The 72,089-nt window shown below is 40.7% G+C and overlaps 1 protein-coding gene across 1 annotated transcript; it reads left to right on the forward strand.

Annotated features, from left to right (window-relative positions):
- Nucleotides 1-18,972: 18,972 nt before the first annotated feature.
- On the forward strand, nt 18,973-39,210 carry LOC139389733 (neuropeptide FF receptor 1-like). Its single transcript, XM_071136649.1, has 3 exons — nt 18,973-19,351; nt 37,736-37,835; nt 38,190-39,210. Exons 1-3 carry the CDS (start codon nt 18,973-18,975, stop codon nt 39,208-39,210), a joined length of 1,500 nt encoding a protein of 499 aa, XP_070992750.1.
- Nucleotides 39,211-72,089: the final 32,879 nt, after the last annotated feature.

Genomic DNA, 72,089 nt, shown 5'->3' on the forward strand with positions numbered 1-72,089 from the left:
CGACCACGTTTTTCAGAAACTCTGTTAAATATCTGTCCCGAATTACAATTCAAAGATGTCTTCAGAAAGACTGGGGTGTCTTGAACAAATCTATTTTGGTTACAGTAAGTGAAGTGGATTTACACCCGGTAATGGAATTAAATCCATGGGTGCCTGATCTGTACTATACAGAAATGCATAATTATGGATATGAATGTCATTCTCCCGACGTCTCACAAGTTTGGAAAGTGCAGCAGAGTACAGTAAAGTAGAGCATAGCAGTACACTAGAGTACAGTACAATATACTCTACTGTACTATACTACATTTCTTTGCTATACTCTCTTTTACTGTATTGTATTGGACTTTACCATTGTACTGGACTGTACTCTATTGTGCTCTGCTCACTGTACTGTGCTATCCAAGCTTATGAAACATGCATCTATGATAGGTTCAGATTTGGTCCAGTCTGGTCCGTCTGTGGACATTAACATCAAGGCCAAGGTGGACTGACCAAATTTCAACCACTTTTCAACACGCATGGAAGTCCGGTGTCGGTTGGTGTTCAGTGGCTGAGGATGCTGGTTAAAGAAAATGGAAAGTGAGGGGACACATGTGTAGGTGTCAGTAAGAGCTGGGAGAGGTGACAGTAAGTAGAGGGAGATAAAGGAAAAGAGAGAGACTGGGAGGGTGTGATTGTCCAGATTTGTTACATTCTTGGTTTGACCACCAGACGACAGAAAGAAAGAACAGCTTTCCGCTGAACATAACAGTATGCCGGTGGAAGGGAGGATTTTAGCAGGTGACAACTGTGGCTTGTAACTTATGATTTCCCATTTTTGCTAATTCAGCCTCAGTAAATCCCTTAGATTTTTACTACCAAATAATTCATTTAAAAAAATGTATATCAGTAAAATCACTAACTAATTGGTAGGTTTTCCATTACTTGTTACTTCTGTGAACTTTCATTATCCTCCCTCCACATTAGGGAGACAAATGTGAAAATATCTTAGATATGTGGGTTTTTGGTAATGGAATTACACAAGGGGTCTTAGGAAATGTCTACCAGGCAATATTTCACAGAAGGCAATAGTACTTACAGAAGGGAAATAATTTCTCCCCCCCTTTAAGAGTGTTGATGTTAGTTGGCAGGAGTCTTTACGTCAACATTGTGTTCTGATGTATTTCTGGTAGCTTTTAATAATTTTTTCCTAAGACATATTTTCAGTCTGTTTGACCAGAAATCAAAGCCTTTACTTATGCCTAATTTCAAAGATGGAAAATGGTTGAAAAATGTATCTATGCCTTCATTTCACCAAAAATATAGATTCTTAGCTTTCATTTGACATCCAATTTGTTATGCTCCTATCACATGTTGGTGCTCATGGATCCTTTTACATGGAAATGCCCAGTAGGGTCTGATAAGAAGTTGATAAGAAAACATTGCTTCCCTCTGTTGTAGACATCCCTCTGATACAAACTGCTGTGAAAGTCAACCTCTCCACCTGTAGGCAATTTATCAGTCCCCATCCCAGCAACAATACAATTTGTGTTTCATTCAGAATACCAGCTGCTTCCTTCAGTTGGGCATTATACTGCACACTCTTAGTGTGATTCAGGTTAAAGGGATGTAACAAGCATACTGTGTAGGTACAGATTGACAGTGTGTATGACTAAGTGATGCCCCTCCCTACCTTCAGTCTATTGTCTTCTTGAATGAACACTCTCATTTGTCTTTTCTTACTAGCACTGACTTTTCTGATAGCTACTTATTGAGGAACATGTTTGCTTACTAAGTCTTTCCCACCTAGCTATCTTAAACCTTAAAATGAGGGACAATTATAATTTGTTCTTATTACCTTCAAATGAATCACTAATCACATTAAATACATACTAATATTCAGAAATGACTGTCAAATAAAAAATAACCCAGGTTTTACAATGATGGTGAAAACTTGGAGAAATGTTGGCCTTAATCTTCCTAAAACATCCACATATCGTATGGTATTGGAGATTTGAGTACTAATTGTATCAGGGCATTGCATGCATTGGCCTATAGGCTTAGGTGTCCACTATGATATTAATTTTTAAAAAAGTGATTGCCTATATAAAAGGAAGAGAAGCTAAAGCTTAGCCCCAGAGAGAGAGATGGACTGCGGCATGCCATGACACCAAGATGCATTTTTTTTACAAGTCAGATGGCTACTGCGTCTGCTATACAGATGTACAGAAGGAGGCTAATTCATACATTTTCAATCAGAGTATTGTGTATAGGGATAAGCATTAAATTGTTAGATTATAGGACTAACTCTGGTAGGCCTGAAACATTCTCCCTCACTTCAAGTTCAAGAGTTAGTTGGAGCGTCGGCCACACTGCCTTAATATCATAGGCTTCCAGTAGCTAAAGATTAATAATAGCCACACCAAACCTTCACAAAAGTTTTTCAACTTTATTAGGGTAATATCAAAAGTAAGTCGAGCCATTGTTTATAGGGGAAATACAAGCAATATTGTGGCAAACACACCATTACAGTTGGAACTTAATTTTGCCAAAGAACATGGCTCAACAGAATGAAACCAAACACTTTTGACAGAAATAGGCTGTTATTTATTTTACAACAGACCTCAAACTAAATATGGAGCACACAATTAAAAAGACAGATCTAATTTAATTTAGCCAATGAATATGTCTCAACAGAATTAAGCAAAACAGGTTTTGCATATTGAAAGAACTGGTTTAGATGAACAAATAGGCCTACAATAACAATGGTATACAATAATAATAGGGAGTTGCATAGTAGCCTGCATTCTCAGGTTATTCCACTACATCCATTAAAACTTACATTAAATTCCACTTGTAGGCTTTTCACTTGCCATGCATACTTTTTTTCCTCTAACTTTTTGTTTTACTTCAATGATTAAAGCCTCCATCTTCGCAATCAAAAGTAGCCTAGGTCAAGGCTCCTCTTTTGCTCTCTCCTCAGCATCAAGTGCACACAAGGTGTGAGAAAATGCTGCTGAAGTGCGAATTCGGGGTGTGGGCTATGATAGACAGCCTCTCTTGGACAAGTTGGCCTGATACAATTTTGATTTATGGGCTTAAAACAAAAAATATTGGCCAAATGCCGACAATTACAAGCTAAGGGAAACCCTGGAGCATTTTCCAATCAGTTATCTTTCCATCAAATTGACTGTGTGAAAATATGTAGTACACATAAAAATACAGTTTGCGGTTAAATTCCCATGTACCCAATAACAAATACAACATAAATGGGTTTCCATTGCATTTTCAACTCTAGGCATACTGATGGTTTTGTCACAAGATTATTTGTCAAATTTATTTGTTGCCACTTGGCAGCCAAGCATCGATCATCATGTCACCAGAATAAGACCCTCAATATTTATCGACAGGAGCATCAACCTCCTCACTGTGCACTTTTACCATCATGTGAAGTTCATCATAACTTATTTCATTTGTAGACTGCATTCTTTGATGTGTTGACATTTTATCAGACATGTAGACTACTTTACTCGCATAAAAAGGTTGGATGGAAACCTGGTTAATGTCAAGCCATTTTGTACTGGGTCTGTGTTAGTACTGGCTGGATGTGGATCAACTGAGTCTGTGCTTGTACTGGCTGATGATCCAGCATCTCCTCTGCTGACAAACTTAAGCATAGCACCTGTATATTATAGATAACAATACTATTATTAATTTATCAGCTGCATTAGGCCATTCAAACGGTCTTCCCCAGATTTCCTTTTATACATTTTCAAATATAAAATACTACAGTATTTATACTATGGCTTGGCTGAATACTTGGTTATTTACTGAGAGATCAGCATCCATATGCCCAGCTAATCAACATTTCAAATTCAATATATAAATCAATAGTCAATGTCAATCCATTGCTTTCCATCTTGCATTAGTCCAGAGTTCTAACTAAACCTTGACTGAGAGACTAGATAATCATTGTCTTGTTTTGAAATTGTGTGCCTATGAGGAGTGTCATCACGCCCGTATATTGTCTGGACTGGTCCCCACAGAGGTTGCTATTGGAAAGCGCGAGTTTAATTTTGTGCACACACATATTTATCAAATGTAATAAATAGTTGTGTTTCCCTCTCTTTTGTCAGGCACCAAGTCACTGAACACACCCCTGGAAGTGGCTGGTAAACAAGCAAGACACAGACCGACCAAGAGATGCACTGCCCAGCTAGGTTACCAAGACAGACAGACTAGAGAGAGATGCACTGCAAGCTAGCACATCAACTTTACTGTTATTTGCTGACATCAAACTTGGAGAGAACACAAGTTTACCTGATTGCTGTTCCCGCAATTCACTTTCATGGTGTTTTTTTTCTCTCTTTTCGTGGCCAGAAGGATGGTTCCGCTTCATCCTCTCATCGAAGTTGTAAACATTGATACCCGCTTTGACATGAGGGTAAGGCAGGGCCCTTTCGTAATTTGCGGGGCCCTACACAACTTCCGTAGTGAGCATATAGGCAGCAGCAGAGCCCGGCGGCCCTATCAGCTATTCCGATTTGTTCTTGTCGGTTCATATAAAAAGTGTATGCAGCTTAGAATGTTTTTGTGTGATATGATTGCTATTTAGCCTATTGCAGATCTGGACAAATTAGTATGACATCCTGGCATTTAAACTATATTTTTAAAAATTACATTTCACATACTATTAAAGGTTATATTTTCGCATACACTAAATGTCTACTATTTATAATGCAAGTATACTGTAGGTATTTGATTACGGACACAACCTCTATATATGTCAGGCCAGGGTCAGCAATGCTTGCGTTCTTCTGGTTTGACGTTGCATGCGTCTACCAATGGTTGCGTGCCATATCATCGACTGTGCAGTCGGGCACCAGATTGCGACAGCATATGTGGTTAGCGGATAGGTAAAACACCTATCCAGGTGTTGTAAGATCTGGCATACGGCATCAACGTCAGAGCAGGGGAACACAAACAATATGTTCACTGTTTTCCGTGGCCTTCTAGTATGCTGTTTCAGGAAGGTACAGTATGTATCTGTGCAAAAGGCAATGACAGAAAAAATGTCAGGTTAAGGTCACTTATTATAAATGTCTCTCATTGTACAATTCTTTGAGAGCATAGAATGGCTATGTTAACAAAGACAGCCAAATTCTGATATTTTGCCCAATTATTGTCAAAATAGCAGTTAGCGGGGGGAAAAAATTGCATAATTGGGCTGCCTGTGTAAACGCAGCCATAGAGAGCATGTAATGATCATTGTACACGACTCCGTCAAGGATGCAATATGAACTGAAGGATCGATGAGTCTAAGGGGAAGTGGTTGTGGTCTTGGAAATCATTTTGAAAAGTAAACTTTCCCAGATGTCAAATGCAACCATAAAGCTGCCTCAGTAAATGGGTTTAAAACTTTACTGTGACATTTTTCTTGCCTTATCTAATGTTTTATTCAAAATGGGCATGGCATTACTGCTCCATTATACCCACCATGTCCTTTCCTATGAGTGCCCACTAGCTTGGATTATATTTTTCTGAGAACTCAATTCTACAGCATCATGTCTAAAATAAGTACCAAGTAAAATAAAAAAAGTTTTCAATAGATGGCATGAAAACATTTAAATGTACCGATATTGCGTGAAGAAATAGTCATGGTGACAATTAGAATGATTCCAACTGAATGTCTCATTTAATTGGAGGAAGATTGACGTGTCTACTGTACAGTACACATTTACTTAACAATATTATCACAAACCACTTAGCACACAATTTTCTATGATTGAATCACTATCTTCACATTTCCCAAGAGATATTACAGAAATGAACTGAGTATTTGTCAACTGAGAGACAGACGGTAATTCAGAAAGCCAATGAACATAACAATCAAGATGATGTCAAACTGACGCTGAACTAGAAGAGATTAATTTTGGATAACTCTAATAAATTGATTAAAGAAACGTAGGATACAACTGAACTCAAGATCGGCCACTTTTAGACCCTGGACTAACTTAACTGTGTTAAGGCTGGTCCCATGATGGTGGTTATTGACTTGGCTGCTGTCCTGCTGTCTTAGAATAACCTCACAATCAACAATAGGAAAGCCTTTAAACCATGGATGGTATACCATGTTCAACATAGACAGTAACCAGGTTTCCATCCAACCTTTTATGCGAGTAAAGTATGTTGGATGAACAATGTCACGACAGGCCTGATGGAAACAGCAAATTTGTTGGTATATTTTCCAAATGTCGACGAAATAAAATCCGCAAAGACAAGGTGGGATCTTTTTGTGTCTGTACAATTAAGTAATCGAGAAATGGTGATAGAAATGCCTTTAGCCTCATAGATGTAATAACCATCTTATTGGAGTAAACTTGGAGTTGTGATGTGTTGTTCTCCCACTACGACTCGGGAAAGAAGGCACTTTATTAGGCTAGAGATAAAATGAATTATGAAGGCGGTGAAAATGCACACGGTGATGGATGCTCCTTTCCAATAAATATCAAGAGTCTTATTCTGGAGACATGATGATCGATGCTTTGACTTTTGACAAATAAAAATTATCTCGCTCATCATTTAGGCTGATTTACCCACACTGTATCTGCAAGCTGTTGGCTAGAAAGACCAGAGTGGACACATTCACAATAAAACACTTATTTTTTTACAAAACCATCAGTAGAGTTGAAAATGTGATGTAAACCCATGGGCGACCTAACTAAATTTGCATTGAACATACATACATACATACATACATACATACATACATACATACATACATACATACATACGCACGTGACTAAATACTTTTTTGCCCCACTGTACAGTGCCTTGCGAAAGTATTCGGCCCCCTTGAACTTTGCAACCTTTTGCCACATTTCAGGCTTCAAACATAAAGATATAAAACTGTATTTTTTTGTGAAGAATCAACAACAAGTGGGACACAATCATGAAGTGGAACGACATTTATTGGATATTTCAAACTTTTTTAACAAATCAAAAACTGAAAAATTGGGCGTGCAAAATTATTCAGCCCCCTTAAGTTAATACTTTGTAGCGCCACCTTTTGCTGCGATTACAGCTGTAAGTCGCTTGGGGTATGTCTCTATCAGTTTTGCATATCGAGAGACTGACATTTTTTCCCATTCCTCCTTGCAAAACAGCTCGAGCTCAGTGAGGTTGGATGGAGAGCATTTGTGAACAGCAGTTTTCAGTTCTTTCCACAGATTCTCGATTGGATTCAGGTCTGGACTTTGACTTGGCCATTCTAACACCTGGATATGTTTATTTTTGAACCATTCCATTGTAGATTTTGCTTTATGTTTTGGATCATTGTCTTGTTGGAAAACAAATCTCCGTCCCAGTCTCAGGTGTTTTGCAGACTCCATCAGGTTTTCTTCCAGAATGGTCCTGTATTTGGCTCCATCCATCTTCCCATCAATTTTAACCATCTTCCCTGTCCCTGCTGAAGAAAAGCAGGCCCAAACCATGATGCTGCCACCACCATGTTTGACAGTGGGGATGGTGTGTTCAGCTGTGTTGCTTTTACGCCAAACATAACGTCTTGCATTGTTGCCAAAAAGTTCAATTTTGGTTTCATCTGACCAGAGCACCTTCTTCCACATGTTTGGTGTGTCTCCCAGGTGACATGTGGCAAACTTTAAACAACACTTTTTATGGATATCTTTAAGAAATGGCTTTCTTCTTGCCACTCTTCCATAAAGGCCAGATTTGTGCAATATACGACTGATTGTTGTCCTATGGACAGAGTCTCCCACCTCAGCTGTAGATCTCTGCAGTTCATCCAGAGTGATCATGGGCCTCTTGGCTGCATCTCTGATCAGTCTTCTCCTTGTATGAGCTGAAAGTTTAGAGGGACGGCCAGGTCTTGGTAGATTTGCAGTGGTCTGATACTCCTTCCATTTCAATATTATCGCTTGCACAGTGCTCCTTGGGATGTTTAAAGCTTGGGAAATCTTTTTGTATCCAAATCCGGCTTTAAACTTCTTCACAACAGTATCTCGAACCTGCCTGGTGTGTTCCTTGTTCTTCATGATGCTCTCTGCGCTTTTAACAGACCTCTGAGACTATCACAGTGCAGGTGCATTTATACGGAGACTTGATTACACACAGGTGGATTGTATTTATCATCATTAGTAATTTAGGTCAACATTGGATCATTCAGAGATCCTCACTGAACTTCTGGAGAGAGTTTGCTGCACTGAAAGTAAAGGGGCTGAATAATTTTGCACGCCCAATTTTTCAGTTTTTGATTTGTTAAAAAAGTTTGAAATATCCAATAAATGTCGTTCCACTTCATGATTGTGTCCCACTTGGTGTTGATTCTTCACAAAAAAATACAGTTTTATATCTTTATGTTTGAAGCCTGAAATGTGGCAAAAGTTCGCAAAGTTCAAGGGGGCCGAATACTTTCGCAAGGCACTGTACAGTGGGGCAAAAAAGTATTTAGTCACGTGCGTACGTACGTACGTACGTACATACATACATACATACATACATATACACGTACGTACAGTGGGGAGAACAAGTATTTGATACACTGCCAATTTTGCAGGTTTTCCTACTTACAAAGCATGTAGAGGTCTGTACTTTTTATTATAGGTACACTTCAACTGTGAGAGACGGCATCTAAAACAAAAATCCAGAAAATCCCGTTGTATGATTTTCAAGTAATTCATTAGCATTTTATTGCATGACATAAGTATTTGATCACCTACCAACCAATAAGAATTCCGGCTCTCACAGACCTGTTAGTTTTTCTTTATCCATTTCCTGTTGGCTAGGTGAGACGCTGGCGTCTCGGTGACCTCTCCACAATGGCCAAGACCAGAGAGCTGTGTAAGGACATCAGGGATAAAATTGTAGACCTGCACAAGGCTGGGATGGGCTACAGGACAGTAGGCAAGCAGCTTGGTGTGAAGGCAACAACTGTTGCAATTATTAGAAAATGGAAGAAGTTCAAGATGACGGTCAATCACCCTCGGGCTGGTGCTCCATGCAAGATCTCACCTCGTGGGGCATCAATGATCATGAGGAAGGTGAGGGATCAGCCCAGAACTACACGGCAGGACCTGGTCAATGACCTGAAGAGAGCTGGGACCACAGTCTCAAAGCAAACCATTAGTAACACACTATGCCGTCATGGATTAAAATCCTGCAGCGCATGCAAGGTCCCCCTGCTCAAGCTGCGCATGTCCAGGCCCGTCTGAAGTTTGCCAATGACCATCTGGATGATCCAGAGGAGGAATGGGAGAAGGTCATGTGGCCTGATGAGACAATAATAGAGCTTTTTGGTCTAAACTCCACTCGCTGTGTTTGGAGGAAGAAGGATGAGTACAACCCCAAGAACTTCATCCCAACCGTGAAGCATGGAGGTGGAAACATCATTCTTTGGGGATGCTTTTCTACAAAGGGACAAGACAACTATTGAGGGGAGGATGGATGGGGCCATGTATCGCAAGATCTTGGCCAACAACCTCCTTCCCTCAGTAAGAGCATTGAAGATGGGTCGTGGCTGGGTCTTCCAGCATGACAATGACCCGAAACACACAGCCAGGGCAATTAAGGAGTGGCTCCGTAAGAAGCATCTCAAGGTCCTTGAGTGGCGTAGCCAGTCTCCAGACCTGAACCCAATAGAAAATCTTTGGAGGGAGCTGAAAATCTGTATTGCCCAGCGACAGCCCTGAAACCTGAAGGATCTGGAGAAGGTCTGTATGGAGGAGTGGGCCAAAATCCCTGCTGCAGTGTGTGCATACCTGGTCAGGAACTACAGGAAACTTATGGTCCCTGTAATTGCAAAAAGTTCTGCTTTTCTGATGTATCAAATTCTTATGTCATGCAATAAAATGCAAATTAATTACTTAAAAATCATACAACGTGATTTTCTGGATATTTGTTTAAGATTCCGTCTCTCACAGTTGAAGTGTACCTATGATAAAAATGACAGACCTCTACATGCTTTGTAAGTAGGAAACACTGCCAATTTTGCAGGTTATCAAATACTTTTTCTCCTCACTGTATATTATATAACTATGTCATCACCCACAGCCTTTTATCCACTACAGGTCAATTTGATGGAAACACATCTCTGGTGGGAAAATGTGAGCCTTGTTTTGATGAATATTCACATAAAAATCTGTTTCCAATTGGATGGAAACCAAGCTAATGACCACGTTTCCATCTATAGTTATGTGGGTAAACTCATTATGTATAAAATAAAAATCACGACACCTGTGATGGAAACAGGAATTTTCAGTACAGTTTATAAATGCCAACAGATACTTTGTTTGACATGGTCAGATCCTTTTCCGTCTGTAAAATATTTTTGGAGAGAAATGGAGGTGTAAATGCCTTTATGCGCAAATATTGATATAATAACCATCGTATTGAAGTACACTTGGGAGCCATGTGATGATACAGTATGGTGTGTGGTCCTCCCATTACGACTTGGGAAACCATGTAGTTTATTAGGCTACAGATTAAATAACTTATGAACTTCACAGGGTGGTGAAATTGCACAGTGATCTTGATGCACCTTTCCAATAAATATTGAGTGTCTGACTTTGGTGACATGATGATCGATGCTTGGCTGCCATTTGACAAATACAAATATTATTGTTCTTACCCATAGTTATCACATAATTTAGGCTATACCGCACTGTATCTGCGAGCTATTGACTAGAGCGCACGTGCCAACACTAGTGGGCACATTTGCTATAACTACGCAACATTTTTTTGTGACAAAACCACCAGTAGGCCTAGAGCTCAAAATGCGATGGAAACCTGTCATGGAAATTCTACACAGGGACACGCGAAATCAATCTTCAATTAATCATTGTTTATTAACAGTTAACTGTAGAGGCACCATAGCACATATCTGTTAGGAGCTCTCTCGGGGCAGTCCCGTTTAGATCTCTTATACTGCTTACAGGCGTGATTTAGCTTATTCATCATTCATAATTAATTAATCATTAACGCTTGGTTCATGCATGTGACTGACCAATACGTCATGAGGCTTCTTCTCTCCAAGCTGAGACCTTGAAACTAAGAGAATTTCGTTCTCAAAAAAAGGTTCTGGGCTTACTGCCGAATTGAAAACACTGAACGAATCCCCACTAGTCAGTCACTCGCATGAACACAGAAATGTGTTATTAGAAAAGCACAAACAGTACAAAGACATTGGTTATTATAAAAGCACAAACATAAAATGTTCCATCACAAACCCATTTAACTTATATTTTATTATTTTTAAACACGAAGTTATTTTTAAATGTATTTAGGCACAGACTTTTATCTGCAACAAGTCAATTTGGTGGAAACGAAAATGTGCATATGCTGATTTTATGCTGATTTTAGACATTCGTATGAAATGTGTCACCAATTGGATGAAAACCTAGCTATAGACACCCTAAAGACTGCACTAGTCCAGTGTCACTTTGATTATGCCCCCACCCCCTCATACTCATCTGGAGATTAGTTTAGCTGCTTAAAATGCTCAATCTGTGGGGCGAAAAAAGTATCATTAATTAACATGGTCTGGTCCACAGAATTTTCATAGACTCAGCCCCCAGGTACCTATCTAACTATTTTACATTTGTTAGAGATGTCCACCAGCATAATACCAGAGCCAGAGACTCTAATATTCACTCTTTTAAATGTAAGACTTTATCTGGTAAGAAATTGTGTTTATCTACAGGCGCTGTTGAGTGGAACAAAACTACCATAGCAACTCAAAGCCATACCAACCATAGACACATTACAGAAATAAAGTGGTTATCTATGTAATTTCATATGTATTTATGTAAAAAATAGGGACTACAATGGAAATAAGCCCCCGACTTTATTGTGCAATCCCGGTCACTTTTAAAAATCACATACAATTATTATCTGTAAGGTCCCCCAATCGAGCAGGGCATTTCAAACACAGATTCAACGACTTAGACCAGGGAGGTTTTCCAATGCCTCACAAAGAAGATCACCTATTGGTAGATGGGTAAAAAAATATCATTTTGATCATGGGGAAGTTATTAATTACACATTGGATGGTGAATTAAAACACCCTGTCACTACAAAGATACAAGCGTCCTTCCTAATTCAGTTGCCTGAGAGGAAGGAAACCGCTCTGTAAAACCATTAGAGTTTAATTCATGGCTGTGATAGGAGAAAACTGAGGATGGATCAATAACATTATAGTTACTTCACAATACTAACCCAATTGACAGAGTGAAAAGAAGGAATCCTGTTCAGAATAAAAATATTACAAAACGTGCATCCTGTTTACACTAAAATAATGTGGAAAAGAAATTAACTTTTTGTCCTGAATACAAAGTGTATGTTTTGGGCAAATCCAATACAACACATTACTTTGTACAATTTTCCATATGTTCAAGAATAGTTGTGACTGCATCATGTTATGTGTACGGTTGTAATTGTTCAGAACTGAGAAGTTTTTCAGGATAAAAATAAATGGAATGGAGCTAATCACAGGCAAAACCTAAAGGGAAAACCTGGTTCAGTCTGCTTTCCAGCAAACACTGGGAGATTAATTTACCTTTCAGCAGGGCAGTAACCTACAACCCAAGATGAAATATACACTGGAGTTACTTACCAAGAATACATTGAATGTTCCTGAGTGGCTGAGTTGTCTTGCAATGATCAACAACCTATTTGACAGAGCTTGAGGAATTTTTGAAAGAATAATTGGCTAATTTTTCACAATCCAGGTGTCGAAAGCTCTTAGAGACTTACCCAGAAAGACTCACAGCTGTAATTGCTGCCAAAGATGCTTTTACAACGTGTTGACTCAGTGGTGTGAATACTTATTTAAGTGAGATATTTCTGTATATAACTTTCAATAAATTAGCAACATTTAATAAAAAACATGTTTTCACTTTCACTTTTACATTATGAGGTATTTATTGTGTGTAGAGGGGTGAGAATTTTTATTTAATCCATTTTTTATTCAGGCTGTAACACAACAAAATGTGTAATAAGTCCAGGTGTATGAATACTTTCTGAAAGTCATTGTTTTTAACTGACAAAATCCAAACTGTGCAGCGTCCATTTGATGAATGGAAAGAGAAATCGTTATAAAACACCAAAAGGTTTCATGACAAGCCAAGCCTTCAATACTGGTTAGGCCTATAAGGTAGGGATGGATGTATTTTCTGTTTGTCGAGATTGACATAGTCATAGTATATTTATTTAGGTGTTGAAAAGGCAAACCATGATATCGAAACACCCAAAGTCGGTATGCTTTGTTAATTGGTTGTGTGGTACATTGGCACACAAACCTATTGGTGGAAAATGTGTTGCATATATTTTATAGAACTATAAATATGGCATCAAAATGTTAAATCTGATTTCCCCCTAGCTGATTGTCTGCAGCCAGCGCTGATAGTATGGTAGGCCTATAGGCAGGGAGAGTGAGCTCGTCTGTGGTGGTCAGCAACCCTAAACCTTCTGGCCTGTAGCCCTGCGTGGCATTTACTAAGTGGCAAAGTCATTATCTATGTTTATAAACACTATAATGTGGAGTGTCACGCCTCTCCATTATAGTTGCTAGAGTAATTGTTATTCGTGGTCATAAACATAATTTTGAGTGAGTTCTATGAGGGGGAGGGTGTGGGCATTTTGTTACTTAAAAAAGTATATTTACAGTACATTTCGAAGCGTCATTTAGACCTGCTTGCTTATTGGTCAAAAGGGCTTCAGTGATGTTTGCAGTAATTTTTACATTATCAAGAAGGTAACATAATGTATTGTTCTGCCTCATGTTTTGAAGAGCTTCCATTTCAATGGCTGTTTCATCATTTCACCAGCTTCAAGATAAGTCATGAAACAAATATGAGTCATTACCAATATTTCATTCCTGCAAGGACAGGTTGAGTGGTTGAGGTGTCCAGCTGAGCCAATTACTACCAATTTTCAATATGGATTTGTTCTAAATTATAGTACTTTTTTATATTATTTTCTGAATATACTGTTAAAATAGTCATCACTCTAGTTTGTAGATGTGGACTTGAGTTTTATGTGCACATAATTGCATCCTTGTGCTTCATCTCAGTGCGTATGAGGTAAGCGTACATTACTAAAATGAAACATTTGTGATATGAGATCATTGTTATTCATTCTGAAAGCAATGTCCTCAAGCCCAGATCAAAGGTAGATCATATTGTCTTTGTCCCAATAGCCAAACTTGTGCACTACCAAGTATGAAGTGATGTATTGGCCAAAGTATACTGAACGGAAATATAAACACAACAAGCAACAATTTCGAACATTGTACTGAATTACAGTTCATAGAAGGAAATGATTCAATTGAAATAAATGTATTAAGTCCTAATTTATGGATTTCACATGACTGGTCAGGGACGCATTCTTGGGTGGGCCCTTGTGACGTTGGAGGTGGCTTATGGTAGAGAAATTAACAAATTCCCTTGCAACAACTCTGGTGGACATTCCTGCAGTCAGCATGCCAATTGCACAATCCCTCAACTTGATAAATCTGTGACACAAGGTTGTGTGACAAAACTGCACTTTTTTTCAGATTTTTTTGTTGTGGATCATTAATATTGCGGAAAGAATGTTGCTTCCATCAATGTAATTGTCTGCATCAATTCCAATCCCCCATATATTTTTGGGGTAAATATATATACACGCATGCATACATATATACATACCTATCTAGACATACATACTTTTTTTTAGAATAGAATATACCTTTATTGTTCCCCGCAAACCCTACCACCCTTCCCCCAATTGGAGTAAACCAATAAACACTTAGGCTTATACCTTAATTTTATATCTTATACACATTTTATTTTATAATAGTTATATTTTATTTGTTTTTAGTCCTTCCTCTCTTTCTGATGTCCATCCAGTTTGATTTCTATTTGTAACTGTGATATTTCACAAAAGTTCTGAACCTATATACATTTTATCTTGTTATTAATCCCACCCTTCAGCTCCATTCAACCCCTCCCATCTATCTCTCAACATAATCCATTTTGGATTTCTATTAGCCATATATTTTTCAACTGTGCAGTGATGCTTCACAAAAGTATTGAAACGTTCTATTCTCATAGCTTCTACAGATTGTAAAATAAACATTTTTGCTAAAATAATTATTGTGACTTCTTTCTAATTTCTAAAGACTGTTGACATCCAGTGGTAGCAATAGGAACTGCAATCATATTTCTATTAAAACGGGCTTGCCATAGAAAACTAATGGAGAACAGATTGACCTCCATTTTTCCCCCTGGATGGATTGTGCTCGGGGTTTCGCCTGCCAAATAAGTTCTGTTATACTCACAGACATCATTCAAACAGTTTTAGAAACTTCAGAGTGTTTTCCATCAAATACTACCAATTATATGCATATCGTAGATTCTAGGCATGAGTAGCAGGCAGTTTACTTTGGGCACCTCAGTCATCCAAACTTCTGAATACTGCCCCCTACCCCGAAGAAGTTAAATTACATTTTTAAATGTTTATTTATCACACTTTTCTTTAACCATTTATGTTCTTTAATACAGGGCTGACATACAAGTTTCTTCCCTTTTCCCCTTCTACTTGCCTCTTCCATTTTTGTGGCAATGCTGCAATTTTGGGTAGAGCAGACATGTCCATGTCTGTGTTAGCTGTATGTGTGACAACTCCACCAGTCCTATTTATGATATCATTCACTATAATTATACCTTTAAAAAATCTATATATTTGATCAATTAGTGTATTTGAGTTGAACCACTATTTGTTGTATTATTTGTTCTGTCTTTTCAGGTGGATTAAAGTGAAATTGCAACCAACTTGTTGTTTAAAAAATAACGATATTTTGGAGATGATTTCCTTTTCAAACAACCGAAAGTGAGCAGGTGTAATATGAATAAAGGGAAAAGGCCATTCTTGAACACAGGATGAGACATTCTTACCAATTTACTAGAGAACCAGTTTGGATTTAAGTATAACGTTTGTATGAATGATGCCTTTAGTGAGAGGTCTAATGCTTTAATATTTAATCATTTCTGCCCTCCGAATTCATATTCATTATACAAATAGGCCCTTTTAATTTTGTCTGGCTTTCCGTTCCAAATAATAATTTAATATTATTTGTTCATATAATTTAAAAAGCAGGTCACTAGGTGTAGGCAAAATCATAAGCAAATAGGTAAACTGTGATATGACTAAAGCGTTAGTCAGGGTGATTTTTCCACATATAGACAGGTATTTTCCTTTCCATGGTAGCAAGATCTTATCTATTTTTGCTAACTTTCTATAAAAAGTTATTGGAGTGAGATCATTTCTTTCTTTTGGGATTTGTATACCGAGTATGTCCACATCTCCGTCAGACCATTTAATTGGTAAACTACATGGTAATGTAGAATTAGCATTTTTTTAATGATCCAATACGCAATACAGTACAGAGGATAGCAGAAGTATCTAGATCCTCTATGAGGCCGTGGAGAGATTATCATTATGGTTTTAAAAGAAAACAAATCATCAGCGTACAATGACACCTTAGTTTTTAAGCCATGGATTTCTAATCCCTTAATATTATTGTTTGATCTAATTTAAACTGCTAACATTTTGATGGCCATAATAAATAGATATGCCGATAGTGGACGACCTTGTTTTACTCCTCTAGATAGTTTAAAACTTTCTGAGATGTAGAAATTATTTACTATTTTACACCTAGGGTTACTATATATAATTTTAACCCATTTTTTAAGAGATTCCCCAAAATTGAAATATTCTAGACATTTAAATATAAACTCCAGTCGTACTTTATCAAAAGCCTTTTCAAAATCAGCTATGAAAACCAGGCCTGGTGTCCCCGAAATGTCATAGTTTTATATTGTTTCCAGTACTTGTCTTATATTATCTCCAATGTATCGTCCATGTAAAAAACCTGTCTGATTAGGATGAATAATATCTGACAATACTTGTTAATTCTATGTGCCAAGCATTTTGCTTGGATTTTTGCATCGCAACACTGAAGTGTAAGAGGTCTCCAATTTTTCTAATGGACTGGATCTTTATATATACCATTTGGGTCCTGTTTCAGTAATAATGAAATCAGACCTTCTTGTTGAGTGTCTGATAATCTACCATTTTATATCGGAGTGATTAAAACATGCTAATAATGGTCCTCTGTGTAGATCAAAAATAAATTGGTATACTTCTGCTGGTATGCCATATAGCCCTGACTTTTTTCCCATCCTTAAAGGCCCCAATTGCATCAAGAAGTTCCTACTCTGTAATTTGGCCTTCACATGATGTTTGGCCTTGTACAGATGTTAATTGTACATTATTATTATTAGGGAAAAAATCCATACAATTAGTTTGTTAGTGGAGATGGAGGAGACTGAAATGAAAACATATTCTTAAAGTACTTTACTTCCTCTTTCAAAATATAATTTGGTGAACCATGCATGACTCCATCATTTGTAACAAGTTTTAATACATTTTTTTGGTAGCATTTCTTATGTTGAAGATTGAAAAATAATTTGGTGCATTTTTCCCCATATTCCATACAGTTCGCTTTATTTTTATAATATATTACACTGGATCTTTCTTGAATAAGTTCCTCCATTTATTTTTGTTTTTCCTCTAACTTATTCTGTGCCTCTATAGTACCGTTTTTATTGATATCTAACTGTACTGTTAATCCTTCAATTTCCTTTGATAATATGGACTCTTTTGATCTAAATTGCATTTGTTTTATAGATGAGTACTGAATTGCATGGCCTCTAATGGCACACTTAAAAGTTTCCCGTACAATAAGGGGATCTGCTGTACCTATGTCATGTCTGGAAAAAGGCAGTTAGAAATTATTTTGTCCTAGTTCTAAACAATTTATCATTTAATAGGCTTTGATTAAATTTCCAATATCCTCGCCCACGTGGAAATATTGTACGGGTAATACATATGCCAATTATGTGATGATCCGACCGCATTCTGTCCCCTATCAACACTTTTCTAACTTTTAGTGCCTGAGAGAATGACATAAGAAAGTAGTCGAGACGACTAGCTTGATTAAGCCTCCGCCATGTATATCTCACTTGGTCAGGGTATTTAAGTCTCCATTTTAGAGTGGACTTTTATTGTCCCCAGCACAAAGTGCACCTGTGTAATGATCATGCTGTTTAATCAGTTTCTTGAAATGCCACACCTGTCAGGTGGATGAATCATCTTGGCAAAGGAGATATACTTACTAAAAAATTTGTGAACGCAACTTTTTGTGCATACAGTATTGAACATTTCTGGGATATTTTATTTCAGCTCATGAAACATGGGACCAACACTTTACATGTTGCATTTATATTTTTGTTTAGTATAAGTAGGCTATGAAAAATTCTTACACAAATTACAGAAAAGTTCAAAGCACTGGAGATACACTGTGTGAAGATTAATTTTATTGCATTCAATGCATCTTCATTTATACCTTTTAAATGTGCGATTCTGTTACTTGTGTGTTAATTGGGCCCAAAACAGTTTCATTGTTCAAACCATTCCATATATTTAAACATTTACCATCAACTTCATCTTCAACAGTCAGTCGTTTGTTGTCAATTTGAGTGTGTTCAGGTGTGTTGACCTTTGAGTGTGTTAATTGGTCTGTGTCTTGAAAGGTTGTCTATTTGAACAGTGGGAGGGAGATGTAGACATGATATATGCTCTGCAGCAACAGTTTTTGTTGTGTTTAATAAGCTTTTAGCATGGTGTGTTTTAACTTCCTTAAAACCATCTGTTTTATAGCCTAATAAATATTTGATTTTGACAATTTTTATCAGTCCAGTTATTTAATCTTGTTGACGTGCACAGGGTATGGCCAGCACTGTCACACACTGTATGGATACACAGTGAATGAATACATTAGAATTTCACAATAGTTCCTGATTGTATGTTTTTGTTTGTGTCACAAGGTGTAGTGTGTTATCAGACCAATCCATCCTGGAGAAGGAAGAAGTGATGGAGGTGTGGAACAGTGGTGAAGAGGAGGGACTGACTGAACTGGAGGGCTCCTCAGACACCATGACAGCCCTGACCACCTCCAATCACCTCCTCCTCCATCACAGAGCTATTAACGACTCCAACTACACCACCACCAACAACATCACCTACTTCCCTTACTACCAGCACTCCCTCCCTGTGGCTGCTAGCTTCATCCTGGCCTACCTGTTCATCTTCCTGCTGTGCATGGTGGGTAATGTACTGGTGTGTCTGATCGTGCTGGGGAACCGTCGCATGAGAACCGTCACCAACCTCTTCATCCTCAACCTGGCAGTCAGCGATCTGCTGGTGGGCATCTTCTGCATCCCCACTACTCTTGTGGACAACCTCATCACAGGTAGGTAAAACAACTTGGTTTAACTAAGCTGGTGAACTCAACTCTGTCTGAGTTTGGCGAATGCAACTGAGCAGGATAATGCAACTCAGCATCATCAACTCTATTACATCCAGTGGTGGAAAAAGTACCCAATTGTTATACTTGAGTAAAAGTAAAGATACCTTAATCGAAAATGACTCAAGTAAAAGTGAAAGTCACCCAGTAAAATACTACTTGTATAAAAGTATTTGGTTTAAATATACTTAAGTATTAAAAGTAAATGTAATTGTTAAAATATACTTAAGTATCAAAAGTAAAAGTATAAATCATTTCAAATTCCTTATATTAAGCTTGTTATTTTAATGGATAGCCAGAGGCACACTCCAACACTCAGACATCATTTACAAACAAAGCATGTGTGTTTAGTGAGTCCGCCAGATCAGAGGCAGTAGGATGACCAGGGATGATCTCTTGATAAATGTGTGAATTTGACAATTTTCCTGTCCTGTTCAGCATTCAAAAGTCCTTTTGGGTGTCAGGGAAAATGTATGGAGTAAAAAGTACATTATTTTCTTTAGGAATGTAGTGAAGTAAAAGTTAAAGTGGTCAAAAATATAAATTGTAAAGAAAAGTACTGATACCCCGAAAACTACTTAAGTTGTATTTTTACTTCACACCACTGATTACATCCCATTCATTTAACTCAATATCAAGGTGAATGTGTTGATCAATGTGAATTTAACTACAAACTTAATTCCACTCTAGAAACAATCCATGAATAGTGTAATATCCGTGACACATCAATATCAGACCTAAAGATTGAGTCAGATCCATTTCCACTCAGGTCTGGTATGTAGATATTAAAGTAATTTGTGAATTGAATGACTCATCAAAAAGAAAGCACACAAGCAAACAATTATAATTAACAAAGTATATCAGGTGACTATTAATATGTTATTGTTCATAGACTGGGTTTAGATTTTGGAGGGACCAATGGATGCCTATAAGCATTAAAAATGTTATACTTGTCCACTATCTTTTTGTCAACCCAAGACCAATGTGAATGCCAATTCAAATCCTGCCTGTCCATATAATTAACATGACATTGCTAGAAAGTGAATTAGATAATATGATTAATTAATTAATCCTCATATTAAAATGTCCATGCACAGTTGATGCCACATCATTATGAATCAGCCAGGGAAAGTGTTGGAAAATTTAAATGGGGGGGGGGGATTTACCCCACGTTACCCTACTGTACACTGATCATATTAGACATAGGCCAATGTACAATTATCAATTTAGACATTTAGTGTAGAGGCAACAGAGATTCATCAGAATTTCAGGTGTGACCATGTTTTGAGGTTAGTGTATGTGAACATGTACTTTGAATGAAAACAAGCTTTTATTTTGGTTTCTGATGTGGTACGGCAGTTGAACTAAGCTCATAATACATTTATAAGTTATATTCTTCAAGAATCAATGCATACATCATTCATTTATAAGTCCAAAAATGGATGTACCAGGGTCGTTCCACGAAGTTGGTGCCTTTAAAAACTGGTGCAGTATTTTGACATGTTTGTCATGAATTTCCTTTCATTAATCTGATGACTGTTATTTATCTAATTAACTAACTATGTTTAATTGTTACCCAATTGAATTAATCATGTAACAATTAACTCATTAGGATTTGGGGCACCACTAGAGCAGTTCTAGAGTTACCTTCTCCCGAATTAAACTCTAAAGGTCTTTACCTATGGGGCGGCAGGTAGCCTAGTGGTTAGAGCATTGGGCCAGTAACCAAAAGGTTGTTAGATCAAATCCTCGTTCTGCCCCTGTTCCTAGGCTGTCATTGTAAATGAGAATTTGTTCTTAACCTGTCTAGGACTGGGGAACCCCGTTCCGCTAGCGGAACCCCTCGCCAACAGCCAATAAAATTGCATGGCGCCAAATACAAATCAACAGAAATCTCATAAATCAAATTTATCAAACATACAAGTATTAGGCACCATTTTAAAGAAAAGTCTTGTTAATCCAGCCACAGTGTGTCTGATTTCAAAAATGCTTTACATACAATTAATCACTAACCTTTGATCTTCATCAGAGGACTTCATCAGAGGACTCATAGGACTTCATGTTACACAATGCATGTATGTTTTGTTCTGTAAAGTTCATATTTATATCCAAAAATCTTATTTTACATTGGCGTGTTATGTTCAGTAGTTCCAAAACATGCAGTGATATTGCAGAGAGCCACAGGAATTCACAGAAATACTCATTATAAATGTTGATGAAAATTTAAGTGTTATGCATGGAACTTTAGATACACTTCTCCTTAATGCAACCGCTGTGTCAGATTTCTAAAAAACTTTACGGAAAAAGCATAATCTGAGAACGGCGCTCAGAGCCCAAACCAGCCAAAAGAAATATCCACCATGTTGCGCTGTCAACATTAGTCATAAATAGCATTATAAATATTCACTTACCTTTGATGATCTTCATCAGAATGCACTCTCAGGAATCACAGTTCCACAATAAATGTTTGTTTTGTTCGATAATGTCTATTTATGTCCATTTATGTCCAAATAGCTTCTTTTGTTAGGGCGTTTGGTAAACAAATCCAAAATCGCTTTCAGGTCCAGTCGGACAAAAAGTTCAAAAAGTTATATTACAGGTCGAAGAAACTTGTTAAACTAAGTATAGAATCAATCTTTAGGATGTTTTTATCATAAATGTTCAATACTGTTCCAACCGGAGAATTCCATTGTCTGGAGAAAAGCAATGGAACGAGAGCTACCTGTCATGTGAAATGCGCGTGACTGAGAATGAGGCTGCTGGCAGACCCCTTAGTCAAACAGCTTGCATAAGGCCCCCCTTCACTGTAGAAGCCTGAAACAACGTTCTAAAGACGGTTGACATCTAGTGGAAGCCTTAGGAAGTGCAAAATAACCTATATCCCACTGTGAATTCAAAAACTACAAACCTCAGATTTCCCACTTCCTGTTTGGATTTTTGCCAGCCATATGAGTTCTGTTGAATGATGTCACAGACATCATTAAAACAGTTTTAGAAACTTCAGTGTGTTTTCTATCCAATACTACTAATAATATACATATATTAGCATCTGGGACTGAGTAGGAGGCAGTTCACTCTGGGCACGCTATTCATCCAGAATTGAAAATTCTGCCCCCTATTCCAAATAAGTTTTTAACTGACATGCCTAGTTAAAAACAAATAAAACAACTATCACATCCATAAACAGTCAACTTATTAATCATAACCTCATATCATATCATCCTTCTGAACAGTTGTATCCTTTCATCTGCAAAAACCTGAGTCTAACTGATGATTCAGTACTACACAACTTGGTTTAATTATTTATTTACTAGCTAACTAAATAGTAACACAGGATAGACATACACACTTAATACATAAGAAACAGGTCCCTGGTGGACTGACAACAACATGGCTGCTTGTTACAAAAGACATGGAGAGAAAGGAAGAGAGGGACAGAGACACTTAACGTTGCTACATTTAGAAACTAGTCTCACTTATACTTTACACACAAACTGCTTGGAGAAAAATCATGAATGCATTCACGTGAAAAATGCCTTTTGTTTCCCGTGTTGTTCGCTGTGTATCTATCTGAACCGGGCAACCTTGGAAAGGGGGTTGGGCCTTTTCTCAGAATGCTTCTAAGGCCTTGATTGTCAAAAAGGTGTCCCCACACATCTTCTAATGTTGTTCTCCAGTCATCCGGTATCCGGTGACTTGTTGTGTAGTCCTGAACAGAACTACAAGTTTATTCTCCTCCAATTCGCCCTGAAAGATGCTTCTTTGAAGATAGGCTAGCCTGCCATGTTGATGGTTCCCAGTGGGGTGATGAGAGTAGCGGAATATGATGGTTTGAAGAGAGTAGTAGAATGGTCCCGCTTAAATTTGCGTTTCTAGATACTTTACTTAGGGCAGCTAATCAGCCGTACCAGTGATTGTCCGGGAGGTGAGTTTATCATCTCTACCTCGTGTTGAGATTCTGAGTTCAAACCACTTTAAATGTGAGCTGCAGCTCAACGTCTTTCTGGTATGTTAATTCTTAACTCATCATTTTATACAGTTCATTCAAAAGGGCTGTTCCGTCAGGCTGACATGCTCTCTGACCTCACTCAAGGTGGCGGTGATTACTTACTGTGCAGTTATAGAAACAATTTCCTATTATAGTTTCAAAAATCATATCCCTCTCTTAACAAAAACACTTTCATCATTGTTCATATAGCATGCACAAAGTAGAAAGGCCTTCACAGGCAAGGGCTTGGTCTCAATATTGAATCATTTCTGGGTCACAATTAAGTACACTGCCTTCAGAAAGTATGCACACCACTTGACTTATTCCATATTTTGTTTTACGGTCTGAATTCAAAATGGATAAAAATTAAAAATTCTCTGCACACAATATGACAGTGAAAACATGTTTTGAGAATTTTTTTAAATTGAAATAACCCGAATTCACAACCCGAGTCAATACATGTTAGAATCACCTTTGGCAGTGATTACAGCTGTGAGTTTTCTGGGTAAGTCTCTAAGAGCATTTGTCCATTTTTTAAATCAAATCAAAATGTATTTGTCACATGCTCCGAATACCGCAGTGAAATGCTTACTTAAAAGCTCTTAACCAACAATGCAGTTCAAGAAATAGAGTTATGAAAATATTTGCTAAATAACATAGTCAAAAATAGAATAAAAAGTTACACAATAAAATAACAATAACGAGGCTACTGTATGTACAGGGGGTACTGTTACCGAGTCAATGTGCGGGGTTACAGGTTAGTCAAGGTAATTTGTACATGGAGGTAGGGGTAAAGTGACTTTGCATAGATAATAAACAGCGAGTAGCAGCAGAGTAAAAACAAAAGGGGGAGTGTCAATGTGAATAGTCCAGGTGGCCATTTGATTAATTGTTCAGCAGTCTTATGGCTTGGGGGTAGAAGCTGTTAAGGAGCCTTTTGGACCTAGACTTGGCGCTCCGGTACCGCTTGCCGTGCGGTAGCAGAGAGAACAGTCTATGACTTGGATCTGCCTTCCTCTTCTCCTCCACTCATCCCTCCTTCCTCCCCAGCCTTTATCTCTGTGGGTCAGGCCAGTCTCAGTCTGTTGTTGTATGAATAATGAATGGACCAGGGACACGGCAACATCAGTGCTGCAAACTTCCTCCATAATGAGATCCAAGCTATGGATAGAGGAGTAGGGTGGCAGGGTGGGAGGCAGGTAAAGATGTAACCACCATGACTGGATATAAAAGGTATACAGTACAATAATAGGTTCGCTGCACTTCATGTCTAAACATGCAAATAAACTGCCAGTAAACACAATTGTTGAGCATCAGTGATCAACGCATATGGATTGTCCTGTGTAAAGCTTTGTTACACAACATGCTAGGGGTAGCATGTAGATAAGCAGGAACAGAGAGAAAGAAAACCAATAGAGAAGCAGTAATTTTCCCAGCAAAGTTATACAATGACAACTTTGTCCTTCAGTATTTCTCCTGACCCCATTGTCTAGTTAGGGCCCAGCACCACTACAGACTTGGTTAGTTACTCTTGACCCCTCGACAGAACACAAAGGCTGTAGTGTTACATGGTGACCTACCTGGGAGTGGACCTGTTCTGCTGTAGTGGACAACATCGACCTGTAGGATAACATTTCACTTAAAAGGTGGGAGGTCACTGAGCAACATTGAATAACATTTTCCTTGAATGGGGGGACACAGATTCCGGAAATTAGTCCTATCCCAGACCTGAAGAATCTGGCTTCTTTTGGTGATACGAGACTAAGAAATATGTATGAATCAAATACATTATACATTTAAAATGTTTGGACATGTTTATTTTTTATATTCTAAACAGAGGACAGGTAACTAAGTGGTGCAGCGGTCAAAGGCACTGCATCTCAGTGCTAGAGGCGTCACTACTAGCACCAGGGTCAGCGCACTCTCAAATGTTGTTTTTGCCAACATTGTAAGCCTGCCACGCACACACTATATGATACATTTATTAAACATAAGAATGAGTGTTAGTTTTTGTCACAACCCGGCTCGTGGTAATCGACAAAGAGCTCTTATAGGACCAGGGTACAAATAATAATATAATCAATAATTTTGCTCTTTATTTAGCCATCTTACATATAAAACCTAATATGTTCATCAAAAATTGTGAATAACTCACCACAGGTTAATGAGAACGGTGTGCTTGAAAGCATGCACGTAACTGTTAAATTGGAGAGAGTCTGTCTTAAATCATTTTCCACACACAATCTGTGCCTGTATTTAGTTTTCATGCTAGTGAGGGCCGAGAATCCACTCTCACATACAGTTGAAGTCGGAAGTTTACATATCATTTAGGTTGGAGTCATTTAAACTTGTTTTTCAACCACTCCACAAATTTCTTAACAAACTATAGTTTTGGCAAGTCGGTTAGGACTCATCTACTTTGTGCATGAATTTTTCACTTTTCACTTGTTTACAGATTATTTCACGTATAACTCACTGTATCACAATTCCAGTGGGTCAGAAGTTTACATACACTAAGTTGACTGTGCCTTTAAACAGCTTGGAAAATTCCAGAAAATGATGTAATGGCTTTAGAAGCTTCTGATAGGCTAATTGACAACATTTGAGTCAATTGGAGGTGTACCCGTGGATGTATATCAAGGCCTACCTTCAAACTCAGTGGCTCTTTGCTTGACATCATGGGAAAATCAAAAGAAATCAGCCAAGACCTCCACAAGTCTGGTTCATCCTTGGGAGCAATTTCCAAACTCCTGAAGGTACCAATTTTGTCTGTACAAACAATTGTACGCAAGTATAAACACCATGGGACCACGCATCCGTCATACCGCTCAGGAAGGAGATGTGTTCTGTCTCCTAGAAATTAACGTACTTTGGTGTGAAACGTGCAAATCAATCCCAGAACAACAGCAAAGGACCTTGTGAAGATGCTGGAGGAAACGGGTACAAAAGTATCTATATCCACAGTAAAACGAGTCCTATATCGACAAAACCTGAAAGGCAGCTCAGCAAGGAAGAAGCCACTGCTCCAAAACCCCCATTAAAAAAAGCCAGACTACGGTTTGCAACTGCACACGGACAAAGATTGTACTTTTTGGAGAAATATCTTCTGGTCTGATGAAACAAAAATATAACTATTTGTCCATAATAAACCATCGTTATGTTTGGAGGAAAAAGGAAAAAGGGGAAGGCTTGCAAGCCGAAGAACACCATCCCAACCATGGGGCATGGAGGTGGCAACATCATGTTGTGGGGGTGCTTTGCTGCAGGAGGGCTTAAATGGCTTAAGGACAACAAAGTCAAGGTATTGGAGTGGCCATCACAAAGCCCTGACCTCAATCCTATAGAAAATGTGTGGACAGAACTGAAAAACTGTGTGCAAGCAAGGAGGCCTACAAACCCAACTCAGTTACACCAGCTCTGTCAGGAAGAATGGGCCAAAATTCACCCAACTTATTGTGGGATGCTTGCGGAAGGCTACCCGAAATGTTTGACCCAAGTTAAGCAATTTAAAGGCAATGCTACCAAACACTAATTGAGTGTATGTAAACTTCTGACTCACTGGGAATGTGATGAAAGAAATAAAAGCTGAAATAATTACATTTCTCTACTATTATTCTGACATTTCACATTCTTATAATAAAGTGGTGATCCTAACTGACCTAAGACAGGGATTTTTTACGTGGATTAAATGTAAGGAATTGTGTAAAACTGAGTTTAAATGTATTTGGCTAAGGTGTATGTAAACTTCCGACTTCAACTGTAGGTACGTGGTTGCAAAGGGCATCAGTGTCTTAACATCGCAATTTGCCAAGGCAACTGAGCGCAGAAATCTGGCAGTGGCTTCTGATTAAATTAATTTTTCACAGAATCGATTGTTGCAATTTCGATGTGGCCCTCTTGTGTCGTCCGTTTCGGGAAAGTACCTGCGTAATTGCACACCCAGCTCATTCAGGTGCTTCGCTATATACAGTGCCTTGCGAAAGTATTCGGCCCCCTTGAACTTTGCGACCTTTTGCCACATTTCAGGCTTCAAACATAAAGATATAAAACTGTATTTTTTTGTGAAGAATCAACAACAAGTGGGACACAATCATGAAGTGGAACGGCATTTATTGGATATTTCAAACTTTTTTAACAAATCAAAAACTGAAAAATTGGGCGTGCAAAATTATTCCACTTCATGATTGTGTCCCACTTGTTGTTGATTCTTCACAAAAAAATACAGTTTTATATCTTTATGTTTGAAGCCTGAAATGTGGCAAAAGGTCGCAAAGTTCAAGGGGGCCGAATACTTTCGCAAGGCACTGTAACATTAGACATGCTAGAATTAATTTGCTCACAAAAAAATTACACAATGATGGAAATACCTATGTGTTGTCCTTGTTAATGCAGACAGAAAATAGCTCCAACTTCTTAATCATAGCCTCAATTTTGTCCTGCACATTGAATATAGTTGCGGAGAGTCCCTGTAGTCCTAGATTCAGATCATTCAGGCGAGAGAAAAACATCACATAGGCCAGTCATGTGAGAAACTCGTCATCATGCAAGCGGTCAGGCAAGTGGAAATTATGGTCAGTAAAGAAAACTTTAAGCTCGTCTCTCAATTTTAAAAAAAACTTGTCGGTACTTTGCCGATTGTTAACCAGTGCACTTCTGTATGTTGTAAAAGCATTACATGGTCACTGCCCACATCGTTGCATAATGCAGAAAATACACGAGAGTTCAGGGGCCTTGCTTTAACAGAGTTAACCATTTTCACTGTAGTGTCCAAATGTCTTTCAAGCTGTCAGGCATTCCCTTGGCAGCAAGAGCCTCTCGGTGGATGCTGCAGTGTATCCAAGTGGTGTTGTGAGCAACTGCTTGCACGCTCGTTACCACTCCACTCTGTCTCCCTGTCATGGCTTTTGCACCATCAGTACAGATACCAACACATCTTGACCACCAAAGTCCATTTGATGTCACAAAGCTGTCCAGTACTTAAAAAATATCTTCTCATGTTGTTCTGGTTTCCAGTGGTTTGCAGAAGAAGATGTCTTCCTTAATTGATCCCCCATAAACGTAACGGACATATACCAGGAGCTGTACCAGGCGGCCTCATCTGTTGACTCATCCAGCTGTACAATTCACTGGCTTGTATGCGAAGCAGTAATTGTTTCAAAACATCTCCTGCCCATGTCACAGATGCGTCGTGAAACAGTGTTGTTTGATGAAGATATTGTCTGTATAGTTTTCTGGCCCTTTTCCCCAAGTATTGTCCCAGTCATATCCACGGTAGCAGGAAGAATTAAAAGTCTTCCACAATAGTATGGGACTTGCCTGCCCTAGCCACTCGGTAGCTCACCATATAAGATGCTTCTAGCCCCTTCTTATTAATGGTATCCTGTGCTTTTATACACGTCTTACTACTCGAAAGTCGTATTTATTCTCGCTCAAAAAACTCTTGTGGCTTATTTTTCAAATTGTTATGTTTCATTTCTAAATGTCTGCGCAAGAGTGAAGGTTTCCCGCGAGAGAGTAACGGTTAATGTGATTAGTTGTTAATTATTTGACTAAGCTACCTGTATTTGACATTGTGGTGTTATTTCGCTGAACACTAGATGGTTTAATTTTATTTTTGGCAGGGAAAGAAGGCTACTGAGGCGAGAAAAAAACGTCACCCTAATGTGACCCTGTTGGAAAATATAAATGTACTTTTTTGAAAATGTGAATCACATTTTCAAAACGGTACATTTATATTTTCCAGTTTTGAAAATGTGAATCACATTTTTATTTGGCGTACCCCCGACAGCATTGCGCGTAACCATAGTCCCACACTATTGAGAAAGTGGAGGAATAGAAAAAAAAGAGGGGACGAGAGAAGAATTGAGACAAATGTCGTACACACTGAAAGCATGGTTAGACTAGTGATCCCAGGCCCATCAGTGCACCTTGTCTGGTGCGGAGTGTGTTTGAATGGCAGCTATAAGTGTATTATATTTAGACCTCCTCCCTCTCAATACCCTGCGACAGCCTCCTCACAGGCACAGGTCAAGCATGCTCTATGCTTAACGGCCCCCTTGTCAGTCAGGATAAATAGCCCAGCAGCCCTGATTGCTAAATTATATCTTTACTTAGTCATCTATCAATCACATGCCTGCATTAGGAGGAGGGCAGGATCCCACCCCCCACCCATTCCAACCCCTGACAGCCTGATAGACAGAGGGGGGGACGGGAGGGAGGAGGGGAGGGACGGGATGAGACCGGTGGGGTTAAGTGCAGTGGGGGGTGTGATGTGTGGCAGGGAGGAGAGAGAGAGAGAGAGAGAGAGGAAGTTTCTCTTCTCTCAGAGATCCATTAGCTAATGGGTGTCTTAAGCCCTGTCACTTATCCCCACTGCCGTCACCACACACTCATCTACTATGCTTCAGAGACGGAGTGTGTGTATTCCTATATTCATTGTGACTTCAAGTGACCCTAACAGTCTATACCCTAACAGTCTACGACTTTGACAATTTTTTGCACATTATTCTATTTAAAAGTCTGCAAGCTCTGTCTGTTTGGTTGTTGATCATTGCTCGACAGACATTTTCAAGTATTGCCATAGATTTTCAAGCCGATTTAAGTGAAAACTGTAACTAGGCTACTCAAGAATTTTGCTTGGACTGTCTGGGAGTGGTCTGATTGTAGGGGACAAGTTTGTAATAAGAGGCACAACATTTTACACACCGCTGGGGCATGTCTAAAGAATTATGTTGGGCTATAGTGCCATCACAGATTTTGTCCATTACCCCCCCTGGCAACCATTTACAATATGGCCACCAACCAGCTCCATGGGGCCATATTGGACAGTAGGCACATGTCCATATCTCCATAACTAAAAGGTAAATAAAGCCCAATGATAGCTTAAAATGTGTGGGGTGATGTGGAGAACACAAATATGCTGTATATTGGTCTACTTTAAAGAGTGACTGCCTTTAAAAAGCAACAACCCCTTTGAAACAAATCCCTATTCTAGTTTCAAAATTGTGTACAAAGTGTAATAAGATAATATTGGTCATGAAGTCAGTCTTGTCTAAAACAGAGTTTGCAATGTCCGTGTGTCACAACGGGCAAATTAAGGTTTGGTTTTGATTTGAAAATGTCCATTTGCCCACTAACATGGGGTGAAAAACTGCAGTGATGGCTCTCTCAAATAACATAGACAGTGAGACAGACCTTCCCATCAGCTCTGAATTTGTTTACATAAGACAACATTTTGCGCATTTTTGAACTTGAGAAATACTGCACCAAAAAGCTGAGTTAGATATAAAATTGCGCAACTAAAACATCCTATGCAAAAATGTATTACAGGTTTCTTGTGTTATCTTAGATTAATTCTGGTATTTTGAGAAAGTGAAATATGCTTCTGCATCTACAGTGTCTCATGGGGGACAAACATCATTAATCAATCGTGGAATCGATTAGGAAACACACCTGATATAGTGACCCAAATTAGTTTTTTTGTAATGTCCTCATGCCTAGTTACAATATTTTACATGTATAGTAAACACTCTAAAAACTGATGTATGTTCCCCAGAAGTATGCTGATTACAATGATAAACTACTTTTAATGGCCAAAAGTATGTGGATACCACTTCAAATTAGTGGATTTGGCTATTTCAGCCATGTTCGTTGCTGACAGGTGTATAACATTTTGTACACAGCCATGCAATCTCTGTAGACCAACACTGGCAGTAGAATGGCCTGTACTGAAGAGCTCAGTGACTTTCAATGTGGCACCGTCATAGGATGCCACCTTTTCAACAAGTCAGTTCATCAAATTTCTGCCCTGCTAGAGCTGCCCCAGTCAACTGTAAGTGCTGTTATTGTGAAGTGTAAACGTCTATGAGCAACAACGGTTCAGCTGCAAAGTGGTAGGCCACACAAACTCACAGAACGAGACCGACGAGTGCTGAAGCGTGTAGTGCGTAAAAACTGTCTGTTCTTGGTTGGAACACTCCCTACTGAGTTCCAAACTGCCTCTGGAAGCAACGTCAGCACAGGACTGTTCGTCGGGAGCTTCATGAAATGGGTTTCCATGGCCAATCAGCTGCAACCAAGCCTAAGATCACCCTGCACAATGCCAAGCGTCGGCTGGAGTGGTGTAAAGCTCACTGCTATTGGACTGGAAACGGTTTTCTGTAGTGATGAATCATGCTTCACCATCTGGCAGTCCGACAGACAAATCTTTGTTTGGCGGATGCCAGGAGAAAGCTACCTGCCCTAATTCATATTGTCAACTTTAAAGTTTGGTTGAGGAGGAATAATGGTCTGGGGCTGTTTTTCATGGTTCATACAGCATACAATGACAGTCTACGATTCTGTGCTTCCAACTTTGTGGCAACAGTTTGGGGAAGACCCTTTCCTGTTTCAGCATGACAATGCCCCCGTGCACAAAGTGAGGTTCATATAGAAATGGTTTGTCGAGATCGGTGTGGAAGAACTTGACTAGCCTGCACAGAGCCCTGACCTCAACCCCATCTAACACCTTTGGGATGAATTGAAATGCCTACTGCGAGCCAGGCCTAATCGCCTAACATCCGTGCAGGACCTCACTAATGCTGTTGTGGCTGAATGGAAGCAAGTCCCCGCAGCAATTTTTCAATATCTATGGAAAGCCTTCCCAGAAGAGTGGAGGCTGTTATAGCTGCAATGGGGGGACCAACTCCATATTAATGCACTTGATTTTGGAATGAGATGTTTGATGAGCATGTGTCCACATACTTTTTGGCCATGTAGTGTATCTGTGACCAACAGATGCATATCTGTATTCCCAGTCACGTGAAATCCATAGACTAATGCATTTCTTTTAATGGACTGATTTCCTTATATGAACTGCAACTCAGTAAAATAAAAAAACATTGCATGTTGCATTTATATTTTTGTTCAGTGTATATTCGATAATCAGAAATTTGGATAGATTTCTGGGCACTTTTTTGCCACTTATTAAAAAGGAAACATATACATGTAACTGCCAAAATAAAGGAAGCTCCAACCAAAAGTGTCTTAATAGGGTGTTGGGCCACCATAAGCCAGAACAGCTTCAATGTGCCTTGGCATACATTCTACGTGTGTCTGTAACTCTATTGGAAGGATGCGACACCATTCTTCCACAACAAAAATGTGTTGTTTTGTTGATGGTCATAGAAAAAGCTGTCTCAGGTGCTGCTCCTGAATATCCCATAAGTGTTCATTTGGGTTGAGATCTGGTGACTGAGACACACACACACTTTAAACCCCCTATGGTTCTTTGAGACCCCTCTTTCAAAGTCAATTAGATCTTGTCTTTTAGCCTGTTACACAGAATAATGGGCAAATTGGCATTTTTATACATGACCCTAAGCATTATGGGATGTTAATTTCTTAATTAACTCAATCATAACTTTGTGGAAGTACTTGCTTTCAATATACTCTGTATCCCTTATATACTTGTGTTTCCATTATTCTGGCATTTAACTGTATATGGCATATTTGAGCCATTTTCTTGTGTTCTCCTCACCACCTTTTAAGGAGAAGTTTACCTAAAATCAAGAATGTCCCAAGTGATTTCATACATTGAAACTAGTTGAAGTTTGCTCTCTCCCTCTCCCTGTTGTGAAGTGAGACAGCTGGAAAATAAAAACGGGTCACGTGATTCGCTCTGCCGAAATACACATTATGGAGAAATACGTTGTTTTATTGAATGTGTATGGCTGAATTAGCTTTTTATCAGAAGTACTATCGGTTTTGCGATTATTTTATATAATTATTTTATATGGCTGACTGACACGAGAGGAGATTGGTAACAACTACGCATGTGTGCTCGTTGGGGAATGCCTGCTACGTAAAAAGGGCACGTTATTCCTTTCCACAATATTCCCTACCAATGACCAAATGACACACTCAAAGAAGAGACACCCTCGCTACAATCAAACATGGGGTAGGTTTGGTAATGTATTTACTTTATTTATTTAACCTTTATTTAATGAGGCAAGTTAGTTAAGAACAAATTCTTGTTTACAATGACGGCATACTCCGGCCAAACCCTAACCTGGACGACGCTGGGCCAATTGTGCGACGCCCTATGGGACTCCCAATCACGTCCAGTTGTGATACAGCCTGGAATCAAACCAGGCTCTGTAGTGACGCCTCTAGCCCTGAGATACAGTGCCTTAGACCACTGTGCCACTTGGGAGCCCCTAAAATAATAATAATGCTGTAGGGTTGCTTTGCTGCCTCTGGTACTGTGGGCCTTTAAAGTATGGAAGACATCATGACATCCATCAGCAGATTATCAAGGTGTTTTGAAGTGCAATGTTCAACCCAGTGTCCAAAAACTGTATCTGTTGAAGGTTGTTGACCTTCCAGCAGGACAACAACCCCAAACACACAAAAGCACCCTGGAATAGTTCAAGAAGAAATGCTGGACTGAGAGTGGCCAGCGAAGAGTCCAGATCTGAATCACATCTATAACCTATGGTGAGATCTAGAAACAGTAGTTCGTGGAGGGCATCCCTCAAACATGAAAGAATTAGAGCAGTTTACTGCCAAATGGCCAGTAGAAATATGCAGCTAGCCCATCAATGGCTACAAATAGCATTTACTAGCAGGTACTAGCTCTGGGTTGCCAATCATTTTGACCATGCCCTTTGTCTTTATTTAACTTAAATTTACAAAAATAAAATTGGTTCTGTCATGTTGGAAATCCAATACCAAGGTGTGGAGACCAACATTTATTTTAAATTTCAACTTATTTTAGAATAAATAGGGAATTATTTAAGAAAAGTGTAAGGGTGCCAATATATTTGTCCATAACTGAACCTCCACACGATCACTTTGCTGCTTTTTCTTCTCAAACACGGCTCTGTATTTTGGCCCTGCACCCGATCCAGTCCATGGTGTAACACAGAAGGAACAGCTGTATCTTTGAGTACTCTTCGGGGATCTGTCCCCATAATTTTCGATCTATTTCATAGTCGTCGCCGTTCAAGTACTTACCACAGACACCTAGCAACGTAATACTGTAGCAACGTAATATTTACATCGTATTTGTTTCTAATTGCTATGAACAATTTTCTGCATCTGAGACATTTTGTGCCTTCTTCTCTAGATTGCATATATAAATTGCAACCAGGGACCGAATACCAGCTCTTAAGATTTCCACGTTTCAGAACAAACTTTACCTTTGATAACTCTCTAAACTTTTGAACCAGTTCGTTCTAAAGGCACTCGCACATCTGAGCTATCTTTGTTGCAGGTGTATGGTAACAGTTGAATAACATGAGAAAAAAGAACAAACCCACACACTGCTCTTTATTAAGCTCTGACGAAGGCCTTGAAGACAGTATGTAAAGCTTAATAAAGAGCAGTGATACTAGCAAGGAGGGGGGAGCTTGTTATTCTTTTCTCACAAACCAGTTCCTTCTCCCACCAAAAAGTAAGGGGATGTAGTGTCCTTTTACATAGCAGGGATCCCCCAACAAGCGCATATGCTTAGCTGTTACCCATCTCTGCTCTTGTCAGATGGTCACATAAAATAATGCTATAAAATAATTGCAAAGTACACATTTCCTGACTCAAGTGGTCACGTATACGCAGAGACTCAGGAAGTAGGTGCAGAAGGAGAGGTTAATAACAATGATGCAAGGCAAATTAACAAAACAGGGGATGCGTACTGAACATGAAAACACACCAATACTGCCTTATTACTGAGGACTAAATAGAGGGAAGGTAATCAAGGTGATGATGAAGTCCAGGTGTGCGTAATGATGGGGAGCAGGTGTGCGTAATAATGGTTGCCAGGGCCCGTGGTTAGTAGACCGGCGACATCGAGCGCCGGAGAGCGTGAGTAGGCGTGACAAAACCGATAATACTTTTGATAAAAATAGCCAATTTGGCAGTACGCTTTCAGTAAAACATCGTATTTTTCCATGATTCACAGATTTCTGAAACACCCATTTCCTCACAGCGGAGAAGAGCGAGGCTTGCTACAGGGAGAAAGATGGAAAGAGTAAACTCCACTGAACTAGTTTCAATGTATGGAATGAGTTGGGACATTCTCTCAATGGCCTACACCATAATGTCAAGGTGGAATTATGTTTTTTTGACATTTTTACAAATTAATACAAAATGAAATGCTGAAATGACTTAAATCATTAAGTATTCAACCCCTTTGTTCTGGCAAGTCTAAAAAAGTTCAGGATTAAACATTTTGCTTAACAAGTTGCATGGACTCACTCTGTGTGCAATAATAGTGACTACCTCATCTCTGTACCCCACACACAATTAATTATCTGTAAGGTCCTTCTGTCGTGCAGTGAATTTCAAACACAGATTCAACCACAAAGAACAGAGAGGTTTTCCAATGCCTCACAAAGAAGGGTACATATTGGTCGAGGGGTAAATAAAAAGACATTGAATATCCCTTTGAGCATGCTGAATTATTAATGACACTTTATATGGTGTATCACTACACCCAGTCACCACAAATATAGAGGCGTCCTTCCTAACCCAGTTGCAGGAGAGGAAGGAAACCAGTCTAAGGATGGATCAGCAACATTGTAGTTACCCCACAATACTAACCTAATTGACAGAGTCAAAAGAAGGAAGCCTGTACAGAATAAAAATATATTCCAAAACATGCATCCTGTTTGCAACAAAGCACTAAAGTAATACTACCAAAAATGTGGCAAAGCAATTAACTTTATGTCCTGAAAACAAAGTGTTGTGTTTGGGGCAAATACAATACCACAATACTGAGTTTTACTCTCCATTTTTCAAGCATAGTGGTGGCTGCATCATGTTATGGGTAAGCTTGTAATTGTTCAGGACTGGGGAGTTTTTCACTATAAAAAATAAACGGAAAGGCACTAAGCTCACGCAAATTCCTATAGGAAAACCTGGTTCAGTCTGCTTTCCACCAGACACTGGTAGATTAATTTATCTTTCAGCAGGACAATAACCTAAAACACAAGGCCAAATCTACACTGAAGTTGCTTACCAAGTAGACAGTGAATGTTCCTGCGTGGCCGAGTTACAATTTTGGCTTAAATCAGTTTGAAAATCAATGACAAAACTTGAAAATGGTTGTCTTGCAATGATTGACAACCAATCCAGGTGGGCAAAACTCTTAGATACCCAGAAAGAATCACAGCTGTAATCGCTGCCAAAGGGGATTTTAACATATATGTATTGCATCAGGGGTGTGAATATTCATGTATATTAGATATTTTGGTATTTCATTTTCAATATATTTTCAAAAATGTCTAAAAACATGTTTTCACTTTGTAATTATGGGGTATTGTGTATAGATGGGTGAAATATTTTTTTGAATCAATTTTGAATTCAGGCTGTAACAACAAAATGTGGTATTAATACTTTCTTAAGGCACTGTATTATCTATGATGATATAGCCATGTGACTCTTGTCTAATATGGCCCCAGGGAGCTGGGGTAATATGAAAACATATGCGATGGCAGTATTGCTTAAAATACTTACAAGGACTACTCCTAGCTGTGTAAAATTTGATGCCTCTATCACAAAAGCCACAATTCTCCAAAAATGTGACGATTAGCCGCCGGACTATACCGCCTGGTGATGTCACCAGGGAAGCCAAAGCTCCACCCATGCAAAGCCTGCTGATTAGAAGGGCCTGTGTGAATTTTATTTTTAAACATCCACTACGAGGAAATAACACTGATAAATAAAAAACAATCCCATTTTTACAGTGTTAGTTTCATTAGCTGTTGTACAATATAATACAAAGCACAATAAAAACAGAATGTTTCCCTGGCCTGCAGCCTCACAAACTCACCCGAGTGGCACAGCAGTCTAAGGCACTGCATCTCAGTCCTAGAGGTGTCACTACAGACCCTGGTTAGATTCCAGGCTGTATCACAACCGGCTGTGATTGGGAGTCCCATATGGCGGCACACAATTGGCCCAGAGTCGTCCAGGTTAGGGTTTGGGTAGGGTTCCGTCATCAGGGTTCTTAACTGACTTGCCTAGTTAAATAAAGGTTAAAGAAAAAAAGAAAAATAAATAACTGGGTGAAAATTAAATGGCAGTAAGTTAATACTATACTCTATTGACGATTAGGCCAGATCATTCATTAAGGTCATTCATTTCACTGAACACAGATCTTCTATGAAGAAGGGTCAAATCTATACTCCCATTTGTGCAGAATCTAACCACTCAACACACACGTGTTCTCCACTGTGCTGTATATGGCCTAGTACTGTACACACTCAAGTTACACAAATTGCTGCTGGGAAAGTCTATATTTTTTATTTACAATTATTTTACAAGATGATGTTGTTGGTAATTGTCATTTATTTTGTTGACAGGCTGGCCGTTTACCAACACTGTGTGTAAAATGAGTGGTCTGGTGCAGGGGATGTCTGTAGCTGCCTCAGTCTTCACCCTGGTGGCCATTGCAGTAGACAGGTTGGTATGATGGAGATCTACAGAGAGGCAGGGGCATGTGGTGTGAAGGAGAGGTGGTGGTGGTGAATGGAGAATAGTAGATTTGATCCGTAAATGACCTACTGTTTTTTTTAGGTTTGCCAATGCCTCTTCCTCTACCTCTTTTACAGTTTATTTGCTTCATTATTTTAACTTGTTTAAACTTGTTGATTGGGTGGCTGGATAGATAGAAGAGACGGGAAGGATAGAGAAAGGTTTGCAGAGCTGTTGATAAAATATGGAAGTTCACACAGATTTGAAATTGATTTGCCTTGCCCCAAAAAAACAAACAGCAAGTGTTCTTCCTTTTCCTCTGTCTATTTCCGCTCTCCACAGGTTCCGCTGCATTGTGTTCCCTTTTCAACCCAAACTCACCCTAATAGTTGCCAAGGTGACCATAGCGATGATCTGGGTCCTGGCTGTGGTAATCATGTGCCCCTCAGCAGCTGCCCTGACCGTGGTGGAAGTGGCCGATCACTACATGGTGTATAACCAGGACTACAACAAGACTTACCCCCTGTACTCCTGCTACGAGAACTTTGCCGACCCGAAGATGCGGAAGGTCTACACCACAGTGCTGTTCGCCCATATCTACTTGGTGCCCCTGGCTCTCATCACTGTCATGTACGGACGCATCGGCGTGAAGCTCTACACCTCCGTGGTGTCAAGAAGAGAGCCTCAGGATGCAGCACATCTTCCTCCTCGAGCCAGGCATGAGGGGGGCAGGCATCTGATCTCACAGAAGAAGATCAAGGTGATCAAGATGCTGATCGTAGTAGCCCTGCTGTTCATGCTGTCCTGGCTGCCCCTGTGGACTCTGATGCTGCTGACAGACTACGCAGGGCTGGACGAGGAGCAGCTGGAGCTCCTGACTGGATACATCTTCCCCTTCGCCCACTGGCTGGCTTTCTCCAACTCCTCTGTCAACCCCATCATCTACGGATACTTCAATGAGAACTTCAAGAGGGGCTTCCAGGCAGTCTACCAGACCAACTCCTGCTGCCGCCCGGGAAATAGGGTTGAGGTAGCAGGGAGGGGAAACCGGGAAGGCAGAGCAGGGGGTGGGGGTAATGGTGGAGAGGGTGGAGGCGGCCTGAGGGAGCCTACAAGCAACCCCAATCCTCTCCCATTTGGGGCTAGAAAGAAAGTGTATACTGACGGTAATGTGATGCACTCTGTCCACCTTGAGCTGGAGTTGAAGAAAAATTCTAAGGTGGGAAGCAACACGGTCCATGTTGAGGTTGGGGGGACTGGGGCAAGCGGAGGAATAGGGAATGAAAATGGGATGAACAAAAAGGGGCTACAGGTTGACGAGCAGACCAGCCCAATGGGAGTTTGTCAGGCCTGGGATCATTAGTGTGGATGTAAACCGTGGAGGTGCATTCAGCATCCCTAATAATATTTTACGTTTAGATGTACATTACATTTACAATCTAAACGCATACTTAATGCATAGAAAAGATAGGCACCATCTTCTTTTCTTTTCTTTCAGATGGCATGTGTGGACTCATTGTGAAGGAAGTGGACTCATCTCAACATTAGATTAGATCGTATAGGGATTTGAAAATGTCTGACAAACTATAATCTAAGAGCCACTGGGTACTCTCCAAACACCAAAGATAGACTTGAAAAGAAAGAGAACAAAGCAAAGCAAATACATCAATCATGGTGAGACCCTTATTCTGTTTTTGCTTGTAATATGAATTAGTGGAAAATGAATTCTGTTTTGCTCAGTGAAGATTTCTTTGAACATTGTCAGCAAAACAATGAGAGGGGATATAGTTGAGACTATTTAATGTCAACGTTTTAGCCCTAAAGTAGTCTCAATCTGAACGCTGTCAACAATATAGATGTCTCTTAAAATGTCTCAAAGAACATAATGCCTCAGAAAAAGGCAGTTTGGTTCAATTCAATCTTGAAACTTGAAGCAAAACAAATTTCCGCACAGAGGGGAAGTGCATTATCTGATACTACAGAGCACGACAAATCAAATGATATCTAATTAAATCAAAGGTTATTCATCGTATACACAGGTAAGCGGTGCAATTAAATACTTACTTGCGAGCTACCTCAACATTGCAGTGAAATATAAAAAAAAAAAAAGTAAAATAAGAGTAATGACTAACACAATAAGTTATACGTTTTAAACAACTACTAAAAAGTATACGGGTGGAAAATAACTGTTTTGGAGAAGCAGTATTGGACTGAAATCTAGTCCCTGTCGCTAGTGAAAACAGGGACCAAACTATTTATTGATCAATACATTTGTACATGTTACTGAACAAGCATATCAGTTTAATAAGGAGTGAGAAAGATGTATTTTATGTAAGGTTTTATTAAAGTTTTCTGAGAATGCCCTTACTCTATAGGACTGATGAAAACGCCAAAAGGGGCTGAGTCAAACAAAACAAACGCTCACAAATATTGCTAAGGGCTAGTCAGACAGTTTTTCTAACTAGGGAAATATTAATATGCCTTGCCTAGAGTTTGGTAGGACCAAATGTATGTGTATAAACCAGGGTTTCTTAAACTGTAGATCGTGACCCTATGTGGGCCCTGGGCATGTGAGAGGTGGGTCAAGAGTTATGAGAATACATCTCTAATCACACATGATTTATTCTTCATTTGGGTAATTGAAGGACGATTTGGGTCACTGGAGGACGTTACACTTCTAATTTTGGTTTCAAACTGAAAAAGTTTAAGAACCCCTGGTATAAAGCAATGATTTATATATACACTAGATGACTGACGGGGTGCCATTCATGCTGTTCACAGCGTAGTAGCCAGGGCAACAAAAAAAACGGAAAAGATGAGCCTCGCTCATCAACGCTCTATACCCACTACAATGTTTACTTTATGCATCTATATCATATCACTGAGGCTACCTTTACATTATATTATGTGAGCAAAACATACAAATACAAAAATATGTAAAAACATTTTTCTTAAAGTATCATTTCTAGACAGTACCTAATGTTACTGTCCCCACTATGACAAAAATACATGTCATTGTGTGCTTGAAACATTTAATTGAAATACTGTAGAATTCCATTTATTCCTTTGGAGGACTGCTTCTTCTAAGGAAAATCAATATGGTCGTCCAGTGACTTCAAAGCCTCTCATTGGCCAATATATAGCATCTGCAATCTAGAGTTTATATACATCCCTAGTATAAACACTAGAGGATTGACAGGGGCTGCTGTTTTGAAGCCACTATGCAGCCATTTTTGTATTCCTCCACCATTGTAAAAAATATATATATATATTCCTGTGTACATTAGTTTTGCAAACAACATTTTATTACAGACACCTTAATGCATACTTTGAACTTAAACATTTTAATACAAAAAAAAAACATCAAAATTCACAAAGAAATGTTTATTTGGACACAACAATCAACATTTTGCAATGGCCAGCTCAGTCTCCGGACATGAAACCCAGGAAAAGCTGCGGTTTGAATAGAAGAGGGTAGTCCATAAGTGCAGACAAAGGATTTCAAGGATCTGGAAGGATTCTGTATGTAGGAATGGTCTAAGATCCCTCCCAATGTGTTCTCCAACTCATAAAACATTTTAGAAAGGTTCAGTGCCATTATCCTCGCAGGGTGAGGTATTGAAAGGTATTGAAAACGGGGGTGTCAATATTTTTTTAATAAAAAAGTATTACTTGTTATTAAACGATCTCTTTCTCTGAATTAGTATAAAATAATATAATTTCCAAACATTTTCCAGCATACAATATAATTTAGTATTTGAATTGTTTATTTTATACGGTTATTTTGAAGGGTGTGAATAATTTCAACCCCACCGTACATCATTGGGTAGACATACTCAGGTGCTGAAAAGACAGAGCACTAATTCAACTGAAAAGCACGCTCAGGTCAGTGGTATGACACAAAAAAAAATGCTATTTTTCTATTCCATATGTCATTGTTAAGCAATGTCGTTATGGTTACTGTACCCATAGAGACCTAATTAATTTACTACTAATATAGTTTTAATGGTAATCATCTGGCAAGTCCTTACAAAACTCAATCTAGCTAATATTTTATAGAACACAAGATAACAAACCGTAACCTGATAAGACAAATACAATCTAAAAAAGATAACAGCCTCATTTGCAACTGTTTAAATATCAAAGCGGCTTGCTTGCAAAAAGATCTGCTGAATAATGTTTGTGTTAGTCTTTACACAGTATGGTTGCTATGGCGTTATGCTGCTTGGTGTACTACAAGCCTCCACATTTGTGTTGTGTACAGTATATTGTATTATGTGGTTTATTTTGTGGTGGGAGCTTTGTGGGCAGGAGGGGATGGGGCGAAAGGAGAAAGCATGGCGTCAACGGCTTTTCAGATTCTCCCATTTACAGACTGGAAATGCATGCAACTGTTGTTTGTTTAAAGGAAGCAGGGTTGGGGTTTATTTCAAATGTGTCAGTTTTGTCAAATAACATTTCCTCTGTGGTGATGTGTGGGAGTAAAAAACAGTGCCAGCAGGACCAGAGTAGAAATAACAGATAAAAACAAGGATCTGCTGAGACCCTCAGTAAATTTAATAAATATTGGACAAAAACTGAAAAAAAGCTTGTTGTCAGAACAACAAAGGATGTCCAAACTGGATTAGGTGCTGTCCAGACAGGTAGTAGCACTGTCTTCACCATGATCCTCCTGAGAAAGAAATAGAGGAAAACAGAAGACGGGGTAGCTTTGTTTAGGCAGTGGCATGGCACCAAATAAGCTCTGGCCCAATCCTAATGTCAACCTTAAGTCCTCATGCCCTTTGCACTTTGGAGATCACATCTCACTGGAAAACCTTGAGGAATATTGGTTTTTCAGTTTAACTCCTGAATTAAATTGGAAATTGTATTGACCCAATCTGTAATGGAAGTGTTTATGCAGTATACATGATTCTATGTTGACACAGACAGAAGGCTACTTACTGCCTGCTGACACAGATATAATTCTGACAACTGGAAGCCTCTCCTGTGAGGCAAGCCTACCAGGTTGTAGTAGAATGTTTTTTACAATACCCAAATGGCATTTTGTATATTTTATTTAACGATGGGATAAGAGCCACTTTGTATATACCAATGCAGGATCAATGTAATTAACCCATTACATCTTATGATTGTCAGATTACTGTTTGTGTTATCTATTTGTAGTGGGAGTCGTGTTTGAAAATGTATGTTTATGTATCCTGATATTATTGATGTTCTGGGAGTAATTGTTTTATCATAACAAACCATGTTTAACCTGAGTTCATGTTGCAATGACAGATTAGTCCAAATTATTCATTTTACAGATTTCAATCAAATCAAATTGAAAGTAATCAGTGCTATTAATTGAATCTGTCTTGAAACATGAACATGGTAATTGTGATAATTGGTTGCTATGCTACATGTAAATTGATACTCCACCATGTGTTTTAAATGGTGCCTTGCATTGAAAATAGTCTATAAAGTGGGTGGAGGAACATTGCTTAATAAATTTATTTTGAAAATGCAGTGTAAGGTGTTCTGCACTTAAAAAATATGATATAAGTTTTCTAATCATCCTTCTCTTAAAGATCATACCGCATTTGGGTAAACAGCACAACTATTCACCACAGCGTCTGTTATTGTTTTTGTTGAGAGTAGCGTCTGGCAGAATGGTGAGAAAAAAAATGCTGTACATATTCTTCTGTTTATCCCACATGCAATGACGTCAGAGTGGGGGAAAAAACTGTTTGTTGTTTGCAGTAACATCTTTGTTGTTGTAATATCCAAAAATGGATGTGGCAGTTTTACCAGGGTGTACTAGCTTTAAAGCGGCAATCAGCAGTAGAAACAATAAGAGTTCTGCACGCCCTGTTTCTGTACAAATCTGAGGGATGGGGCTAGAGAAATGTAACCACGCTCAAATTCATAGACAGAGCTATGGATGCAAGGACTGACCATCCATGGTGTAAAACATTGTAGTTTTAACCATGTTTTGAGGTTATATAGTAGTTAACATTTACTTTGTTTACAAACATTGGAGTAAAACAAGTTAATATTTTGGGTTCTGATGCAGCACAACAGTTGAACTACACTCATGAGACATTTATAAGTTATATTTTTCAAGAATGTACACAAGTTGTTTGGTATTTGGTATTTATTAGGATCCCCATTAGCCGCTGCAAAAGCATCAGCTACTCTTCCTGGGGTCCACATAAACATGACATAATACATAGCACAGAACATTATTAGTCAAGGACTGAAATACATAAATGTGAAATGTCACACGTATCAGTACATACACACAATATCTAGGTCTAATACAGTGCAAATTGCAATACAACATATATAAAATATCTGTGCTTTTTTATTGGTTTTATTGCTAGCTTGCTTTACCTAGGGTGGCAGAGAGTTCCATGTAGCCATGGCTCTATTTAATACTGTGTGTTTCCCAGACTCTGTTTTGGACCTGGGGACTGTGAAGAGACCTCTGGTTGCATGTCTTGTGCTCTAACGATGAGAGTCCAAACTGTGTGCCAACTGGTTGAACAGACAGTTCGGTACCTTCAACACATCAATACCTCGCACAAAAACCAATAGTGATGCAGTCAATCTCTCCTCAACTTTGAGCCATGCATGTTGCTGACACTTTCCCGCCATGTATATCTAAGTGAGATACGTGCTGCTTTGTTTTGGACCAACTGCAATTTACCTACAGTATGTCCTCCTTTGCCACACATGACTACACAGCTGGGCAGTAGTCCAGGTGTGACAACTAGGGCCTGTAGGACGTGTCTGGTTGACTGAGATGTCAAGAAGGCAGAGCAATGCCCTATCATGGAGAAGACCTCTTCCCATTTTAGCAACCATTGAGTCTATAGGTTTTGACCATGATAGCTTGCTATCTAGGGTTACACCCAGCAGTTTAGTCTTCTCTTATCAGCAACATTATTCAATAATAGATCTAAATAAGGTTTAGCGTTGAGCGAGTGATTTGTACCAAAAATGATGCTTTTAGTTTTTCAAATATTTATCACTAGCCTGTTGCTAGTTACCCATTCTAAAACAGACTAGAGCTCTATGTTTGGTGTCTCAGTTATTTATTTTACTGTTGCAGCCGACGTGTAATCTGTTGAGTCGTCAGCGTACATAGACAGACAGGCTTTATTCAAGGTTAGTTTGTAAAAACAGAAAACAAATTATTGCACTGCCCACTGCCCTGCGGTACACCACACTCAACTGAATTTGCATGAGATAGTCTTCCATTAACGAAAACCCTCTGTGTTCTTTTAGATAGGTAACTCTCAATCCATAATAAGGCATATAGGTTATGATTAATGACATCACAAACTGCACTGAAGTCTAACGAAACAGCTCCCACAATCTACTTACTTTCAATTTCTTTCGGCCAATCATCAGTCATTTGAGTCAGTGGCGAGCATGTTGAGTGCCCTTCCCTATAAGCTCCCGAGTGGCGCAGCGGTCTAAAGCACTGCAACGCAGTTCTAGCGGCGTCACTACAGACCTGGGCTGTATCACAACCGGCCAAGATCGGGAGTCCCATAGGGGGAGCACAAGCGTCGTCTGGGTTAGTGGATGGTTGGCCTGGGAAGGCTGTCATTGTAAATAATAATTTGTTCTGACTTGCCTAGTTAACTATAATAACTATGTATTTGATCAAACACAATTTTTCCCTAAGTTTGCTTAGCACTTGTAAAAGTCTGATTGGTCAGCCTATTCTTGGGTAGCAGAATAACCTTTGCCTACCCCATGTCTGAGGGCACACGCCTTCTGCTTAAATTTAAGATGTGGCAAACAGGATTCACAATGTATTCCGCTACAAACCTCAGCAATTTACCATCTAGGTTGTCGGTACGAGGTGGTTTGTCCTTATTTATAGATAGCAACAATATTTTCACCTCTCAAATCTACAGTGCTTGTCTTTCATTATTTGGTCCATTATGCATGAATATGAAGGCTGAGCATTTGTTTTTTGCATGTCATGCCAAAATTGTCAACAAAAAAGTTATTAAAGTGGTTGGCAATATCAAAAGGGTTTTGTTATGAGCAAGCCATCTGCCTCAATGAAAGATGGATCCGAGTTTGCTTTCTTGCCGAGAATTGAATTTAAAAAACTCCAGAGCTTATTACTATAATTATTTATGTATCTTTTTTCCATAGTAGTTTCTTCTTCTTTTTATTTAGTTTAGTCATGTGATTTCTCAATTATCTCTATGTCTGCCAGTCTGCTGTGTTGTCAGACTCATTTTCTATTCCCTTTGCCTCATCTATCTCATCCATACTGTTTTTCAATTCATAATTTATCCATGGGGATTTGGCAGTTCTAACAATCAGTTTCTTGATGGCTGCATGCCTATCAGTAACCGGAAGAAGCAGTTTCATAAATACTGCAGCGTCCGGATCCTTCTCACTACACACATCAGACCAACAAATATTTTTCACATCTTCGACAAAGGAATCATTGCAAAAGCTCTTGTATGATTGTTTATACACAATTTTAATTGCAGACTTTGGAACTTTGGTTTTTCTAGATTTGGCTATTATATTATGATCACTAAATCTGATGGGTGTGGATACTGCTTTAGAGCATATTTCTGCAGGATTAGTAAAGATGTGATCAATACACGTGAATGATGTCGTTCCTGTTCTGTTTGTAAATGCCTTGGTAGGTAGACTGATGACTTGAACCAGATTGAAGGTGCTGGTTACAGCTTGGAGCTTCTTTTTGAGTGGGCACATGAGCATTTTTGGTATGTTATTAGGATCCCCATTAGCTGTTGCAAAAGTAGTAGCTACTCTTCCTGGGGTCCATACAAAACATGAAACATGACATAATACAGAACAGTGGTTCCCAAACCTTTTCCCAAACCCGAACTCCTTCAAACATTCAACCTCCAGCTGCGTACCCCCTCTAGCACCAGGGTCAGCGCACTCTCAAATTACGAGTTGTTGTCACAACCCGGGTCGTGGGAAGTGACAAAGAGCTCTTACAGGATCAGGGCAGAAATAATAATAATTCATAATTTTGCTCTTTATTTAGCCATCTTACATATAAAACCTTATTTGTTCATAAAAAATGGTGAATAACTCACCACAGCTTAATGAGAAGAGTGTGCTTGAAAGGAAGCACATATCTCTGCAATGTTGCGTTATATTGGAGAGTGTCTCAGTGTTTTTTCACACACAGTCTGTGCCTGTATTTAGTTTTCATGCTAGTGAGGGCCGAGAATCCACTCTCACACACTGAAGGTACATGGTTGCAAAGAGAATCAGTGTCTTAACAGCGAGATTTGCCAAGGCAGGATACTCTGAGCGCAACCCAATCTAGCAGTGGCTTCTGATTAAATTATATTTTCACAAAACCGCTTGTTGAAATTTTTATGAGGCTCTTTTCTTCAGATATGGTTAAGTGGACTGGAGGCAGGGCATGAAAGGGATAACGAACCCAGTTGTTTGTGTCATCCGTTTCGAGAAAGTACAGTTGAAGTCGGAAGTTTACATACACTTAGGTTGGAGTCATTAAAACTTGTTTTTCAACCACTCCACAAATTTCTTGTTAACAAACTATAGTTTCGGCAAGTCGGTTAGGACATCTACTTTGTGCATGACACAAGTAATTCTTCCAACAACTGTTTACAGAAAGATTATTTCACCTATAATTCACTGTATCACAATTCCAGTGGGTCAGAAGTCTACATACACTAAGTTGACTGTGCCTTTAAACAACTTGGAAAATTCCAGAAAATTATGGCATGGCTTTAGAAGCTTCTGACATTATTTGAGTCAATTGGAGGTGTACCTGTGGATGTATTTCAAGGCCTACCTTCAAAGTCGGTGCCTCTGCTTGACATGGGAAAATAAAAAGAAATCATCCAAGACCTCAGAAAAAAATTGTAGACCTCTACAAGTCTGGTTCATCCTTGGGAGCACTTTCCAAACGCCTGAAGATAACACGTTCATCTGTCCAAAAAAATAGCACGCAAGTATAAACACAATGGGACCACCCACCCGTCATACCGCTCAGGAAGGAGACGCGTTCTGTCTCCTAGAGATGAACGTACTTTGGTGTGAAAAGTGCAAATCAATCCCAGAACAACAGCAAAGGACCTTGTGAAGATGCTGGAGGAAACAGATGCAAAAGTATCTACAGTGGGGAGAACAAGTATTTGAAACACTGCCGATTTTGCAGGTTTTCCTACTTGCAAAGCATGTAGAGGTCTGTAATTGTTTATCATAGGTACACTTCAACTGTGAGAGACGGAATTTAAAACAAAAATCCAGAAAATCACATTGTATATCCACAGAGTCCTATAGCGACATAACCTGAAAGGCCGCTCGGCAAGGAAGAAGCCACTGCTCCAAAAAAGCCTTAAAGACAGACTACGGTTTGCAACTGCACATGGGGACAAAGATTGTACTTTTTGGAGAAATGTCTTCTGGTCTGATGAAACAAAAATACAACTGTGTGGCCATAATGACCATTGTTTTGTTTGGAGGAAAAAGGGGGAGGCTTGCAAGCCGAAGAACACAAGTGAAGGTATTGGAATGGCCATCACAAAGCCCTGACCTCAGTCCTACAGAAAATGTGTGGGCAGAACTGAAAAAGTGTGTGCGAGCAATGAGGCCTACAAACCCAACTCGGTTACACCAGCTCTGCCAGGAGGAATGGGCCAAAATTCACCCAACTTATTGTGGGAAGCTTGTGGAAGGCTACCTGAAATGTTTGACCCGAGTTTAACAATTTAAAGGCAATGCTACCAAATACTAATTGAGTGTATGTAAACTTCTGACCCACTGGGAATGTGATGAAAGAAATAAAAGCTGAAATACATAATTCACTCTACTATTATTCTGACACTTCACATTCTTATAATAAAGTGGTGATCCTAACTAACCTAAGACAGAGAATTCCTACTTGAATTAAGTGTCAGGAATTGTGAAAAACTGAGTTAAAATGTATTTGGCTAAGGTGTATGTAAACTTCCGACTTCAACTGTACCTGCGTAATTGCGCACCCAACTCACTCAGGTGCTTCGCCATATCACATTTGACATTGTCCGTAACCTTGAGTTCATTTGCACACAAACAATCATACAATGATGGAAAGACCTGTGTGTTGTCTTTGTTAATACAGACAGAGAATAGCTCCAACTTCTTAATTATAGCCTCAATTTTGTCAAGCACATTGAATATAGTAGCAGAGAGTCCCTGTAATTCTAGATTCAGATCATTCAGAGAAAAAACATCACCCAGGTAGGCCAGTCGTGTGAGAAACTCGTCATCACGCAAGCGGTCAGACAAGTGAAAATTATGGTCAGTAAAGAAAACTTTAAGCTTGTCTCTCAATAAAAAAAACTTGTCAATACTTTGTCCCTTGATAACTAGTGCACTTCTGTATGTTGTTCGGGGGCCTTGCTTTAACAAAGTTAACAATTTTCACTGTAGTGTCCAAAACGTCTTTCAAGCTGTCAGGCATTCCCTTGGCAGCATTATCCTCTCGGTGGATGCTGCAGTATACCCAAGTGGCGTCGGGAGCAACTCCACTATGTCTCACTGTCATGGCTTTTGCACCATCAGTACAGATACCAACACATCTTGACCACCAAAGTCCATTTGATGTCACAAAGCTGTCCAGTACTTAAAAAATATCCTCTCATGTTGTTCTGGTTTCCAGTGGTTTGCAGAAGAGGAGATCCTCCTTATTTGATCCCCCATAAACATAACGATACCCAGAGCTGTGCCAGGCCCGCCACGTCCGTTGACTCATCCACACTGCTTCTTAACACAGCGCGCATCCAACCCGGAAGCCAGCCACACCAACGTGTCAGAGGAAACACTGTGCACCTGGCATCCTTGGTTAGCGCGCACTGCGCCCGGCCCACCAAAGGAGTCGCTGGTGCGCGATGAGACAAGGACATCCCTACCAGCCATGCCCTCCCTAACCCGGACAAAGCTAGGCCAATTGTGCGTCGCCCCACGGACCTCCCGGTCCCGGCCGGTTACGACAGAGCCTGGGGCGTGAACCCAGAGTCTCTGATAGCACAGCTGGCGCTGCAGTACAGCACCCTTAACCACTGCACCACCCGGGAGGCCACTGTACGCTTTCTTGAATTTGTTCTGGATTTGGGGACTGTGAAAATACCTCTCGTGGCATGTCTGGTGGGGTAAGTGTGTGTGTCAGAGCTGTGCGTAAGTTGACTATGCAAACTATTTGGGATTTTCAACACATGAATGTTTCTTACAAAATTAAGAAGTGATGCAGTAAGTCTCTCCTCAACTCTTAGGTCAAGAGACAAATAAAAGCCATATCTCAGACTGGCCAATAAAAAGAAAAGATTAAGATGGGCAAGAGAACACAGACACTGGACAGAGGAACTCTGCCTAGAAGGCCAGCATCCCGGAGTCGCCTCTTCACTGTTGATGTTGAGACTGGTGTTTTTTTACGGGTACTATTTAATGAAGCTGCCAGTTGAGGACTCGTGAGGCCTCTGTTTCTCAAACTAGACACTCTAGAAATAGACTGACACATTTCAGAATAATGTTCTTTGTTTTTTGGCCAAACCCAGAAATGCTGATGCTCCAGATACGCAATTAGTCTAAAAAAGGCCAGTTTTATTGCTTCTTTAATCAGCACTACAGTTTTCAGCTGTGCTAACATAATTTCAAAAGGGTTTTCTAATGATCAATTAGCCTTTTAAAATTATAAACTTGGATTAGATAACACAACGTTCCATTTGAACACAGGAGTGATGGTTGCTGATAATGGGCCTCTGTACGCCTATGTAGATATTCCATAAAAAAAATCTGCTGTTTCCAGCTACAATAGTAATTTACAACATTAACAATGTCTATACTGTATTTCTGATCAATTTGATGTTATTTTAATGGACAAAAAATGTGCTTTTCTTTCAAAAACAAGGAAATGTCTAAGTGACCCAAACTTTTGAACGGTAGTGTACCTCTATGTTAAAATCACAAACATTATCAAATATTATTCCAAATACTGATTTTTAGCATTTGGTGGTCTAGAGCAACTATCCTACGAGAATGAGATCCTCTCTCTGCCTAACAGGAATATGACTCTGGATTTTCATGGCAACTACTCTTCCATTTGCATTTCTATCTTTCCAACATATATAACCATGTATAGCTACTAATGCATCATCACATTAGTGATCTAAGTGTGTTTCAGAGATGGCCAGAATATGAATGTTTTCTGACGTTAGTAAGATGTCATTTTCATGAACCTTGTTTCTCAGGCTACGTATGTTATTATGGGATTTTTTTTGGTCCTTTTCTGGGTTGCTTGTTTGTTTTTAGTGCTATTCTGAGAAGCTGATCCAGAATAGACATGCCAGTGACATTTACATTTGAGTTAATGGTACTGAGTGGGCTGCCCACAGTGGGCTTCTTCTTAAGGCACACGGTTTCATTGTAATTTGTGGAATTAAATTCTATGTGCATATAATTATTGCAGACAATACCCTCGGAGCTAACAGTTAAAGGAACATAGATTAGGTTACTTACATTTAATGCACTTCTATTTCTCTTGGATATAATATAATTTCCATGTCCTCTGTTGCTTATTATGACAGGGAGGACTGGAGCACTAACAAAACCAGAGCGAGCGTCAGTCTCTTAAGCAGTTTACTATGTTGATTAAGATAATCCTGGAACCACTGTGGTTAGGGTGAATCCCATCTCTTTTAAAGATTGTTGGTTGCTCCCACAGAAAGTCAAAATTGTCACAAAAGGAGACATTCCTGTCTTTGCAGAGTTATTCAAAAACTCATTCCGAACCCCTTCTATAGCATGGCAGGGGGCCAGAGATGACTGTTCTCTTCCCTGTGCAAACAAGGCTGATCGAGAGAATGTTGTAGTCCTTCTTCAGTTCCTCATATTGCCGAAAGCGAATGTCATTAAATCCAACGTGAGTGACAATGGTGACAATATTAGAGAAGTTGGCTAGAACTTTAGGCAGGGGGGTGTTGATGTCTTGGACATAGGAGCCTTGGTGACAGTGGACCTTGGTCGGCCCTTCAGAACTGAAATTCTGTGTGTCTGGGCTGCATTGAGGTACTTGGAAAGCCCATCTTGTTTTTCCCGCAGCTGAGCTAGCAGCCGGAGAATTTCTTCCCCAAGCTGCTTGATGATGATACATTTGGAATAGACAAATAATTTATGTCCATTCATCAGTTCCATCTTATTTGACTCATCTTACGTAGATATCATCTCATACCTAGTGCATTTGAGCCCAGATGTAGACATAAATACCACACTGGTGTTTTGTCTCTAGCAATGCTAGCGTTATCTTGCTCTGTTAGCATGATTGTGTTTTTTTAGCAGGAATCCGGGACACAAACTTGCGGTCCCAGCCGAAAAAGCTAACATCATTGCGAAATCCTTAGCTATCAAAAGTTCCAATGGTTAAAGATTGTCATGTTCTGACCTTAGTTCCTTTGTTTTTGTCTTTGTTTTAGTATGGTCAGGGCATGAGTTGGGGTGGGCAGTTTATATTTATTTTTCTATGTTGGTTTTTGAGTTCGGCCTAGTATGGTTCTCAATCAGAGGCAGTTGTCAGTTGTAGTCCCTGATTGAGAATCATACTTAGGTAGCCTGGGTTTCACTTTTGATGGGTGTTTGTTTCCGTGTGAGTGTTTGGGCCACACTGTACTGTTTCGTTTTGTTCACATCGTTTATTGTTTTGTTCCAGTGTTCAGTTTGTTTATTAAAAAGACATGAACACTTACCACGCTGCAAAATTGGTCCTCCTCTCTATCTCCAGATGACATCCGTTACAGAAACACCCACCACCAAAGGACAAAGCAGCGTGGTAACGAGCAACAGCAGGAGAGGCAGCGATATTTGGAGAACTGGACTTGGGAGGAGATTCTGGATGGCAAAGGACCCTGGGCACAGCCAGGGGAATATCGCCGCCCCAAAGCAGAGCTGGAGGCAGCGAAAGCAGAGAGGCGCCGGTATGAGGAGGCAGCACGGCAGCGCGGCTGGAAGCTCGAGAGGCAGCCCCAAAAATGTATTGGGGGGGGGAACACGGAGAGTGTGGCGAAGTCAGGTAGGAGACCTGTGCCAACTTCCCGTGCTTACCGTGGAGAGAGAGGGCGTCGTACTGGTCAGGCACCGTGTTATGCGGTGGAGCGCGTGCTTAGCCCGGTGCGCTACATCCCAGCTCCCCGTATCGGCCGGGCTAGAGTGGGCAATGAGCCAGGTGCCATGAAGCCGGCTCTGCGCATCTGGTCCCCAGTACGTCTCCTTGGGCCGGCGTACATGGCACCAGCCTTACGCATGGTGTCCCCGGTTCGCCAGCACAGCCCAGTGCGGGCTATTCCACCTCGCCGCACTGGCCTGGCTACGGGGAGAATTCAACCAGGTAAGGTTGGGCAGGCTCGGTGCTCAAGAGCTCCAGTGCGCCTTCACGGTCCGGTCTATCCGGTGCCACCTCCACGCAGCAGCCCTCCGGTGGCAGCCCCCCGCAACAGGCTGTCTCTTCATCTTCTCCCTACAGGTGCTCCCGCCTGTCCAGCGCTGCCAGAGCCTTCCTGCTGCCCAGCGCTGCCAGAGTCTCCAGTCTGTCCTGAGCCGCCAGAGTCTCCCGTCTGTCCTGAGCCGCCAGAGTCTCCCGTCTGTCCTGAGCCGCCAGAGTCTCCCGTCTGTCCTGAGCCGCCAGAGTCTCCCGTCTGTCCTGAGCCGCCAGAGTCTCCCTGAGCACATCTACATTCCCACAGGGATAAGGGACTGGCTGCTGACTTGGGCACACACAGCTGTCATCACTGGACATCTCTCTGAAAAGTAATGGTGGCCCACCTTGGCACAGGATGTTATTCTCCATGGCAACTCCTGTTCTGTGTGTGCGCCCAAACTATTGGTTATGTGTTTCATGTCCAGATGCTACTCTTGTTTTGTGTCGGTCCATGTTGCTTGTATTTATTTATCTCACCACCTGCTTCTCGACTACATCACCGTTACAGAATATGGGCACACTACAACAGGGAAACACCTTCCCTTTTCCACAATTTTGGTGGTTGTGGATATGTTCTCAAAATCCTGTTATCTCTTTGGTCTGCCTACTGCTCTCCAGGTTGCTGAGGCACTGTTCCAGTAAGTCTTACGGTATTATATCTATCCAGAGGACATCATCCCTAAACGAGGCCCCCAATTCACATCACAGGTAATGAGAGCCTTCATGGAGAAGCTCGGGGTTACAGTCAGCCTCACTTCCGGGTATAGGCCTCAGTCTAACGGCAGGTGGGGAGGATGAACCAGGAGCTGGGGAGGTTCTGCCAGGACCGGCAGGGGGATTGGGCCCGATTCCCTCCCTGGGCTGAGTACGCCCAGAATTTGTTTCGTCACTCTTCCACCTGGCTGAAACCCAGAACACACTGGAAGGGATATCAGTCTGGCTCTCCACCAGGAACCTCCCTGCAAGAAGCTGAGCCCCTGGTTTGTGGAGCTGTTCAAGGTTCTGCCAAGTGACTACCGTATCTCACCTTCCTTTCATGTCTCCCTTCTCAGGCCGGTGGTTCCTGGTCCCCTGTATGAGGCTGTCCCCCACGACACCCCTCCACCTCCCCTGCACGTTGAGGGAGGTCCCGCCTTTTCAGTCAGATCCCTACTGGCCTCCTGACGTTGTGGGGGTCAGCTCCAGTACCTGGTGGACTGGGAGGGGTACGGTCGAGAGGAGTGGTGTTGAGTTCCGGTGGAGGACATTCTTGATCCCAATATCATCCATGATTGCCAACCAGCCCGCTCCTTGCCCTCGAGGCTGTCCCCCTGGCTGGCCTCGTCGGGGGGGGGGGGGGGGGGGGGGGGGGGGGGGGGTACAGTCACGTCTACTCCCCCTCTCCGGTTTTCGCCATTGCCGGTTTACTAATCACTGGTTCTGACAAGCATCATTACGCATACCTGAGCGTCATCATGAGACACACCTGGACTCTGTCATTTCACTGATTACCTCGCATATAACTGTCACTCCCTTAGTTCCAAACCCCAGGCAGTATTGGTTAGGTGTTTCATGTCCAGACGCTACTCTTGTTTTATATTATTACACTCACCCCCTGCACCTGCTTCTCGACACCCAGCATCTCCGTTAGTTACTCCATAATACTAACATAAATAACGGAGTGAAATGGAAGTCTGTACAGAATAAAATATTCAAACATGCATCATGTTTGCAATAAGGGACTAAAGCAAAACTAAAAAATGTGTCAAAGAAATTATCTCCATGTCCTCAATAGAAAGTTTTATGTTGGGGGCAAATCCAACACATCACTTAGTACCCCTCTTCATATTTTCAAGCATGGTGGTGGCTGCATCATGTTATGGGTATGCTTGTCATCGGCAAGGACTAGTGAGGTTTTTTTTATGATAAAAAGAAACGGAATAGATCACAGGCAAAATCCTAGAGGAAAACCTGGTTGTTTGCTTTATAATAGACACTAGGAAACAAATTCACCTTTCAGCAGGACAATAACCTAAACACAAGGCCAAATATATACAAGTTGCTTACCAAGACAATTCTATGTCATATCCAAGATGACGTAGCAGTCTGACGTCTTTTGTCCTCGTCTTGTCGTGTTTTTATATATTTTTTCTTTGCATACATTTTTTATATTTTTTTTAACCTCAACTTCCACATACTCTCATGCAATCCGCCTCACTCAATGTGGTATGGATCTGCTATTTTATTTACTTTTGAACCGCAACCCCCAACAGAAGCTAGCCAGCTAGCTAGCTACTAGCTAGTAGTCAGCTAGCCACTGCTAGCGGTCATCAGCTACTCTTAGCCCTGACAATTCTCACCAGTATGCACAGCACGACTCAAACTAGAGCAAATCTTGACTTATTTGTATCCATATCTCTGGGTTCCTACCGCAAGCTCTGAACCTTTTCACCTGGATCATCGCAGCTAGCTAGCCGCTATCCAAGTGGCCACTCCTGGCTAATGTCTCTGTCCCGAAGCTAGAACCAATTAGCCTGGAGCTAGCCTTTGCTAGGCCCATCTCCCGGCTAGCCGAAGAGGTCCATCAGCCTCTCCTTGGGCTACAATACCTATTTTGCCAATTGGCCTGGACCCCTTTTACTGCCGACACGGAGCCCCGCCGACCCATCACGACTGGACTACCAATGTAATTCGCCCAAGTTTTTTTAAAAACTGGCTCCTCCGTTGCGACGTCCCCTGAATTGCCCATCTGCTAGCCTGCTAGCCAAGGCCCGCTAGCTGTCTAGAGCATATTGGACTGTTAGCTGACGAGGCCCATCGGTCATATTCTTTGGCCGCTATACCTATTTTGCCAATTGGCCTGAACCCTTTTACCACACGGAGCCCTGCTGATCCATGACGATTGGTCTGCCGACGTAACAGCACGAGGGGGCTACAACCGACTTCTTCCGTCACAACGTCCCTCTAAGGCCCTTCTGTTAGCTTGCTAGCCCCGGCTCACTAGCTGTCTGAATCGCAGTGTCTCCTGCCCGCCTAGCTATTCACTGGAGCCCTATGATCACTCGGCTATGCATGCATCTCCCTAAAGTCAATATGCCTTGTCCATTGCTATTTTGGTTAGTAATTATTGCCTTATTTCACTGTAGAGCCTCTAGCCCTGTGTCACAACTTTGGGCGGCGTTCGGCGGTTGATGTCACCGGCTTTCTAGACACCACGATCCATGTTTCATGTTCGTATTGTTTTGTCTTAATTATTTACACACCTCTGATTTCCTTCTCTGTTTTGTACGTTGTTGTTTGTCATGTGGGTTCTCGTTGTTCATGCTTTAGTTTATTGTATATGTTCCTTGTTGGAATCTTACCATTTTTTGAGTAAATCTTGGAATATTACTCAGAACTGCGTCCTGTGCCTGACTCTGCATTTATTCAATTTTACCAACGGCCTCACACCCTGCTCAATACGCTTAACTAAACCTTCAGTTCCACCTCCCACACATGCGGTGACTTCATCTGGTTTAAATGATGTTTCTAGAGACAATATCTCTCTCATTGTCACTCAATGCATAGGTTTATCTCCACTGTATTCACATCTTACCATACCTTTGTCTGTACATTATGCCTTGAATCTATTCTACTGTGCCCAGAAACCTGCTCCTTTTTCTCTCTGTTCCGAACATACTAGGCGACCAGTTCTTATAGCCTTTAGCCGTACCCTTATTCTACTCCTCCTCTGTTCCTCTGGTGATGTAGAGGTTAATCCAGGCCCTGCAGTGCCTAGCTCCACTCCCATTCCCCAGGCGCTCTCACTTGTTGACTTCTATGACTGTAAAATACTTTGTTTCATGCATGTTAACATTAGAAGCCTCTTCCCTAAGTTTGTTTTATTCACTGCTTTAGCACACTGTGCCAACCCAGATGTCCTAGCCGTGTCTGAATCCTGGTTTAGGAAGAAAACCAAAAACCTGAAATTTCCATCCCTAACTATAACATTTTCCGACAAGATAGAACTGCCAAAGGGGGCGGAGTTGCAATCTACTGTAGAGATAGCCTGCAGAGTTCTGTCTTACTATCCAGGTCTGTGCCCAAACAATTTGAGCTTATACTTTTAAAAGTCCACCTTTCCAGAAACAAGTCTCTCACCTTTTCTGCTTACTATAGACCACCTTCTGCCCCCAGCTGTGTACTGGACACCATATGTGAATTGATTGCCCCCCATCTATCTTCAGAGCTCGTGCTGTTAGGTGACCTAAACTGGGACATACAGTGCCTTGCGAAAGTATTTGGCCCCCTTGAACTTTGCGACCTTTTGCCACATTTCAGGCTTCAAAAATAAAGATATAAAACTGTATTTTTTTGTGAAGAATCAACAACAAGTGGGACACAATCATGAAGTGGAACGACATTTATTGGATATTTCAAACTTTTTTAACAAATCAAAAACTGAAAAATTGTGCATGCAAAATGATTCAGCCCCTTTACTTTCAGTGCAGCAAACTCTCTCCAGAAGTTCAGTGAGGATCTCTGAATGATCCAATGTTGACCTAAATGACTAATGATGATAAATACAATCCACCTGTGTGTAATCAAGTCTCCGTATAAATGCACCTGCACTGTGATAGTCTCAGAGGTCCGTTAAAAGCGCAGAGAGCATCATGAAGAACAAGAAACACACCAGGCAGGTCCGAGATACTGTTGTGAAGTTTAAAGTTTAAAGCCGGATTTGGATACAAAAAGATTTCCCAAGCTTCAAACATCCCAAGGAGCACTGTGCAAGCGATAATATTGAAATGGAAGGAGTATCAGACCACTGCAAATCTACCAAGATCTGGCCGTCCCTCTAAACTTTCAGCTCATACAAGGAGAAGACTGATCAGAGATGCAGCCAAGAGGCCCATGATCACTCTGAATGAACTGCAGAGATCTACAGCTGAGGTGGGAGACTCTGTCCATAGGACAACAATCAGTCGTATATTGCACAAATCTGGCCTTTATGGAAGAGTGGCAAGAAGAAAGCCATTTCTTACAGATATCCATAAAAAGTGTTGTTTAAAGTTTGACACAAGCCACCTGGGAGACACACCAAACATGTGGAAGAAGGTGCTCTGGTCAGATGAAACCAAAATTGAACTTTTTGGCAACAATGCAAAACGTTATGTTTGGCGTAAAAGCAACACAGCGCATCACCCTGAACACACCATCCCCACTGTCAAACATGGTGGTGGCAGCATCATGGTTTGGGCCTGCTTTTCTTCAGCAGGGACAGGGAAGATGGTTAAAATTGATGGGAAGATGGATGGAGCCAAATACAGGACCATTCTGGAAGAAAACCTGATGGAGTCTGCAAAAGACCTGAGACTGGGACGGAGATTTGTCTTCCAACAAGACAATGATCCAAAACATAAAGCAAAATCTACAATGGAATGGTTCAAAAATAAACATATCCAAGTGTTAGAATGGCCAAGTCAAAGTCCAGACCTGAATCCAATCGAGAATCTGTGGAAAGAACTGAAAACTGCTGTTCACAAATTCTCTCCATCCAACCTCACTGAGCTCGAGCTGTTTTGCAAGGAGGAATTGGAAAAAATGTCAGTCTCTCGATGTGCAAAACTGATAGAGACATACCCCAAGCGACTTACAGCTGTAATCGCAGCAAAAGGTGGCGCTACAAAGTATTAACTTAAGGGGGCTGAATAATTTTGCACGCCCAATTTTTCAGTTTTTGATTTGTTAAAAAAGTTTGAAATATCCAATAAATGTCGTTCCACTTCATGATTGTGTCCCACTTGTTGTTGATTCTTCACAAAAAAATACAGTTTTATATCTTTATGTTTGAAGCCTGAAATGTGGCAAAAGGTCGCAAAGTTCAAGGGGGCCGAATACTTTCGCAAGGCACTGTACTTAACACCCCTAAAATCTACACACAATTCTCACACAAATGATCAATGAACCTACAAGGTACAATCCCAAATCCGTAAACACTGGCACCCTGTTTACGGGCACCCTGTCCTTTCCTCACCATCTTAAATAAGAATGCCCCATTCAAAAAATGTAGAACCAGAAACAGATATAACCCTCAATTTACTCCAGACCTGACTGCCCTTGCCCAGCACAAAAACATCCTGTGGCGGACTGCATTAGCATCGAATAGCCCCCGCGATATGCAACTTTTCAGAGAAGTTAGGAACCAATATACACAGGCAGTTAGGAAAGCAAAGGCTAACTTTTTCAAACAGAAATATGCATCCTGTAGCACAAACTCCCAAAAGTTCTGGTACACTGTAAAGTCCATGGAGAGTAAGAGCACCTCCTCCCAGCTGCCCACTGCACTGAGGCTAGGAAACACTGTCACCACCGATAAATCTGCGACAATAAGCAATTTTCTACAGCTGGCCACGCTGTCCACCTGGCTACCTCTACCCCGGTCAACATCCCTGCACCCCCCTCAGCAACTTGCCCAAGCCTCCCCCATTTCTTCTTCACCCAAATCCAGATAGCTGATGTTCTGAAAGAGCTGCAAAATCTGGACCCCTACAAATCAGCCGGGCTAGACAATCTGGACCCTCTCTTTCTAAAATTATCCACCAAAATTGTTGCAACCACTATTATTAGCTTGTTCAACCTCTCTTTTGTATCGTCTGAGATCCCCAAGATAGGAAAGCTGCCGCGGTCAACCCCCTCTTCAAAGGGGGAGACACTCTAGACCCAAACTGCTATAGACCTATATCTATCCTTACCCTACCTTTCTAAGGTCTTCGAAAGCCAAGTTAACAAACAGATCACCGACCATTTCAAATCCCACCGTATCTTCTCCGCTATGCAATCTGGTTTCCGAGCTGGTCATGGGTGCAAATCAGCCACGCTCAAGGTCCTAAACAATATCATAACCGCCATCGATAAGAGACAATACTTTGCAGCTGTATTCATCGACCTGGCCAAGGCATTCGACTGTCAATCACCACATTCTTATCGGCAGACTCAACAGCCTTGGTTTCTCAAATCACTGCCTTGCCTGGTTCACCAACTACTTCTCTGACAGAGTTCAGTCTGACAAATCGGAGTTCAGTCTGACAAACCTTTGGCAGTCTCTAAGGGGGTGCCACCAGGTTCAATTCTAGGGCCGACTCTTTTCTCTGTATACATCAATGATGTCGCTATTGCTGCTGGTGATTCTCTGATCCACCTCTACGCAGACGACACCATTCTGCATACTTCTGGCCCTTCTTTGGACACTGTGTTAACTAACCTCCAGACGAGCTTCAATGCCATACAACTCTCCTTCCGTGGCCTCCAACTGCTCTTAAATGCAAGTAAAACTAAATGCATGCTCTTCAACCGATCGCTGCCCACACCTGCCGCCCGTCCAGCATCACTACTCTGGACGGTTGTGACTTAGAATATGTGGACAACTACAAATATCTAGGTGTCTGTTTAGACTGTAAATTCTCTTTCCAGACTCACATTAAGCATCTCCAATCCAAAATCAAATCTAGAATTGGCTTCCTATTTCGCAACAAAGCATCCTTCACTCATGCTGCCAACATACCCTCGTAAAACTGACTATCCTACCGATCCTTGACTTCGGCGATGTCATTTACAAAATAGCCTCCAACACTCTACTCAGAAAATTGGATGCAGTCTATCACAGTGCCATCTGTTTTGTCACCAAAGCCGCATATACTACCCACCCCTGCGACCTGTACGCTCTCGTTGGCTGGCCCTTGCTTGTCGCCAAACTCACTGCCTCCAGGTCATCTATAAGTCTATGCTAGGTAACGCCCCGCCTTATCTCAGCTCACTGGTCACCATAGCAGCACCCACCCATAGCACACTCTCCAGCAGGTATATTTCAGCAGCACCCACCCGTAGCACACCCACAAAGCCAATTCTTCCTTCGGCCACCTTTCCTTCCATTTCTCTGCTGCCAATGACTGGAACGAACTGCAAAAATCACTGAAGCTGGAGACTCATATCTCCCTCACTAACTTCACGCACCATCTGTCAGAGCAGCTCACAGATCATTGCACCTGTACATAGACCATCTGTAAATAGCCCATCCAACTACCTCATCCCCATACTGATATTTATTTGATTTATTTTGCTCCTTTGCACCCCAGTATCTCTCCTGTGCACATCTAGCACATCTAGCACTCCAGTGTTTAATTGCAATATTGTAATTATTTTGCCACTATGGCCTGTTTATTGCCTTACCTCCCTTATCCTACCTCATTTGCACACACTGTATATCAACTTTTTTTCTATTGTATTATTGACTGTCTTGTTTGTTTATTCCACGTGTAACTCTGTGTTGTTTGTGTCACACTGCTTTGCTTTACCTTGGCCAGGTCGCAGTTGTAAATGAGAACTTGATCTCAACTAGCCTACCAGGTTAAATAAAGGTGAAATAAAAAATGTAAATACATTTTTTTTCCTGAGTGGCCTAGTTAGTTTTTACATAAATTGGCTTAAATCGATGGCAGGACTTGAACATGGCTCTCTAGCAATGATCAACAATCAATTTACCAGAGCTTATATTGTAAAAGAAAGACTCACAACCCAGAAAGACTTACAACTGTAATCACTGCCAAAGGTGATTATAACATGTATTGACTCGGGTTGAATACGTATCTAATCAAGATATACTGTAGTATATTAGTTTTACATTTTTTTACTGCTTTACTTTTTCTTTCACTTTGACATTACAGTATTTTGTGTAAATCATTAACCAAAAATTACAATTAAATCAATTTTAATCCCACTTACCAAAGACAGGAGTGCCAAGGAGTGGAATGTTAGCTAAAAATAATGATATTCAGACTAGGAGTGAATGCCAGGGAGAGAGATAAAGGTGGAAGACAGTGATGAAGAGCAGTTTGAATCAATTCCAGGAAGGCAGAAGAATATACAGGATGTGCTAAAAGCTGCAGAACGCATCACAGGCTTAAAATGCATCACAGGCTTACACTGTCAGCTATCTGTGGGGACATGCCATCCGCTGAGGGCTTGCTGGCTGATTTCTGCAACCCTGTGTTTTTAACACTTTAGAAGGAACAGCATGGTAGACCTACAGCATATGCCCAGAGCCATGTCTTTTGTTCCAGTTATTTTCTACCCAGCAAGTTGATCACCCCACCTCAAAAGGCCATTACAGGGCCGATATAGCACCTTCTCACACCACGTGTCAATTAACTGTCACGTGTGTAGGCTATACCGTAATTATCTAACATAAGGGTGGCTACTTTGAATAATCTACAATCTAATATGTATTTTGATTTAACACTTTTTTGGTTACTACATGATTCCATATGTTATTTCATAGTTTTGATGTCTTCACTGTTATTCTACAATGTAGAAAATTGTAAAAATAAAGCAAAACCCTTGAATGAGTAGGTGTGTCCAAACTTTTGACTGGTTACTGTATATGCGGTAAAGAGATCATTGGAACACAGACAGTTGAGGGAAGAACAAGGACACCATCATTGGCGGATGTTCAAAGAATCTGTTCTTACAAAGTGTATATTTGTAAAAATCTGTTATGTGTTTCATGTTCTTACAGGCCCACAATCACAATGTGGTTACTAAAATCCAATTTGTATATATTTAGTTGTTTTCGAAATAGTAATTTTTGGGGGTTAGAAAAAAATTATGCTATATCTCCCGTCCGTATAAGATGGTAGCATGGCTAGCCATATAGAAATCGGTGGTGGTACTTTTAGCCATTTTAATAACATGTATATGTATTGGGGTTGACATTTTTTTTAATAGATTTTATTTCACCTTTATTTAACCAGGTAGGCTAGTTGAGAACAAGTTCTCATTTACAACTGCGACCTGGCCAAGATAAAACATAGCAGTGTGAACTGACAACACATGGCGTAAACAATAAACAAGTCAATAACACAGTAGGAAAAAAAGAGTCTATATACATTGTGTGCAAAAGGCATGAGGAGGTAGAAAATAAATAGAACATTGGAGCGAATAATTACAATTTAGCAGATTAACACTGGAGTGATAAATTATCAGATGATCATGTGCAAATAGAGATACTGGTGTGCAAAAGAGCAGAAAAGTACATTTAAAAAACAGTATGGGGATGAGGTAGGTAAATTGGGTGGGCTATTTACAGATGGACTATGTACAGCTGCAGCGATCGGTTAGCTGCTCAGATAGCAGATGTTTAAAGTTGGTGAGGGAAATAAAAGTCTCCAACTTCAGCGATTTTTGCAATTCGTTCCAGTCACAGGCAGCAGAGAACTGGAAGAAAAGGCGGCCAAATGAGGTGTTGGCTTTAGGGATGATCAGTGAGATACACCTGCTGGAGCGCGTGCTACGGGTGTGTGTTGCCATCGTGACCAGTGAACTGAGATAAGGCAGAGCTTTACCTAGCATGGACTTGTAGATGACCTGGAGCCAGTGGGTCTGGCAATGAATAGGTAGCGAGGGCCAGCCGACTAGAGCATACAGGTTGCAGTGGTGGGTGGTATAAGGTGCTTTAGTAACAAAACGGATGGCACTGTGATAAACTGCATCTAGTTTGCTGAGTAGAGTATTGGAAGCTATTTTGTAGATGACATCGCCGAAGTCGAGGATCGGTAGGATAGTCCGTTTTACTAGGGTAAGTTTGGCGGCGTGAGTGAAGGAGGCTTTGTTGTGAAATAGAAAGCCGCCTCTAGATTTGATTTTGGATTGGAGATGTTTGATATGAGTCTGGAAGGTGAGTTTACAGTCTAGCCAGACACCTAGGTACTTATAGATGTCCACATATTCTAGGTCGGAACCATCCAGGGTGGTGATGCTAGGTCGGGCGTGCGGGTGCAGGCAGCAAACGGTTGAAAAGCATGCATTTGGTTTTACTAGCGTTTAAGAGCAGTTGGAGGCCACCGAAGGAGTGTTGTATGGCATTGAAGCTCGTTTGGAGGTTAGATAGCACAGTGTCCAAGGAAGGGCCAGAAGTATACAGAATGGTGTCGTCTGCGTAGAGGTGGATCAGGGAATCGCCCGCAGCAAGAGCAACATCGTTGATATTTGCAGAGAAAAGAGTCAGCCCGAGAATTGAACCCTGTGGTACCCCCATAGAGACTGCCAGAGGATCGGACAATATAACCTCTGATTTGACACACTGAACTCTGTCTGAAAAGTAGTTGGTGAACCAGGCAAGGCAGTCATTAGAAAAACCGAGGCTACTGAGTTTGCCGATAAGAATATGGTGATTGACAGAGTCGAAAGCCTTGGCCAGGTCGATGAAGACGGCTGCAAAGTACTGTCTTTTATCGATGGCGGTTATGAAATCGTTTAGTACCTTGAGCGTGGCTGAGGTGCACCCGTGACCGGCTCGGAAACCGGATTGCGCAGTGGAGAAGGTACGGTGGGATTCGAGATGGCCAGTGATCTGTTTGTTAACTTGGCTTTCGAAGACCTTAGATAGGCAGTGCAGGATGGATATACAGAGGGGAGAACAAGCATTTGATACACTGCCAATTTTGCAGGTTTTCCTACTTACAAAGCATGTAGAGGTCTGTAATTTTTATCATAGGTACACTTTAGTTGTGAGAGGCGGAATCTAAAATAAAAATCCAGAAAATCACATTGTATGATTTTTAATTAATTAATTTGCATTTTATTGCATGACATAAGTATTTGATCACCTACCAACCAGTAAGAATTCCGGCTCTCACAGACCTGTTAGTTTTTCTTTAAGAAGCCCTCCTATTCTCCACTCATTACCTGTATTAACTGCACCTGTTTGAACTCGTTACCTGTGTAAAAGACACCTGTCCACACACTCAATCAAACAGACTCCAACCTCTCCACAATGGCCAAGACCAGATAGATGTGTAAGGACATCAGGGATAAAATTGTAGACCTGCACAAGGCTGGGATGGGCTACAGGACAATAGGCAAGCAGCTTGGTGAGAAGGAAACAACTGTTGGCGCAATTATTAGAAAATGTTCAAGATGACGGTCAATCACCCTTGGTCTGGGGCTCCATGCAAGATCTCACCTCGTGGGGCATCAATGATCATGGGGAAGGTGAAGGATCAGCCCAGACCTACACGGCAGGACGTGGTCAATGACCTGAAGAGAGCTGGGACCACAGTCTCAAAGAAAACCATTAGTAACATACTACGCCATGGATTAAAATCCTGCAGCGCACGCAAGGTCCCCCCTGCTCAAGCCAACGCATGTCCAGACCCATCTGAAGTTTGCCAATGACCATCTGGATGATCCAGAGGAGGAATGGGAGAATTTGGTCTGATGAGACAAAAATATACCTTTTTAGTCTAAACTCCACTCGCCGTGTTTGGAGGAAGAAGAAGGATGAGTACAACCCCAAGAACACCATCCCAACCGTGAAGCATGGAGGTGGAAACATCATTCTTGGATGATGCTTTTCTACAAAGGGGACAGGACGACTGCACCGTATTGAGGGGAGGATGGATGGGGCCATGTATCGCGAGATCTTGGCCAACAACCTCCTTCCCTCAGTAAGAGCATTGAAGATGGGTCGTGGCTGGGTCTTCCAGCATGACAACGACCCAAAACACACAGCCAAGGCAACTAAGGAGTGGCTCCATAAGAAGCATCTCAAGGTCCTGGAGTGGCCTAGCCAGTCTCCAGACCTGAACCCAATAGAAACCAATAGAAACCAGACCTGAACCCTCTTTGGAGGGAGCTGAAAGTCCGTATTGCCCAGTGACAGCCCCGAAACCTAAAGGATCTGGAGAAGGTCTGTATGGAGGAGTGGGCCAAAATCCCTGCTACAGTGTGTGCAAACCTGGTCAAGAACTACAGGAAATGTATGATCTCTGTAATTGCAAACAAAGGTTTCTGTAGCAAATATTAAGTTCTGCTTTTCTGATGTATCAAATACTTATGTCATTCAATAAAATGCTAATGAATTTCTTAAAAATCATACAATGTGATTTTCGGGATTTTTTTTTTAGATTCCGCCTCTCACAGTTGAAGTGTACCTATGATAAAAAATGACAGACCTCTACATGCTTTGTAAGTAGGAAAACCTGAAAAATCAGCAGTGTATCAAATACTTGTTCTCCCCATTGTAGGTCTGTAACAGTTTGGGTCCAGGGTGTCTCCCCCTTTGAAGAAGGGGATGACCGCGGCAGCTTTCCAATCCTTGGGGATCTCAGACGATACGAAAGAGAGGTTAAACAGGCTGGTAATAGGGGTTGTGACAATGGCGGCGGATAGTTTCAGAGATAGAGGGTCCAGATTGTCAAGCCCAGCTGATTTGTATGGGTCCAGGTTTTGCAGCTCTTTCAGAACATCTGCTTCCTGGATTTGGGTAAAGGAGAAGCTGGGGAGGCTTGGGCGAGTAGCTGCGGGGGGGGGGGGGGGAGCTGTTGGCCGAGGTTGGAGTAGCCAGGAGGAAGGCATGCCAGCCATTGAGAAATGCTTGTTGAAGCAGAAGAGCTCAGCAATAAAATAAATGGAGCCACCAAAGAACCATGCAGAGATGGAAACAGTGCTTGGCATGGTCAACTACTTAGCCAAGTTCGCACCCAGCCTCTCCAATGCTAATGCACCCCTGTGTCAACTGTTAAAGCAGTCCAGTGAGTTTCTCTCAGACAAGCAACACGACATTGCTTTCCAGAATGTGAAAGACTTGATCACGAGAGAACCAGGACCAATCCTTGCCTACTACGACCCCAACAAAGAGCTCAGACTCCAAGAGGACGCGTCGAAGTATGGACTAGGTGCAGTGCTACTGCAAGAAGGAAAGCCCATCGGCTACGCTTCCAAAATCTCTCACAGACTGTGAAATCAACTACGCTCAAATTGAAAAGGAGCTCTACGCCATTCTGTTCGGATGTAAACGTTTCCATCAGTACAGATATGGACGACAAGTCTTTGTGGAATCTGACCACAAGCCCCTTGAGTCAATTATGAGGAAACCACTAGCCGCAGCCCCGCCAAGGCTACCGAGATCCTTCAACTAGAAAAATACGACTTCACAATCACCCACCGTCCAGGCAAAGACATCCCTGTCGCAGACACACTCTCCAGGAAGTTTCTTACCTATAAGGACAGCAGCCTCAGTGAAGGCATGGACATGCAAGTGCACACTGTGTACAGCAACTTACCAGTTAGTGACACAAAACTAAAGGAGATCCAAGCAGAAACAGAACAGGACTCACAACTCGTACAGCTGAGGAAAGTCATACAGGATGGATGGCCTGAGGAGAGGAGAAAATGCCCTCACAGCGTCTCAGAATTCTGGAACCATCGTGATGAACTATCACAGATCAACGGAATAATTTTCAAAGGAGAGAAAATCATTATTCCTACCAGTGTCAGAGAAGAGATTTTGACAAAGATCCATGCTGGACACATGCTGGACACATGGGCATGGAAAAGTGCAAACAGAGAGCACGGGACATTTTGTTTTGGCCCGGAATGTACAAACAAATAGAGGACATCATTGGTAAATGCGCCATATGTCTTGAACGATGCCCCTCAAACACCAAAGAGCCAATGTTACCTCACTGTATCCCAGACCGACCCTGGCAGGTCGTGGCAACCGATCTGTTCACCTGGAACAACAAGGACTACATCGTAACAATGGACTACTACAGCAGATACTTTGAACTCGACAAGCTTCACAGCACCACATCTGCAGCTGTGATACACAAGCTGAAAGCGGCCTTTGCTAGGCATGGCATTGTAGAGACTTTAATATCTGACAATGGGCCCTGTTACAAATCAAATGAGTTTGAATCCTTCACAAAAGCATGGGAGTTCACACATGTCACCACAAGCCCGCATTACCCTCAAAGTAATGGCCTTACTGAAAAATCTGTGCAGATTGCTAAATCACTCATGGATAAAGCAAAAGTAGACAAGAGAGACCCCTACTTCAGGCTCCTTGAATACCGCAACACTCCAGTTGACAACTTCAAATCACCAGCCCAGATGTTGATGAGCCGCAGACTTCGCTCAATCCTTCCCAGCAAAACTATGACAGATCAGCTAGACCACTGCCATCACTGATTGACGGAGAGTCAGTTAGAATCCAGGAGCATGGCCTCTGGAAGCCAGCAGTCGCCATCCAACCAGCTGACTCTGAACGTTCATATCACGTCCGCACCGCAGAAGGAGTGGTGTACAATCGTCGTCACCTGCTGAACACAAAAGAACAACACACTGATGAGATGAACTTGTTCCCCTGAAAGAGAACGTGATGGACTAAACACACACACACAGCACAACATACACCATACTTACCTGCAACACCACAAGTACTGTTGACTGACACAGAAGCAGGCTCAGCATCATATCGCACAAGGTCAGGAAAAGAGGTCAAGCCCAGAGATGTCCTAGACCTGTGAAATGTCAAAGGGTGTAGGCGGATCGCTGCCCTAAAAGAGTTCCAGACTGTAAACTTGTTATTGAAAGTTCACTTGAAATGCTTTGGTATTGTATTTGTTTGAAATGTTAAGATGTTATTTCTACAGTGAAAGTGAGAGTTGCTACAGTGAGAGTTGCTGAAAATCCCTTGTTTGAAAAGTAACAGTATGTTGGATCATTGTTTCAGAGTCTATGTTGATTCAGTTGGTGTAGTATGCAATATAAATGGTTACTTACCTTGAGTTGAAACTACAGAGCATGTATTCAAAAGAAACACTTAGAATATGTAAACATTTTTATTTTGTTTTAAAAGAAGGGGGATGTAATATTCATATGTGTAAACATACTGAATTGTAATTGGATGCATTTTACTGCCATATCATACTGTGCTATTATTGGTTAAGACCACCCAAAATGGTTAGGTTTATGGCAGTTTGATCCTGGTTGGCGATACGTGAACATGCCAATTATAGCTAGCTAATAGAGAGCTAAGTTAAGAAATATCATGTAGTACTGCATTTTATTATTTTGTACAAAGTGTGCAAAACAAGACAATTGATGGCTAAAAGGTTTATTGACCTCAGTCAATCTACAAACACATAGTCTATTAGCTATGCAATTGTAACGTTATACCCCTGAGAAGAGGTAAATATGAGAAATAATTCACACTAACCTGTAGCATCAGAGACAGTTCAGTCAGTTGTAATGATGAATTGCATAAAATCATCAACTCTTTACATAGATATCTCCTTTCTCAAGTTGTATAGCATTCACATTTGTATTCCTAGGCATTTATAATCAAGCTATGCACAAACAGACATCAATTAAGCACACAGATGATCATATCACATTCAAATTAATTATTAGAATATTACTTACGCTTCTGAATTACTATCAGTGATGTAGTGGTAAAAAAGGTTAACTATAAACTCCAGTGGACAATTGAGATAAGATGAACAACCACAGATATAACAACAAGGTATAACATTTGTAGAACTGTATTGTTTGCATTTTCATTGCATTTTAACGTCGGCCTATGGGGAAGATTGGCCATATGGAGATGTTAAGATTAGCACAGATTTTCTAAGGGGACCCCACGGTGGGCCCCGACCCCAAGTTTGGGAACCACTGTACTAATCTCTCTCTGCTTGTTTCCTCTCTTCCTGCCTCAGCCTTACCACTGAGCGCCAGTGCGACACATCACTGTCTGTCTCAGTAGCCTACTCTCTGTAAAGCAAAGTTATTATGAGAATTTTGTAGCTTATTTTTTGCTCCTGCTGAACAGCTGAGGTAGGCTCCGTTTAATGTTAGCTTGTTATTTCATCCTTCTAGCTGGCTAGGTAATACATCTCTGCTACCTGCCCGAGTCCAACAGGCCCCAACATTCATTATATATCTGGTTAGGGCCGGGTAAGGCCTGTTTTTTCATCAATAAGTAGGGTACCTTCAGGGCTTGGGTATTATTAAATTGATCACTAACATTTTGAAGCTGAGCTAGTTGCTTGTGCTTTGCTGCTCAGTAGGCTACAGTCTGACTAAGATCAAAACATGGTGCCAGAAGAACTTCAACCTTGTAAAATATAAAATAGGATAGATTATTTCACAGAACATTTTGAGTGATGAAAAGCAGTGCTTCATTTGAGCCACCTCTCCGTTTTGGACTGTTTCGTTCTGGAACATCTCATGGCATGACATTTTTTTTTTTAGCAATGTAATAATTTGAGTTGACTCTTCGTTAAATCTTCTTTATTTTTCCGCTGAACGCGATACACATTTAGCCGCTCTAGCATGGTGGTGGACAATGGTATTTCATATGGAAAGTATGCATATTTTCCCAGCTTTTTTTGCAATTAAATAAAGTTAGGGAGGAAATTGCATGTTTTAGACACAAACTGGTCCACGAGGGATACGAATATTGCTGTCTGCATTCAATGCATTTGAATGGTAAAATGAAGATGACTCAATATCGCCATCTGCTGTCCTTTGGCCTGTTATATGCTGTACATTTACATGTTAGCAGACACTCGGGATTTGGGATTTGAACCAGGGACCGTTTGGTTACTGGCCCAACACTCTTAACCGCTACCTGCCGTCCCTAGAACACCTACAAATACAGCTAAACAATTAAAATAACACTGTAGAAAGAAAGAATGAAAGAAAGAGTCATTCCTTGTCCTCCATAGAAGTACATGAATGAAAACCCAGTTCCCTTCCTCAGTCCTATTCAATGGACAGATTACAACAGCAGCAAAGGCAATGGACTTGATAGATTGAGTCTCCTGTCACGAACAAATGTCTGAATTACAATGATTGTCACAAATCAAACCAGACTGATTGGATAATGGCAGCATTGCTTCTACTCTGCCAATCAGTCTATTGTTTTGAGAGCCTCTTTGCGGGTAGGGACATTATCCTCGGCTACTTTGGTAGGGTACATAGAGGCTACTTGTTGATTGAATAATTTTATCATGCTATTATAATTTGCTTACTGGAAATCAGTTAGCACTGTTTGCCTAATTTGATATCCACCCCTCTTAACAGCTCTTCCAAAGCCTGTCCTCAGCCCCATCACCTCCCTTTTCACAAATCCCCAGCCACCTTGACATTCTGTACAGCAGTGTTCCCCAATATGTGACCCACTGGCCAAATTCGGCCCGCAAGTGATTTTATTTGGCCCCAAATATTTTCTGAGCAAAATAATGAATCTATTTTTTTTATTATTTTCATTTTTGGACATAAAACACTGTAAAATCACCAGGAAATCAGCTACATGTGATTTTAATTTAGGTAATCTGTTCACAATTATTCCCATGCATAAATAGAGAGGCATATGTGATCATATCCCAATGTAATCAAGGCTTGAAATAATTCCGTTGTTAATTCTGTTTGGTATTCTTGCGGTCAATTCGCAGTGTAAAAATGATCAGCTTGTTAAAGGGTGACTGCACTTCATGATTTGGTCTCGTTTTAGATCATATAAAATACTAATCTAATTTTATTTTATTTACCCCATGCTTGGTAAACAGCAGGTGTAGACTAACAGTGAAATGCTTACTTACGGGTCATTTTCCAACAAGAAAAAATAAAAATAAATTGTGACACAAGGCATAAATACACAGAATAATGAACAACAATAACGAGTTAATATAACATGGCAATATACAGGGAGTACCAGTACTGAGTCAATGTGCAGAGTATGAGGTAATTGAGGTTGCTATGTACATATAGGTAGGGATAAAGTGACTAGGTAACAGGATACAATGCATTCGGAAAGTACTCAGACCCCTTGACTCATTCCACATTTTGTTATGCTACAGCCTTATTCTAAAATTGATGACATTTGTTTTCCTTCATCAATTTACAACAATAGCCCATAATAACAAAGCAAAAACTGTTTTTTTTATATTTGCAAATGTATTCAA

Source organism: Oncorhynchus clarkii, chromosome 30, assembly GCF_045791955.1.
Source record: "Oncorhynchus clarkii lewisi isolate Uvic-CL-2024 chromosome 30, UVic_Ocla_1.0, whole genome shotgun sequence".
Lineage (NCBI taxonomy): Eukaryota > Metazoa > Chordata > Actinopteri > Salmoniformes > Salmonidae > Oncorhynchus > Oncorhynchus clarkii.

Excerpts from the sequence above, each read along its gene's own strand:
- LOC139389733 (XM_071136649.1), top strand. The coding sequence starts at position 18,973 with ATGGAGGTGTGGAACAGTGGTGAAGAGGAGGGACTGACTGAACTGGAG. Across the intron at positions 19,352-37,735 it reads TGTGGACAACCTCATCACAG|GCTGGCCGTTTACCAACACT; the intron begins GTAGGTAAAACA and ends TTTTGTTGACAG. Across the intron at positions 37,836-38,189 it reads GTGGCCATTGCAGTAGACAG|GTTCCGCTGCATTGTGTTCC; the intron begins GTTGGTATGATG and ends CGCTCTCCACAG.